We start from the raw sequence: 70,456 nt of genomic DNA, 5'->3' as shown, positions 1-70,456 counted from the left end.
AGTGTATGCGGGTCACATTCCTTCTAATTCTGGAAGCTTGAAGTGAGACCTAGGCAAGGGAACTGGTGTCTAAATTTGAAGATGACTTTGTTGCAGGTGGTCTGCACCCCTGAGTCACCCTGGAGTGTGGAGTTGAATGAACGCTGGCTTTGCCAGGCTCTCACGTGTTTGACTTTACTTTTCAATATCTGTAATGGAGAGAAAAGTGCCCACACATAGATTACTGTGAAGATTAAATGAGGAAATATATGTGCAGTTACTAGCACTTAGCAGGTCTTCCGTAAATGAGACTTCTTACTTTTCTCTCAATCTTTCAAAAAGTACAAATTATCAAAAAACAAGTCAACTCATAAATTCATGCCTATGTCTAAAAATATGTTTGTGAAAATCTTGACTTTAAACCCAATAAAACATTCTTTTACTTTATTAACACTAACTCTAAACATCAACTTACAATATTTTGCATTCTATTTATTAATCATGATTAATCATGCAAAAGTACTTTCCAATATAAATTATTCTAGTAGAGAATTTTCTCCTAGACCTACACATGGGATATGTCAATGAACATTGTATTAAAAATCAGATTAGGGGACCTGTCTGCAGGTGTAACCCTTACCTCTTATCTTACAATTTATCAAAATAAGAGGATAATAATTGGATTGATTGACTTCCACCGGCAATGGCAAGATTCTATAGGTATTTTCTAAGTGGTTTCATGGAACTTACATAATCATTTTCTAATTTTAATTACACACAAAACTGTATTTTAAAATTAAGCTTTATGTATTATGATAGTGGTGTCATATATTATATATTTTTGTATTATGTATTCATTAACAGTTTGTAGTTATGTTTGTCACTTAATTTTTATACTAAAATTAAATATGATTTGTGCATTACTGGTATAGTATTCTGTATTTATATCTGTATTTATTTTACCCAGCAAGGTTCATGTTTCCATGTGCTTTTTGTATTGCTGCCTTCTATTCTTCCATTTCAGTCATTATCTCTTTAATGGTACAGAGAGGCTGGAACTTCATATGCCTCCATATCCTCACTCATTTACTTTGACATAAATTTTTAAAGTATCGGATCAGTTGATTTGCAAAATATCCCAATTTCTAATTTTGTCAGATTTTTCCTAAAGGTATTTATTACTTTTTAAAATTCTGTTACATTTTTTGCTCATTAGATTTTTATCTAGAAGCTTTATTCATTTCAGGGTAAACATTTTAGAAATTTTTGACATTTTAATCATTAGATTTAATTAAGCCCTTGATAGATTGATGCTAGCAGTTATGTCACCATTAGTGACATTAGGTTATCTCAGCTAGATTTAGGTGTTTGCAGTTAGATCTCTCATTGATGAAGATATTTCCTTTTGAGATAAGAAGTAATCAGTGGATAAAATCTTTAAGAGTTTGTTCTCAAACCTAATGCTGTTAGCATATTTAGCTAATCCTAAACTGTTCCAATTATTTCGCTGGGTGATTTTGTTATTTTTAATTTTATTATTAGTATACGTGTACAGTACATAATGCTTTCATTCCTTGCGTGGAGCCAGTACATGTACACAACATGCTGTAATTCCTCTTCTAATCCAATTTTCCTCCCCCTCCTCCCTCTAGTCTTGATCCCTTCCCATTTGAGGAAGATCTGCTTCCCTTTTTCCCACTGTCTTTTATTTTGCTCTTTACTTATAATTTGGCTTTGTCATATAAGAGAAACCACACAATTTTTAAGCTTGTGTGATTTATTTCACTGAACATTTTGCTCTCAAAATGTATCCATTTTTCCTACAAATGACTTATTTCCTACAAATGACTTTGTTTTCTGATTTCTCTTAGTTTTATTAACTGGAATATTGCAGTACTAGCTTTCTCCAGTCCTCCTGAAATAAATTGCATCTCTTAGAATATTGCTATAGACTTAATTGTGTTCTTTCATCAGCAGTTCTCATAGTAAGTAGCTGGTCCTGTAGCATTAATATTAACAGTCATGATAGTTGTAGAAAATGAGGCTTTTTCTTTTCCAGTTTTGAACGTTAATATAACCTCATTTATACTTAGAGTTTTAGAATAATTGTAGTTAGTCATTTGATAATCATACTTCTTCAAATTTTGCTGGTATTATGCTCCTTCAAACAGGCTTCTGTTTTCTTTAGATATATCCTTAATTAATTTTTCTTTTCTTTTGACACAGGAAGACGTCTTTTGTTCTTTATGTGCCCCTTTCTAGACCTAGGGTCTTAATCCAAGTGGTAGGGGAGTTATTGGACTATTATTTTTCTATTCTTGTGGAGGACAGAAATAGCAATATGTACTCAGAAATCACAAGTTCATACTGATATTTCTATTTAACTTTTAATATCAAAGGAGATTTTTAGACTAATCTGATTTTGAATGGTTTATTGATAGTCAAGAAATTGCATGATTGCTGTTGCTGTCAAAAATAAAAAGGTGGGCAAAGCTTAATATTTATTTATTTTTGTCCTTATAGTTCCATTGCATTTGTGTTTAAAATGTAGCCCACAAATTGTATACCTAGCACTATTCTAACCTCTTTTTAAATAATTGTTTTCTTTATATTGTTGGAATGCTAATTTGTTACCTACTGGATTCATTATGTTGAGTTTATTTTAATGATAGACTTTGCCTGATCTGTTTTTTTTTTAACAGCTCTTAAGTAAATACTTGGAAATTTATTGTATATCTTCTTTATGAAATACAGTATATCATCTTGAATATTCTAGATCTTCAATTTTCTGCGATGAGGACACAGAGTTCCTTCTGGGCTAAATCTCTGGATTTGGAGAATAGATATAGCTCTGTGTTAGGAAAGTGAAGTGCATTGTTATTCCTGCCATGTGAAAGCAAATCATATAAGGCATCTTCCAATATTCAGATAAAGGGTTGGCAGACTTTTTCTGTAAGGACCATCATAGTAGTGTGAGTGAGTCAACTTTAAGTGGATCATCCACCTTTTAGATGTCTAGGAGTTTAGCAGGCATCTAACTGCATTGTCAGCAAAGGCAAAATAAGAAACAAAGGTGACACTTCAAGAATCTTGACCTACAGAATCTGGGAGTATAATATACTATCCTGTTAAAATTAGGGGTAATTTGCCATACTATTACAGTTAATGAAACATTTCCTTTGTCCCATGGATTATTTAAAACTATATTTTAAATATCTTACTGATGCAGTGATTTTTTATTTTTAGTCATTAATTTTCTATATACTCAAGATAATGTCTCTGTTGGAATCACTAGAGACTTGCTTCTTTATCCAATTTTGGTAGTTCTGAAAATGTTCCAACTGTACTTAAAAAAGGAGGTGTATTCTGCAATAATTGGATAGATCATGCTTATAATTGATGCATTTGGTCAATCTTGTTAATAATATTATTCAATATTTTTACTAATTTTTTTGCTGATATCAGTTATTGACAGATCTATATTAGTGTTTGCTGGGTATAGTTTTTAATTTGTTTTTCACTTTAAACTTTCTTTTCCCTTTAAAATATGACTATTGTAAACATACATTGTATGTCATTTCATATCAAATCTAATAATCTCTGACATTTAGACATGCTTATTATATTTAGTTTAATTATTGATATGGTTAGATTTAAGCCTAGCAACCTACCATTTGTTTTCACTTTGTTTCCTTTGCTTTTTGTCATCCCTTATAATTCATCAACTCTCTTTTTTGTACTATACAACTTATTTTATTTTTGCTTTAGAGATTAAAATACCTGTCTCTAATTTATTACATTATACCTTCAATTAATATACCACTTTTGGGTTAAGAAAACATTTGACTTGTCTTTTTATTTACATATATAGTTATGTTTACTGGACATTTTGATTTCTTTGTGGGGTTTGAGTCATTATTTAGTGTCTCAATTTCAGCCTAAAGATATTCTTTACTATTTACCATAGGTGAGATCTTCTAGTGATGAATTTTTTAAAGATAGTTTTGCTGTGAATATAGAATTTTTGGTTAATAGTTTTACTCTTTTGTGATAGCTACCTCTTTGCCTTCATGATTTCTAGAGTAAATTCAACTTTTAATCTTGTTGGGAATCTCTTGTGATGGCTTTTCATTTGATGTTTTCATGATTCCTTATGTTTCAATAGTTTGTGATGCTATCTTGTGATCATCTTCTGGTTTAGCTAACTTATATTGTTGAATATTTTGTGCATATTAATCAAATATGCACAACAAATTTTCATCACTATTTGTAAATTTTTAAGTCTTTATTTCTTCAAATGTTATTTCAATTCTTTTCCCTAGTTTTTCTTCTAGGATGACAATTATGCAAATGTTAATATACTACATTGCATCTTACAACACTCCAGGCTCTTTCTGGGTCTCTCTGGCTCTCTGTCTCCATCTGTTTATCTCTATTTCTGTCTGTCTCTGTCTCTGTCTCTCTTTCTCTGTTTCTCTCTTTCTTTGTGGGTGATATAGCACATAAAAAAATACTCTGACAAACTGTTTATAATACATGTTTGGCAGAGTATGAATGTCAGGTATCAGTGAGAGTTCTCCTCAGTGTGTGGTACTTTCTTCAGCATGTGATTCTAGATTTCTGGCTGTATGTAGGAACATCTTGAAGCTCCTTATGGATATTCAATTCGTAAATGTTTCCTTTTAAGATTTTTCAGTAGCATCTTGTTAACTCTAACTTGTACATCCATCTTAGAAAATTTCAGTGTTGATGTAAACTGTTTCTCATTTTCAACAATTGTCTTAAGGATAAAACCATTTATACCAAGTAAACTGAGGCAAATCAAATAAAGATAAATACTGAGAAAGGAATGCATCAGTGATCTTCCAGGTGGCCATGTGGACACTTGAAGCCTGGAAATTTTCCAAGCTCACTTTTTGGCCTGCACTGAGCTGTAGAGTGTTGGTTTTTCATGGCTAGTGTTGTTTGAAGATGGCTGACTTTGAAGGCTACCACAGATCTAGGAAAAAGAGGGGGGAATATCACATAATGCTATGACAACTACTGTTCTCACAAAGATTCAGCCATTGCATTTGAATCAGCCCTCCTCAGATTACTTTAAGCTTTTACTTTCTAAATCTTTGAAGATGTTGATTTAGCTTTTTCTTTTGCCAGTGTTCTCTGCTTTTATGAAGGAGCAGATTTTTGCTGGATGTTCTTATTCAGTCATGGGCTTCTCCTCTATTTTTCCTTCATTCTTACAATATATTTTTAGGTAACACATAATCCAGATTGCTATTCTCTTTATTTTAACCTTTGATTCTATTGTTCTACCATCTTCCGATTTCTGTTATTAATGTTGAGATGAAATTGTAAATCTTACTTACCCATCAGTCTATTTTGTGTCGTCAGTTGTTTTTTAAGTCGTTCTTGGATCTGTTGGTTTTGCATGTGTGGCAAAATGACAATCTCCTTTTATTTACTCTTCTTGATTTTCATCAGCCTTTTTGTGTCTGCAGATTGATGTGTTTCAAGTGCCACAGAAAGGTCTGAATTGTTGTTCCTTCATATTTTATTTGTATGTTGTTGTATCTGTCCATTCTATCTAAGGTTTTGGTTAAACATATGCTGGACCTTCTCATGTCTCTTAACTGTCTTGTACATATTTATTCTGTGTGTGAACTCTGGCTAATTTCTTCTTACTCTTGTTCCGCCGATGCCTCAAGTACATCTCTGCCTAATTTTTAAATTAAACCCATTGTCTCTCATTATAAAAATTTTAATTTATTTTTCCACTATAGAAATTGTATTACTATTTCATTATGCTTTCTATAATGTTATGTATTGATAACATCTTCAGCCTTTGAATGTGTTTAGGAATAATCACAAAGTTGTTCGGTAGCCTGCACATAGAAATTTTAGCATCTGATGTCTGCAATCTATTTTTATTCCAGTTTTTTCATGTCGCTTAGTTCTTTTGTCTCTAGTTATCTTTTTATGTGTGTTCTGGACATCATATTAAACTTTATTTCTAGTCTTGAAAAACTTTTGTCAGATCCTTGGGAACAGAGGAATACAGGTATGTCTAGACAATTTAATTTAAAAAATGGAAACTCCCTATTCTATTCTGGGGAGAGAAATGGGCTATAATCTTAGAAAAACTAATTCTCTTTAATTCACCTTTGCCTTAAAGTTACACCTTCTTTTGATACCAGCTTACTGTGAAGAGCTATATTTTTATCTGTTAGTTGTTGATCCTTATCCATCAAAGTGAGATTCACATTGGCAAACGTCTTCAGTATATAAGTGGTTTCTGAGAGCCTTTGTCCTTTATAATTAATATTTCCTCTTCATTTAAAAATGTGTTCTTTTTATTGATTTTAACAAATAGTTAATGTTTTACCAAATACTTTAGTTATTTATGAAAAAGAAACTAATATGAGTTTGTTAATATACTACCAATAGAAATAGGACTGGCGGTATATGTTTTTCTTTAGGTAGTACTGCATCCTACTCAAGGAGCTTCCTGGATGGGATGTTGATTTACGTATCTACTCCTTTCCTCTTCCTCTTTAGATCCATTTTTAGTTATATTGACAAATAATGTTTCTTATCACTTTAATAGTTGAGCTGTGTTTTTAAGGCATTACATATTTCTACTGAAGCTGTCTATCCAATTCTCTGTAATATTCATGTGATAGTACTTTCCTATTTGTTTTTAAGTCTCTTGTTCACTTTCATTATTCTCATATTATGCCTTGTTATATAGTGGTTGTAGGATATAAGAATTATTTATGACTTCCTTACCAGATTATTTCCCACAATGTATCTTTTTCTCCTGTTTTGCTGAGTGGTCTTTGAAAACTTTTTGTTCTCTATTTGGGAACTATCATTGCTCTCTTCCCCTTGTTTTGGTTTAAAAATTTCTTGATTTTATCAATAGAATTTTCTGTTAAGTGGAATCTTCTCAGACTTCAGGCTGGGTAGGCAGGTCCTCAGCAGGGACTGTTATAATAAGAGTCAAAAAACAAAAGTTCTTTATTTTCACTCATAGTTTCAGCTCAAACTCTTCTCATTTTATTTTTCTTCTCTGACAATGCTGCTATTTAAACTTTGAAGAAAAGATAAGAAATGTTTGTGTTTCTGAGATCTCCAGTTTTTTGTCTAAAACCTGAAACAGGAAAACATTTTGATATAGGTATTACAATGACTTTCCATGAAAAGGGGGGCGGGGGAGACAGATAGAGTGACAGAGAGACAGAGAGAGTGAGAGACAGAATGAGAATGAATGTGAATATGATTTGCTCAGCCTAAATAGGTGTCTGTCTATATCTAATGTTATATGACAAGACAGGGAGATTACTTTGTGTAAACAAGGTTGTTAAAGCAGCATGCATCTGGGTCCGAATCTCTTAGAAGACAGTGTGAATGCAAATATGGTGATTGGTTTATCAGTACCATAACACAGCTACTGTTCTAGAATGAGTAGATATTTATAGGAATTGTAAGAACATGGGGTGCCTTTGATTCAATTATTTCAATGCATCTTGAATGTATGGGTAAAAAACTTTAAAAATTATTAATAAACTTACAGCTTAGGATTTTTTGCTGTTATTACTGTCATTGTCATTTCCATATATTTATCTTATACATAAGTTAAAGGGTTATCTTTTCTCTGTATCTTTTTTTACTCACTAATTTAGAAACTTTAGCTCATTTCTTTTCAGGTAGTTTGGAATTATTTTCTTTTATTACATGTGGAAGAGGCTTGCTTCCTCCAAACAGGTATATGTACTTGGTTAAGTATATATTATCTGTGGCAGCTTTTCAATCAGACCAACATAATGTGTGATTTTTGCCTTACACAAAGAGTTCTCCATGTCTTCATGTCTAATAAGTTTTTGCTTTTTTAGTAAGCAATTTTTTTGTGAGACAGGTTTTTAATAAGCTTCCCAGCCTAGTCTTGAACTTTTGATCTTCCTGCCTTACTCTCCCAAGTAGCTGGAATACAGGTGTTCATCTCTATACCTGACTTAGTAAACTTCTCTGCTAACTAAAAAGTCTGTGCATATTTTCACATTCTTGCTTCCCTTTTCATATTAGTTAACCTTGCTAATATTCTCGATTACTTGTATTATCTCTTCTGAAGTCCGTGTATATCTTTTGCCCATATCTTACTTTTGATTTGTTGTAAATTTTGTAAATGTTAGTTCATTGTCAGAGTTATATTCCATTCTGGTAGCCAGTTCAAGGTATCTGTTTAGTAAGGGACAATATTTCTTTTTGAAACAATTTTATATTGATGTTAATAAACTTTTATACCTTTTGATTTTATGAATGTATGTATTCTTTCCTGGCCATATACTTTTTGTAAATATATAGATATTTTACAATAAGGTCTTCAGTATCCTTGGACTTTATCTTTTGGGTGGGATTAATTTAGGGATCTTATGTTCTTTTATGAGTCAATTTTTCCAACATCATCTACTGAACAACTCATTGTTTTATTCTGCACTTTAATTATGTATACTGAGAAATCTTGTGTATCTGGAAATATTTTAATATAGAATTAACTATTGCTCAATAAATTGGGTAGCATCTGTAAAATCTAGGACAGTACTTTTGATTAATTGCTTTATTAATTTGCATTTTGTTTTATTCTTTATATTTTTTCTAGAGATTAATTGCTTGATGTAGGTTTCTAAATTTACTAGTGTATGGTTATCACTAAATATTTACATATGAACATCATAATAATCTTCTAGTTTTCTAGAATAGCTTACTTATCCACATTTTTATTACATACTGTTTTAAAAATAAGGTTGTTTTTTTCTTTGGTCAGTTTCACTGGAGACCACTTTTTTCAATACTTTTTCCAAAGATCAATTTTTTCCAAATTGACATTATTGCTAAAAAAAATCTGATGCACAATACCCCCTTCTCCGTTTTCATTTTTTGTGCCCGAGATTTCTATTGTCTATATGTCATTGTTTTTATTTTCTACTTTCTACCTCTTGATCACATTCTCTGAGGGAAATTTCTATTCTGTTTTCCTACCTCATCGATTTTTGTTAAATTTGTGAACATATTATTAACTAAATGTTATTTATTATTTATTTCAACTATTGAGTTTAGGGTTATTTAAGCTACTGCATGTTCATAACTAGTATACTTGCTGGATTCTTTTGTATGACTTCTTGTGTTTTTTTATGTTTTAAATTCTCCACTTCAATCATCCAACATGTATTTTCTCGCTTATTTGAATATTTCATCAATGTTTCTAGATATTCTTTGCAGTTAAAAAGGGTAGTAACCTTGCTTTGAAGGGCAGGTTGGAATAGTAGGAGCGGTGGAGAATGGAAATTTAAAGAGAAAATGAAGGCTTTTGATTCAAATCTTAGCTCAGCTGCTTACTAACCGTGTAATATGTGGATAAGTTACGCAAATTCTCTTCCGATTGGTTTTCAACACTAAGATGGGTATAAAGAGAGGCTTAGTTGTCGTAAAGAGCATATGCGCTTATGTCTATTGGCCTATTTATAGTGTATAGTGTTTCAATGACTGGTGTTTATATCGATTTTTCTTCATAAATTATCTGTATTCGAGATGTTCTCCATAACTTTGGCCCACAATATCCTTCTCCTGATGGCGGCACACAGAGGTTACAGTGCACGGGCTCAGTGAGAAGGCACCGTATAAAGAGACACGCTGGCTGCTCACAGAGTAACCACCCCTCTTGCTGTGCAGATAACTTGGGAATTTGCAGCTGGATCTATATTTAGATGTGAGGCTTCTGTGGGAAGGACCACTGTGCTAGCTTTGGTCTGCCAGTCTGGGAGGTTTGGATGGAGACAAAGTTCTTGATGTGTTCTGGATCTTTTTGTTAAAAGTAAGGACCACTAACTTGGTTTTAGAGAATTTCTATTTAGCACTTCATGAGCAATACACTGATATTTTATTTGGGGGCACTTTTTTCCAAATTAAACTATATGATAATAGGTCTGTTAAGCAAAGAGGATTATAGTGCCATGAGGCTAAGTTATTAGTCAATAGGGGAAGAGAGAGGGCACGGTTTACGTCACAGTGGAAGGCTTTCTGAGACAGTTGGGTTGAAGGCACTGGATTTCTGTAAATGGAAAATGAACACTGATCAATGATCAACGATATAAGGGACTGACTGGCCAATAGTTATGATATTGGCAAATCTCTGAAATCTTTCAGAGATGCTTGTGCCTCTAAATGGAGAAAGATGGAGTGGTAGAATCTTTCAGGTATAAATTAGTTAAAATTTCAATTGTCTTTTTTCTTTCAATGCTTCTTGTGATTGATTCAGGGATCACAAGAAAAAGATGTTAGTTTTTATGAACAAAAATCATCAGAAACACAGCTCTTAATTTTCAAGTGTGCCATCTTTACCTTCCTTTGCCCCGGAAGGCACATTTTATTACTATTTTTCATTGTTTCCAGTTACTATTTATCATATTTCCCTTTTCCACACCAGGTTTTAGTTCATTAAGAATTAATTTTATGTAAACTGGAAGTAGGAATAAGGTTCCTGGCTCTTTCAAAATAACAAATGGAGTTTTCTTCTGAGGTCACTTGATCGTGTCTCTAAGACTGCTTTTTTGACTACATTTTATGAATACTCTCATTTCAATCCCCACCATTAACTCCCGAGATAAGCAGTAACTCTAATGTCCACAGAAGAACCACTGTTTTGGAATTTGTTGTCAGGCAAGATTCCCTAATGAGACACTGTGTGAGATCCTTTGCTGGGAGTGCTTCTTGTAGCTGGAGCTCTTCTGCCCAGCACTGATGAAGAGCAAAGGTCGTATTTCATATTCAACTATGACTATCACCTACATATGTCATTTTGTTTTCCCCTCAAATGGTATCTGTGGTCATGGTTTTCACTTAGTAGGTGTTGGCTTTTATCGCCAACACAGAAAAAGAAGCAGTCATCACTGCCAAGAAACTTTGGCATGATAACTAGTTAATAGTTTTATAGCAGGGTAGGAGGTGTCTGTAACATGAACCAATGAGTAATGAATGAAGAAATGAATGAATGTGTATCTCCACGATGATGAGCATTTCCGTTATATCTCTTTCAACATCTTTCCTCTCTTCAGGAACCATGGTATTTCTTTTCACCAAAAGCATATTTTGGATCACTTTGTAATACAAAATCAAGGCAGGTGGGCAGCTACTCATCTAAATGCAGTTTACTCTCTTAAGAATCTGGTTTAATACTACGATGGAAAATTGCCTTTGTTCTCCAAGATAATAAAGATAACAGCATGCATTCATATTCCTTTAGAACACACATTCAGGCCCTTATGTACCTTTGCTGAAAAGTTCTCCAGAGCTCAAGATAACAAATTTGTATGTTACCGCGCAATGTGCAGTGCCTACCAATTGCTCCTGTTTCATTTTATTAGTTCTTCACAGCTTTTGTTTCATCCTTATTTTTTCCATTTCATGTATTCTAGATCTGAAAGTCCAATACCGGCCTTTATGAATTCTAATGATACTTAATTACCTTCTACCCAATCTTAGTCTCTTTCTGTTGACCTATATTAAAAACTAACAGTTCAAATGATCCTAACTGACACTGGACAGATCAAGTCTGGTCTCAGAATAATGAGAAAAAAAATACTCAAGAACAATAAAAGGGTGTACTTTTTTGATCTGGGTTTCTTTTTTTGTGGTCCTTGAACTTACACAATATAGACTGACAGTTGCATCTGATTTTTGTTTTATCAACAATATGAGAAACTTCACCTCTGAGTTTATAGTCAAACCCAAAGCTGAATGTGGGTGCATTACTAAAATTAAGGATCTTGATATTTTTGCAAATCAGTTCTAATCTCTAGTTTTGGATTATCCTTCTCCCTTCTGCAATACAGAACAAGGAGGGATAATTGTAGCCCATGACTGAAATACAAAAGAAAGCATGGAATGAGCAGAAGACAAGATGAATGGATGACAAGATGAGTAGTGTGTTTTATAAAAAATATGCAAATAAACATTATTTTACTTTTAATATTCTCTGTATTAATTTATACATATACATAGCATAAGCATTTCACATAATTTTATCACTATGCACAATACTATGAGAAGCTATTTTGATTTCTTCAGCCCACACTATTTTAGCACAATAACATCTAAAATATTTTAGCAATATATTATCACATTTGTACTAGAGCTGCCTGAAATACTCTGTTTTCCATGTTTGTAAACAAAAATAGGAACATTACTATAACACTGCAATTGCAAAAATACCATCTTTTCAATTCCCCCCTTACATTTAGTAAAGGAGACTTAAACTACTTTTGTATCCAAAATAGCATTATTTCTGAGAAAAATAGTTTTCTCCCGACGTATTAAATATATGACCAGAACAAAGCAATTATTGTCTTCCAAAACTAAATCACTCTGAAAGGTAGCATAAAATGACACTGATGAGACATGAGATATGGAGCATCACAATGTATCTTCTCATTTAACATACAAATTAAATAATGGTAACCAATTACTGCTGCAAATTTACAAATCAGTTTCTGGTGCCAGTAATGATACTGGTCTACTCAGGGATTTTTGAAGCTCTCATACTGGGAAGTAAAGAGAGATGTGGAAATACAATCAAATTATGAGAAACTTTTTTAAAACATAAATTAATATGTGGTTCAACTTGTAGCAGTTACATTTGCCCTCTCCTGTTTTGCTCATAGCAGCAAATAAGAGGTCAACTCGAAACCGATTTCTAATTAGCCCTACTGATTCTTCTGGGTAAAGACTGAGCTCTTGTTTAGTTCTGAAGCTGGGTGAAAGGCAGTTAATGGACTTCTATGGAGTCTTTTAATTTCCAGTCTTAAGCAAATTTATCTTTTACTGTTAGATAGCACCCAAGGGCAAGAGGTAATCGCTTTATAAGCCTTGGAGTGATTTGCTTTATAAATCCTGTACTTTAGGAAAGTAGAAAACTCTTTAAAGAGTATTCTCTTTCACTAAGAATTACATTTTTGGCAGTTTTGTGAAAAATTTAGCAATGGATTCTTTGTGACCTTCCAATTCGTAAATGTCAGTGACCAAAGCACAATCAATGCAGAGTCCAATTCTTCTCAGCCGTTAAAGCCTGCCCAATGGACAGGATTATCTCAAATCAAGCTGAGTGTGTAACAGTTCCAGAAAATTATCTCTAAATTTCTTTTGCTTTCAAAGGATTACATCTTCCTGTCAAATGCATGTCTTTCTACCCACTTTACTAGTCATCTTTATGTCTGAAAGCGATTTTGTGCTGCAGAGGTCATGTAATCTGTGCATTTTACACTGTATGGATGACAAAACGTGAGAAATATCAGAATTGATTGAAATAAAAAACTTAAAAGTTAGATCCATAGCCAAATACAGAAATAGTCCAATTCAAAATCTCGAGTTAAAAAGAAAAGTATTAACAGTGATTTCAATTTTTCAAAGGTATAAATGGCTCAAGATTTACAAGGAGCACCCTGTATCTGAACTAGGTCAATTTAATTGTGTTTTTCTTGGACACTTTGCTTGCGTTACTAAGACATCTGCATCTCAGTTTTGGATGAATGATGGTGTTCACAAGTTGCAGTGGGAGACTCCATTCCTAGACTGTCTCCCAAAGCAATAGTACCAAGAATAACTTTCTCCAGAATTACTATGGACAAATTCACTTAATAAATCTTCACAAATGATATGCTCAGCTCCTGGGAGGATGGGAATCACTTTAAATGAATGATCTATTTTTCCCCCAGGAAATGAAGGCTCAGTGATCACGACGCTGTGTGTATTTCACATTCAAGCAGATGACTCTTTCTCGATGATGTTCAAAGCGATCATCTCAGCACCCTCCTCGCCTTGGTTGTTGGGTGGATCATTCCTCGGCTCCTGGTGGCAGATGTAAACTGGGATATTGTCACCGCCAGCCTCAGCAGCAGCAGCTGCAGCTCGAGCAGCAGCCGAGCGGTTGGAGGGGCGGGTTCCCCAGCGCTGGTTCCATTGGATCTTGAACTGGGCCCACTGGCGCTTCAGGGTAGTTTGGACCTGGAAATGAAAAGGGAGGCTTGTTTTTATATGATTGCAGAAATGATCCAAGCAAAGTTTGAATTCAGGTCTCTTGGAGCTTATCAGAGGTGAAAGAAAGTAAAATTGTCAATTCTGAACTCAAAGACTGAGCTCTATGTGTTGTGGCCAAGGAATTTATCATCTTGGGGGACAGACATGCAAAAAGGGAAACTGTTCTATTCTCTGCAAAGGTTATTTGCTGTTTTCTTTTTCTTCTTATGCTCAGATTATGTTGAATATATAAAGTAAGGAATACATCATATTTTTCCCCAGTAGAAACCAATTCCCCTAGTATTGTGGACAGATTACCACACACTTTCTATTACATATTTTTAAGAATTTCTGTTGCTCAATATGACAAGTTTTATTCTGTATAAAATAAGGTAGATGTGATCATTGTTTGTAGCTGAGTAGTACTCCATTATATAAAAATACTACATCTTTTTTATCCATTCCTCAGTTGATGGGCACTTAGGTCATTTCCAAGATCTGGCTATTACAAATGGTGCTGCTATAAACACAGGTGCACATATATCACTGTGGTATGAAGTTTTCAGTTCTTCTGGGAATATGCCTAGAAGTGGAATAGCTGGGTCGAATGGGACTTCCAATCCCAAATGGATGCAACTTGAGAGACCATACTCATAAGTGAAATAAATCAAACTCACATGTGTAAATACCATGTAGTCTCCCTAGTGTAAGAAATGGTAAGAGTACATAAGATTTTATGGTAATCATGGTTTCCCATTATATTACTTTGAAGTCTTACAATGTTTTCATTCATTGGTTGGAATGGTTTTATTTTTGTTTGATTTTATTATGTGTGATGGTATGAACAGCTACTTTGAAGAAAACAAGACATTATGGCAGCCATTGCTGATTTACTATCATCTTGCTTTGAAGACCTACCAAACTTCTGTTCTTGTATTTTGATTCGTTCTGTCCTGTTGTATCTTATTAGATTTTATTACATGTAATAGTATAAACAAATTTTTTAAGGAAAATGAGATATTATAGTAACCATTGTTCATTTCCTGTAGTTTGGTTTTGAATATCTTGTAATGCTTTCTTTCTCTTGAATGATTTTATACTATTTTGTTATGTTTGACATTATTGTATGTGAAGGTATGCTCAAGAGACATCATGGTAGCTACTGTTGATATTTGTTGTCTGTTGTGAAGTGCTGTGTTGCTTGCATTATTCTGATTTGCTTTGGTCTGTTCTCTTTTGTTTTATTCTCTTTAAAATAAAAAAATATATTTTATCCCTAAAAAAGTATAAGATAGACATTTAAACTTAAAAAAATTATTGCTATAAAAGACACACTGCCATTAATCCTCTAAAAGTATTCTCCTTTGCTTCACACACACATATTCAGTGATTCTTGCTGTTTTTTGAAACAGTGCTGAAAATCCTCTTGCATGTCCTCAGTTGTGTTGTCATGGCTGCCTCGGAGTGCTGAATTAATTCAAAATGTTTACCTTTCGTGGTTCATTTGTCTTTGTGGGAGACCCGGAAGCCACATGATGCCAGGCCCCATAAAAACGTAGGTGGGGACACATCTTAATAGATTTTAAGTCCACCCTTTTATTGGATGGTGCTTACCAGCACTTTTCAAAATTACACCTTGTAAAGACACTCATAAAACAGGATTTCTGGAACTGCTTAGAAAGTGGCAAGAATGACTGGATAGAGGTGTGTGAAGTGATAGGGAATATCTGAATGGGAAACTAATGGCAGTATGTCTTAAACCGTAATATATTTTGAAACATTCACATGTGATCAAAATATTTTGATATCTTATACATATAAACCATTTTGTCTCTATTTCTTAATGTATTTTTAGTTTATTCTGTTGCTGAACTTGAATACAACAGCTAAGTACCTGAGAGAGAATCTGGGGACAATGTAACATGAGGTAAGTCCTGTAACTGTTTGATCATGGAAAGTCATTTTATCTACATATGAATGAATGTGAAAGTAGATCTGAATGATCTACTTTCAAACATATTGAAATGTATAAGGCTGGAAATTTCCAGGAAAAAGTAAACACCATCCCCTAATAGTTATTAGTATCTACGTGATTCTGTATATTTTATTTAAGAGAAGAAATAGTCAAATGATTTGTTGAAAAACAAGTCAAGATGGCGTGCAACGTAGCTGGTGATTTATCACCTCATAGCAGAGCGACTGGAAGACTCAGAATGACAAATGACAACGAGAATAGTCTAGCATTCTGATAATTTGAACACAACAGTCTGGTCATAGGGTATAAAGCACTTTACCTACAATTATATTTAAAAGGAACTAAGATAAGAACAGTGTTAAAGAGTGAGATGTGAACTATGGCTGAACTTTGTATTGGTTAAAGCCACATAGGGGACGAAGGATGGCATAAAGTTTCCGTGTCGCCAACACTTGATTTGTGTGAACTTACATAACCATCACGACAGCCCTTTTAGGAGGGCACCACTGTTATTTTTACTTTCAGCAGAGAGAATTGAGATCATATTGAGAATTGAGACCACAGTAAGAGAGCTGGATGTGGCCGAGCCACAGTCCCGAGCGAATCTTGGCTTCCTCTGAGTTGTACTGTAGCTCTGTAAAAGCTAGATTTATAGTCAGGAAACCAATGAATGTCCTGTTGAGGAACAGGAAGATTCTGGCTCAGTATATTTTTCCTACAGAAGAACTATACTATTCGTACGAATTCAGAACCTTTCTAAGATTGTCCTTGGAAAGCATAAACAGACACTTAGGGTGTCCGAGGTAGACAGAAGTTCAGAGTGAGTTTGAAAACTCTTAGAAGAAAAGCCAGAAATGGTAGCCCACACTTGTAATCTCAGCACTCTGGAATGCTGAGACTGGAGGACCACAACTTTGAGCCTAGCTTGGAGAATTTAGTGACTTAGAGAGTCCTGATGTCACAATATAATATAAGAAAGAATTGGGAATATACTAATTCAGTGTGAAAACCCTAGTACATGCATGTACCAAAAAAGTCCCATCAGAAAATGAAAGTGTTTTATGTCAACTGTACTTTTAAAATAATCTCCATCAGATGTATCTGTGTATATTGATGACCTACCCAACCCAAGCAAGATCCAAAGGCTTTGAAGTCTATTTTGATTTTTAAAGTTATTATTACAGAAAGTTCTACAGCCCTAGCTAATTGCATCTCAAATTACAACTCTCCCTTCGTGTGAAGATGGTAATCTACTTCAATTTGTAAACTACATATATAAGAACAGTCCCTGAGCAGCATGTAAAAGACACTTCAATAATTACAGTTTAATAAAGGCAATTATCTCATACAACATCGCAGGCTGAGCCTGATGCTACTGTTGTGACAATAATAAAAGTATTGAATCAGTGCCCTTAAAAAAAGTAGGGGGACTTTTGGTGTTTCTGAATAATTATAGATTGTTAGGAGATGTCAATTGTAAGCATAAAATACAAAATTCTGAATTATATAAATTTATTGTTTGTTAAAGCAATGAACACAAATTGCATTTTTTTCTCATCAGATTAATTTATCTATTGCCAGCTCTAAAAACCAAAGTCGTGATCTGTTGGTTTGAGGACATAATTATCACACCTAGTTCTATTACTGAGCTACATAAGGTGGTACATTTGAGCATCAGCCCCATGTCTGAGAATAGCACACTCTGTGTAGACGTTACAATTTGTGTTTTCAGAAACCTTTCAGGAGATTCTGATGTTTGCTTGGTTTTGAGAAGACTTGTCTAGAACAAAGAAATTACTGCTTAGCTTTGAGGCCCCAGATGAATTTTTTTGTCTCTGGAAAGGAAATAGTCTCTTGGGATATCTTTCTCTTTATCTAGCTGAATATATACATCCTTAAGTTCGTACCTGCCTATATTCTCCCTCTTCCTATTTTAGAAAATTATGGAAATAAAGACACTAAACTTGAAAAGCAGACTTTATTGATGAGGGAATTTCTAAACAGAAACATTCTTTGCATAAGTAGTGAAAAGAGAATATTATTAAAAGGCATATCATAGAGAGAAGAACAGGGCATAGGGAGAGGCTTTTACAGACAAGAGCAAAGCCTTGCAGACCAGAGAGGAAGGAGAGAGAGGGAGGTACAAGGGACACATGTGACCTTGGTCTACAAACCATTTTAGTCGCAACTAAAGAAACATGCAAAAGGGAGGAAATGTAGTATGCTATTAGTATTCCCCATGCTAAACCACTCCTTGGAAAGAAATTATGCATATTTATGTTTATGATCATCTTTCTGAGGGACATAAGATACCAAATAATTTATTCATATTTGGATAATTTCTGTGGTTTTTGAAGATGGGATGAGTTGTTATAGGAAATGCTTGATATAAGGATGGTCTTGTGGATGTCTCCTGATTCCTATTACTTTAATTCTCCAAATTCCTTTCCTGCTTTTCATCTGTGCATGGGCCCTCTATATCATCTGTTTCTAGCAACCAAGGACAACATACTGACAATAAATCCAAATTAAAATGCCCATCTTGCCATTGTATAACAACACTGCAATCCCCTGGATTTCTGCAAAAACTCAGTATTGAGTCAGACAAGTTTCATCACAGCTCTATCTCAGACGCAGTTGGAAATAACTTCTTCCAAGTGTGAGTGCCTGTCTGTGTTTAGTGTTGCAAGGTGATGTGTATACAGAATGCTCAGCCAAGACTGGATGCCTAAAATACAAGACCTGCAATATTACATCTGGCACAGTGTACAATTTCTGTGTTATTAGACATGCCACACTGGCACCTTCCTCTGGTAACCAGATCTTAATGAAAAGGGGCATGATTTCCCTATTTCACAAAACAGGTAACAGACTCAAGTAAACTCGAAACATTTTAATTGTTGGGAACACTCTCTTCCGGGTTTGCCATGTCTGACATTTCCAATGATATCAGAGTTAGGATGACACTATTTAGGTGAAAAAAAAAAGTTTTTCATGTCACCTGAAACAACTCAGAAAGCATGGCTATACTTTCCTAGAATATGCACCATTTTAGTACTATATATAGGGCCATTTATGACCTGCTCACTTATTGTTTCTTACTATTCAAAAGAAGAAAAGAAAAAAAAAATAAAGACGATGATAGTCTAACAGCTGGCAACAGAAGAGTATCTCGTTTTGTAGCAGGATCCTACCCTGGCCAATAGCAATAATGAACACTATATTTTTGTTGATTAAAATAATAAGGTATTGATGACATAATGAAGGAAGGAAAGAATAAAATGCCTCAAATGAAGAGAGAATAAATACTTTGCCATGTTGGGTTAGAGATGGGTAATAGACTACAGAGTAATAAAATATTTTAGATGGTCTCTAGGTATTATTTAACTACAGAATTAGAGAATAGAAAATAAATCAAGTATACCTTGATATTGGTTAGAAATGTTTCTAATGACTACTAGGAAAATAATGTATTGATAACAAAATGTGACTTGCCTTATATAAAATTATTCTTAATAGGATTTAATTAAAATGAACTAAAACTCATTTCTGCATTTAAAGTCACACAGTTATTCAGGACGCATGCTCCACTTTTTAAAAACTCTGGCAAGGAGTTACAGAAATTTGTATTTATTTGAGATGGAGTAGTTTAACTGAGAATCAGAAAAATCTCAGCTAGAGTAGCCACCACTACAACTACTACTGTGACACTGGATAAAGCACATTTTCTTGGAGTTTTGATTTCTCACCTGAAAAATGAGGAAGCTTTTAAATTTTATTCCTTGAAACTGGAAGTTTCTTAGAAGAAGATCTGGAGCCACAGTGACCTCACCTCTATGCTTTATAAATTGCAATCCCAGGCGAGAATGTATTGGAAGGAAGGCTACCCTGATGAAAGAGCCTGGAGTACATTGGCTGCATGGAACTCTAGATTCTATTTGTATGTGTTCACAGAATAGATAATTTATTTAAGAAACTTAACTTCAGGGTAACTTTCAAAATGTTGAATAGTAAGTACTAAGCACCTAGAAAAGAAAGCAGTGGACCAGGAAAAACTGGCTGACTCTGGCTCTGTCCTAGCAAGGACCAGGGTCTCCCAAAAGGAATAGGGACATGACTTCTCTTTCTATGGAGATGTAGAATAACTTCCTCCATTCATGCTGACCCACTCAGCATGCAGCCTAGGAAACTGGCACTCAGCTGATGTCTGGAGACTATCTACAATTATCCACAGCTTGGAGATGAAATTCAGTCTGTAGTAGTGGAAATTGGGTAATCCTGCTCATCATGAAACTCCTCAAAGTCAACTGTAGAAATGAGATCAAGTGGAATGTGTACAAAAGCCCTCCAGAAACTGTGAAAGGCTGAGTTTATATAAATGGTGAGTAGCACATAAAACGCATGCTTACCTCGTTGTTGCAGAAGCAGTAGATAGTCGCAACGAAGAATCCCTACAAAGAGAAGGAAAAATAAAGTTGAAGTTATTTTTGTATGCAATATTTTATTTCATAATCAATATAAGTAGATTGGAGAATAGTGAAATATTTCACTACTGCAATAGCATGTGAATCTAAGGGCAGAAAAAAGAAATATACAATTCCCTTATTTACGGCTACGCTAGCATAATATTCTGTTAGAAATGTAGTTTTTTAAAAAAATTTACTTATCTATTTTTTTGGTTGTGGATTCTACTACTTGACAACTTGGATAGTTCTAGCAAATCTGGTTAATATATTGCTCTTTTTATCATGGAGATTTTTAGTAGACTATGCTGATTACAGTGGAGTGCAATAAATTTTTGTACTTATAAACTTAAAATCTGAGATCTTGTAAAGTTCAGTAAAAAAAATCCTTTACAAGCATATTAGACTAGGTGGCAACCAGTACAGTATTATAACTATACCCATCTCTTATATAAGGATATGGGCTAGGTAACCTCTAAGGCCCTGTTCACTGTTCAATTTTCTTGTGTTGAATCTTCAATGATGGCCACAACAATAATTTAAGTTATTAAAACAGCTCCTAAACTTTTTTCTTCAAAAAAGCTTGTGCATGTTAGCAATACAGAATCATGGGGTTTGTTTGGGAGAAATTGGTACATTTATGCAAGTATCTTGATACTTTTCTATTAGTACTCTAAAGGTCCACCTTTTAGTTTCTAGTCACCTCTCCTTTATGTAAACTTTCTTTTTAACACATTCGATTTTGGTTACCCTCTCACATTAACTCTTGACTGTAGAAAACAAATCTAATTTTCAATTTTCAATCAGGACAAAGAGCCTGTGTTAGAATTACTCCTGCTTGAGGACCATTTATGCTCTAATTTGCTGTCAAAACGCCTAGCAGTATGGCTTCAGCAACGCTTTGGATTTGGGGCAGAATAAATGGAAACAGAGCTGCTATTCTCCTCTCTAGTCCTTCAGATGGTGAATAGTCCAGGAATACTTCTGTGTAGCTCTTCTGTTCCCTTATGTGAAGAAACACCTGGGTACCTGGATATTCTCTTTTATAGTCACTGAAGAGTCTTAGCTGAATTCCTCACATTTGCCTGATCATCAGACAACTGAGCAAAGAGATGGGCGGCTCTCTGGAAATTCATTCTCTCTCATTACCCCAAAGCCTCATTTATTTATGAAAAGAAGGTCTGACTGATACTGTTATGCGTGACCACTCAACTGGGTGGGGGAGGCTGAGACTCTTGTGGATCATGTCAAATAGAAACCAATGGTCTTAAATACCTGCTTTTCTTTGGAATTTGGGCTGGGCCTGTTGAATTGAAGAGTGTAAGTTACAACGTTTAAGATCATGGGCTTTAGAGGTGAACAGATCAGCTAGTTTAATACTGTTGGGTTCTTTACCTGGAAGTGAATCAGAGAGTGCATGAAGTAGTCATAGATCTTCCCAAGCACTTTGTTGGAAGGCCTCCAGGGAAAGACGACAAACTGGATTCCCAGCAGGGGCACCAGGATCATGGTGGCCTTCACGGCCTTCAGGTACATGTAGGACTCGGCCTCATGGGTTTCCCTCATCTTAGTCACCAGCACTCGGACGATGTTGAGCAAAAAGAAGAAATTGACCTGCAAAAATATGACAGGATGAGAAAATCATGAGATGTGTATCATGCAAGGCCAGCTCCTGTCCTCAGTTCTGCTTTGTCCAGTGTGTGGAGCTGACGTCACTCACATGGAACATGGAAAACCATCTGGGAGGTCAAGGAGACCCTTCTTGGATCTGTACTCCTTTTCTCTTTTTCCCCTAAGTGAGAAAATGTTTTTCCTGTCTATGTAAAAATGTTAAGTTCAAGTCTAATGATGGCCTTCATTTATTTAGATTTGTAGAGGTTTTTTTTTTAGACATTTTAAAGAGTTCTTTTAAGTCTTGCCTTCTCGTTGTCACTGAAAATGAAATGAGGACCCACAAATGGACCTGCAAAGTAGTAGAGACAGTGAACCCAGCCTTCTTTTATAAATGATGCGTATTTTTATAATAAGGTCATTGAAAAAAATTTACATTAAATAAAACGGAGAACTAAAAGATACACTTGAGTTTAGATACATGTATGCATTAGGTTAACAATTCTTTAAAAAAAAAATATCGAACAATACCACCCTGGCACAACCAGGCAACCACTGATTGCTGTTATCTTAGAAATGGAGATTTCTGTAGTTTATCCTCTTTTGTGTCTGGCTACTTCGTTTTAACATACTATCTGTGAGATTTACCCCGTTGTGTATATCAGCATTCCATTCATTTCTAACACTGAGTGGTACTCTATTTTCCCATTAATGGAAACTGGAATTCTTGCCATTCTTTCACTGTCATGAATAAATGCTACAAATATTTGGATGCAAGTCTTTTCACAGACATATGTTTTCATTTCTTTTACCAAGGAATAGAATTCTACTCCTTTTCATACAGTAAATATGGGTGTCAGATATTTTTGTCTCAGTAATGAAAACTGTAGCAACAGGTCACAAGCTAGTTTTGGTTGTGAAGGTTAGTTTTAAAGATAAATCTGCTTTGATTTTTTTGGAGGGAAATCAAACTCATGATCTCGCACTTGCTCGGTACTGTGCCACTAAGCTATGTCCCCGGCCCTGTTCTACAATTTTAACTGATACTTCATTTTAAAATGGTTACAGTGATTTTTAAAAATCTAGAATAGAAATAAGTATTTAACCTGAAAATTTGAGAAAGGCAAGACATTTCAATTATTATAGTATGTTGAAAAGGTTCATGACAGGCTAGTGAGTACATCTCTATTCTAAATAATGGCAAAAACAATTTGAATTCCACTGGAAAAGCCAGGAGAATTAGAAGATACTCTGGGTGACATTCCAGTTTGATCAGTTGTGATTGGATACTTCCACACTGCAGGAGCAGGTTGTGATCTATAATCAAGACTGTTCTACTTCTTCACTCTTATCTGATGAAATTGTTTTTGTGGTTAATGGAGAAGATAATACATAATATATAATATGGAAATATTAGTATTGCTGGTCCTAACATTGACAGAATGTAGTAAACCATAGATAGAAATAAAAATACTTGAATTCAGATTCAGATAGTAGCATTCTTCATCTTACACCTAAACACTTTTTATTGTTCCTGGCATTTTAGTAAGATTACTACACTCTTTGTAGGATCTGAGGAAGAACATACAGGGGGTCTGTGTGCTATCTTAATTACTTTTTAGCAGCACCTTGTCACCACTCCTTTAGCCTCTCGGTCTTCACCTTCACATACAGAAGTTTTAAGCTACACTGTTGTTAGATGTGTATGAAAATGAGCTTATGGTAACACTCTCCCTATAAATAAAAAAGATATTTTCTTCCAGAATCATATTGCTTTCTCTACCTAGACTATGATTAAATTTTCTTCATTTTAAAGTTATAATACAAATGCTAAATAATACATACTTACATTTTCACAAAAGTTCCAACAAGAGATAATACTATTAAAAGTAGATTTAAAACCATACTCACCACCAGCGCCACCATGACAGGGCCATGGATGATGTACAGCAAGTGGGTATCCACACTTATCCAGCAGCTGAAATAAGGAGAATGCACACATAAGTATAAATATTTTTATTACGAGCCTATTAAATTAAAACTACCATAATACTTACTTGTCATTGAAGTACAGTGCCCGAGTAATAGCATGGATAGTGGTTGGCACCAGTGGGAACCCTAAAAACATGAGAAATACAAATCACATTTGGTTCCCTGGCCATAATTAAAAGCTAGATTTGCATGGAAAATACTGGCAAAGTTAGTGTGTCTTTTAAGATATTCCTCAGATGTTTGTACACAAATTACCTTGGGTCAAAACAGGTGAAAAATTTCCTTGTTAGAACAGCCAGAACATCACATGATTTCACAGAGTTTAGTTAAGAGCAGCAGATAATTAAGTCTTTTGCAAAGTAACCATTGTAGTGGGGACACGATAACCTGTCCTAGGACTCTTACTACTGTCATTATGTCTATAATGATGACCATTCCGTGGATGGCTATTAACAGGAAAAAGAAAATCTTTCCTTGTAGTGGAAGAGGCTGTCATAAGGAGAGGATCTGAACCACTCTGGAGGAAAGTCCTCTGGGAGAGTCTGATTGCTCCTAAAACCTCCCTTGAGGTCTTATTTCTTCTAGGATTTCCATTTCTCAATTTGTTTGTATTGCATGCATTGATCTTGGTTGTTTTTCTTTTTTATTTTTTTGGTCATTCTTTTAAATGTAATTGAAATTTGTAATTTTCCTTATAAAAGCTTCTTATTTTGATGCTGGTGTACCTATGTGCAACAGAGTACTAGTGAATTGAGATATCTATAGAAAGAGGTTTTATTATCATCAAATTAAGAAATATGTCTCACAAAAGAAACTTACTCACTTTCATTTTCTGTGAATTAAATGCAAAAGGTGATAAACTCAAAATAATCGAGTTTTCACCTAAGCCTCTAAACTCATGAAGCATATAATTCAGCAAGGTCATTGATTAAATGCTTGGCCTGAAATAATTTAGAGTTGGATTGTTTATACAAAATATGAATGTGTTATTCACAGTAGTTCTAATATGCCATTTCCCATTAGAGATCAGAAAGAAAAACTCATTCTCTGGGTTTAAATTGAAATATCTATTTAAGAATTAGACAGCAAAAGAAGCCTATGGAAACCTGAATCCTTCCTCCTCATTTTGTTGAAAGGCAAGTGTGCTTTCTACTTAATACAGAAAGATTCAAATCACTCTGATGAAGTTTTAAATAGTTGCTGATTAAGGAAGGTTAAGGAACTACATAAATAGTTTACATTCTACATTATTTTCTTTTTGATATAGTTGAGTATCTTTTTCCTTTTGTCCTTTGTGTTATGTGTGTTAACAGATGTATTTGTTGACAGTCAGCAATAATGACAAAATGTTTCATAACTAATTTACCATACATCAATATGGATAGAACGGTATATAAATTGTTCCTTTTGGATGTCCTTGTCTATGACTCTCCAAGGGGATTAGTAAAGCGCATTTTTGGATGTATCTGGTGGGTCGTGCAGAGATGATCTTGAGTGCTCTATCTGGTCCCTGGATTCCTTTCTGGAATTATTCTCCTGCTCTTTCTCCTGGTCACCATGAACCAAGCAACTTTGCCCTCCTCTCTCATGATGTTTCTGAATTGGAGCCAGCTGATTAAGGACTGAATCCCTAAAACCATGAGCCAAGTTAAATCCTTCCTCATTAAACTGTATGTGTTGGATATTGTACACCAGTGATGGGAAAGCTGATTAATACAGCTACCCTGTGAATCAATCTGATAAGGAAAGCCTCAGGTCAGGATGGGGTGAGCCTTGACTTCTCCACTTGAAACCTCTGGTATGTTGCCTCTCACCTGGACTCAGCTTTCTAGACTTTCAGTTGAGGAGTCTTGATGATCAACTGACAGAGAGAAATGAGGCTAGGGTGGGAAGTTCAGAATTTAAAATACAAAATTCTCTTTGCATTACAAGTGTGTGAAGAATAAGATAGCAGAGAACCTGATACTATTTCTTCAGGGCCTATTTGGTATTCATCCAGTAGCTGAACTTATTTTGTGGACATTCTTAGAGTGATAATCTTCTTTTTCTGTGCCAAACCTCAAATGCATCACAATGTGATTGGGATTCTAAGAGGGCTTTGTTGGGCTCTCAAGGACTGAATTCTTGCTAATACCCATATGTCATTATTCCTTGAAGAATCTAGGTCCATTTCTCTATTCTTTGAAAGCAAGACTAGAAGATTGTAAATATTTAAACACATGTTAAATTTGGTCAAACCTCAGGTGGAGGAAATACCTACCCCAGCCCAGGAGATAATACCAGCGCAGATGCTTTGCCTCGTTAAACACAGACACCACAATGAGCGTATGAAGATAGATCCCTTCACAGAGCATCCAGAAATAATTGCAGGCCATCATGTACTGGTGAAAGAAGTGCAAAATCTTGCAGCTCACCTGTCAGAAAAAAATAAGGATACTTAGTGAAAGACAGAGGTAAAAGTTCCAGCTGTGAACAGAGCGTAAAGTAAATGTGAATCAAAAAATTTACATTCAGCTTACAGGGAGCACCCATGTGCCAGCCTCTTCATTCACAAATCAAAGCCACAATGTATAGATCACAGGTATTTTATGTAAATGACGATATAGATCAAGGGAAGTTGAGTCTATAAAATGTTCTTTGCCCATTAGATTCTTGGACTTTTCTAGACTGCACTGGTTTCCTTTCCTGAAATGTATCTGGGATTCATAATTTGGAAAACATAATTTAGGATCTGTCAATGATTTTTATACTCCTTTTGTCCCTATGGTTTATGAGGCATCAAAACAGACATGAGACAACAAAATAGACACCAGCGTAGTATCCTAAACTGTGCCTTTGTCCTTGGGAGGAGGGTTTCTTATCTAACACCATTGACATTTTGGAACAGGTGCATTTTTTTTTTTTTTCTAACGATGGGAGGTTGCTCTGTGCATTGTCAGAAACAGAAACAGATGCATCCCACTCCCAGGTACCAAAATGAAAAATGTCTCCTAACATTGTGAAATGCCCCCTGGGTTTCAAACTGTCTTGAGGACCCCTACTCGTGGTGTACAGCTATGCTTAATTTCCAGCAACCAAAACCGCTACTACAATAGCAGCAGTGACAACATTGGGCACTGCAAACGAGGCAAAACCAGTGGTTATTTGCAGAATTACCAAAAGTTCTTCTATACATTAGATTGCTTGTTTTTCCTATGGTTTTCTTTTTAAATTAATGATGCATTTTTATGAGTACATGTTTGCAGTATATTATGTTTACATTTATTTTGCATGTGTCTATAATACATCTGCATCTTTTTTTTTTTGTCCTGTTCCCTTTCCTCCTCTGCTCTCTTCAACTCTTGACACATTTCCCATTTTAAAAAGTTCATTTTTGTGGTTTTCCTTTGATTCTTTTTGGACATCAGGTCTTCTTTCTACAAGGCAAGGTAGCCATGGAATGATTTCAGTCCTTAGACTAGTTTTATCTTCCCTTGATCTGTCACTTCAAAAGCTCTGGCGTCCTGTTCACTTCTCTCACGTTTATGTGCTCTCCCTTGTACCAGTCTCCCCCAGGTCGGGCAGAAAGAGTTCAGTTTCTACTCTGGGTTTTATTATTCTGCTGCTCAGCTTTGAGCACTCTTGTTAAACTGATCTTCCTGGGCCTTTCTTGGGAAAGATTTGACATAGTTTGGCGGCTCAATTGTCCTGATCAAATCATAGGAGAAGTTCATGTTGTTTTTCAGAATTGGGATTCATTTCTCTTTCCTTATATAAGAAATTATAGAAAATGTGACTTGATTGTTTTATTTTTTGAGGTGTGAAGTGCTCAGGTTCGCAATAAAAACCAATCTTCCTATATTGTCCCTCTCAGAACCAGAAAAAGCTTCTTTCTAGAAAATGACAAGAATCCTGCTGGATTCCTTTAAATGCAGCAGGAACAATGCTTTTAATTCTACCTCCTGACTCTCAACATGAAGATCATCAAAGGATAGAAAAAACAAGACAATGAATTTAGATATTATAAAGATGAAAAGCTCAAATGACACAAATGACAATGGGCAATTTTCACATCACTCAATAAAATGAAGATTTTTTTCAGCCCTTGCTTATCCCATAAATTATTTAGAGTTTAACTTAAGAAAATAAGAGAAAGTGAAGGAATATGCTTCATATTCTTTGCAGTGCAGGAAAGAATATGTCTAACTAAACCATTCTCGAGAAAAGACTGACAGCTTTGATAGGAAGGGACAGAAAGGTCATCTCTGAATGGTGACATTGTGTTTTCTTTTCCTTTTTTTGTATCGTGACATAAAATTTCCTATAGAAGTAAGTCAGTAACATGTAGGTTGACATAGTTTCCCTCTTTAGGGAGCAATCTTTTCTTTTTAATATATTTTTTGGCTTTGGATAGAAAAATCTTTATGTCCCTTAATGACTAGTTCAGTGATTTGGAAACTTGATCAAAATTTAAAAACAGGCCATATCTCAGCTTTTGGGCTGCTAAAGAGAAAAACATATCTTTAAAAGGTTAATCATTCTTTTTTGCTTTAAAGGAGACATAGGCATAAATCACAGTTAGAGGGAGAGCTGATGGATATGTTTTTATTTAACTTATGACTATGGGTATAGTTATAGTTTGCATTTGAGTTGCAATATAATACATATTTGTAGATTGCAATGATTAATGACTTTCTTTGCTTTTCCAAAAATTTTTTCTGCTTTCTTTTCTCTATCTTTCCCCCCTCTGTCTTGTTTCTTTCTTTCTTCTTTTTCTTTTGGACAGGGTCTTGCCATACAGTTCAGGCTGGCCTTGAGCTCACTTTGTAACCCAGGTTGGTCTTGAACTTGTGATGATCCTCCTGCCTCAGCCTCCTGAGTGCTGGGACTACAGAAGTGTGCCACCACTTCTGGCCTTCTGTCTTGTTTCTTAGGGCGCTTCTCTCTCTCTCTCTCTCTCTCTCTCTCTCTCTCTCTCTCTCTCTCTCTGTCTTTCTTCTTGGTTAATGAGAACTTCAATGCTTGCTGGATTGTCAGATTTTCAACAGAAATGTAATATATCAAATAATTCATTTAAAGTAGTTTTACATAAATGATTCTGCATATGATCTGTAATTTTAAAGATGTGATTTTTAGCCTTTAGATGTTATTAGTTTGTCTTTTTAGAAGTGTAGAATTTTACTCCTAAAGAAGATGGAGCTTGAGAAGAGAAGTTAAATCTTTCTTGGTTATCATTTACTTCCTTTATATACAAATTTATTACAACAGGGGATGGCTCTTTCTTTAACATTTGAATTTGTAGTTTCACTCACAGCCCATTTAAATAATCTTTTGAGTATGAAAAGATACTCAAGAAATTAGGGCTCTGTGCATGTATTTGTGAGAGAATATGTATGCTGAAGGTGAGAAAACACATATTTTACTATGTGTGTCTCTCTCAGAGATAGCAAATAGTTTCAGGGAAGGATAATCTATAAAACATATCTACTTGAGATTTCTTTGCTGGCTTTTCTGAAAATAATTTTGCTTGTGTAGATACAGCAGCCCTAGGTTGTTTATATACAGAAGATTAGATAAGCGATACAACAGAACTATCACTGGAAAACAATGTTTGTGTTCATAGAGAAAGTCTCAAAAGCAAATGCCCTAGTTTCTTTCCTTGGGTGAAGCATATGTTTCACAGTGTACAGACATGAATTAACTTTTGACATTGTACTCATTTGTAGTGTAGTCATTTAGAACAGACACTACTATTTATATGTGTTTGGTGAGAGGCATTTGGGTTGTCTTACGGAAGAAAACAATATTTGGAAATGTTAAAGGGCACAGAGTGTTTATGACAAATTCCATTGCACTTGTAAGTAAGTTGTTTTTGGTGGCTCATATTATCTGACCTCGGAAGGAAGAAAATTCCTCTTTTGGGCACATAGATAAAAGTATTCATTTTTGTACCTTTGTTTTCCATGAAAACAAACAAAAAACACTTTAAAATAAGTAAACCTATGACTGAATTCCACACATATGGTTACAAGAACACAGGATTTTTTTTTTTTTTTTTTGCCCTGAGAGGCCTGGCTCATTCCTGGGGATTGTGAAGGTATTATAAATAGATATTTTCCAAAAAAACCCTCTATGAATTCAAATAAAAATTTGACTTTTGGGTGCTCAGTGAGCACTTGATTGGAGGAATTCTTTCCCTAAGAAGTTTTCTCCTGAATTAACTTACTAAGTTAAAAATACATTGATTGGTGGAACCAAGTGCTAGTCATGCCATAAACATAAGCTTCTTTCCTTTTTCTTAAATGTACTATATGAGAAGGTCTAATGCAAGTGGGAGAATTAGTCTCATTCATTCTTACTAGAAGAAAATTTTCTCTCTATGTCTCTGCCTTTGTAAAGCATACATGCCCATTCTTCCAGGAAATCAGCTGCCTAAGGCACTGCCAGACCACTCAACACTGGCTTAGGGACTGCACTAAAGGTTCTCCACCACACATGAGCTGCCAGGAAGATCAGAGCTTCTTGGTAGTGACTAGGAAATACTGTGACCAGCAGAGTGCTTAGGCATGTCTGCCCCTAAAACCACCTACGAAAGGGAAAACATCCAGCAAACCTAGCTAATGAGATGGTGAAGAGCATTAAATGGAGCAAAACATCTGCTGGAAAAGCCACATCTAGGGACCTAGGGACTTAATAAGCCACCACAAAGCGAGGTTTAATAGCAACTTTATGATTGATCATGATGTTAGGACTGTGGGGATTTTACAAAACTTTCTGTTTCTTTGGGATTCCAGGACAACCCCTTAGGAACTAAGCAGGACAGTTATTGCTGTTCTTATTTTATTGGTAAGGTTTTATAAGCTTTTGTATTTTAGTGGCAACTTAGTGTGAATTTAGACTATATCAAAAAAGATAAATTAGCAAGATTTCACAAATATTAAGAACTCCTTTCTATGCTAATACCGGGAGGCATGAACTATGGATGTATGAGCCCTCAAAAGAGAGGGGGAGCAAGTCTCCTCAAGAATTTACAACAATTCATAATTTCAGCATTACTTCTAGATTGGTATGGTTATTCAATGACTGAAGTGTCGTTTTCTGGCTCACTCCTTATAGACAGTAATTTTCCCAAGGTTTCCACTTAGTGGCAAGTCAGAGATTGATCATACTCTCATGCTAGATGCTTAGTGAATTGCTCCGACATCTGTTTCAAACTCGGTAGCATCATCTTTACTAATTAACTGCATGTGTAACTATGGGTGGTCTTCACCGGTGAATGGCTGAACCCATTTCTTCAAAATATATCTACCTGGGAAATAAATAAGACAACGAGAGTACCAGGTAGTACAGAAGAGAGAGGTGGGCTTGTGTGACAGATCTATGGTTGACGCCCATCACTAGGTATTCACCATATGAGGAACACTTCACTGAACCTCAATTTTCCAGCTTTAAAAATGGTGATAGTGTCTGCTCTTTACTGGTGTCTTGTTAAAATTAAATTGAATGAGATAAATTTTGTTTAAATCAGTTCACATTAAAGTAGAAAGCCTATCAAGGCAAATCCATTTATTTGTGTAAGATAGGAGTTTGTCTCCAATAATGTCATGGTTTTAAAAGATGGATTATAATGTGTTTCTGGATATATTCATACTGCAAAAGTTATTAACACTGTGGCTCCACTAGAAGCCAAATTAAGCTGCTTTTCTATATTACCTCACTGCTGTGCAGAATGCATGCTCTGGTCAGATTTCATGCATTTTGTCATTGGGTTGGCAGACCTGTCAAATGTCAGTTTTGAAAGATGAAGCTATCTATAGAAGTTAGCTGACAGTTAAGCAGAGAAACAAAAATAAGAATATTCAATGGCTACTATTTGTGCGCTAGACAGTTCCTAACTGGGCTTCCAGATGTGCTTTCCACCCATTACCCTTGCCCTGTGCCCACAGAGCCTGATCCATCAGGCGTTGGGCCCTGGGTTTCTGGTTGAGTTCAGTTAATGGGGATCCTCAGCATAGATTAGAAATGAGAGCGAATGGATGAGAAGTATTTACTTCCTCCTTGCCTTTTGTGGGGCTGCTACAAGCTGGCTGTGTCGGGAGGCAGAAGTCCTCTGTGTCAGAGGGTCAGCCTTTACCTGGCCACTTCTCAATCTTTCAGCTCCTTCGTGGTTTCCTCCAGTTGTCTAGTAAGGTGGTAACAGACTTTAGCAAATCTACACATTTGTATCAGGATGAAACATACAAATTTTTTCTCCAGAGGAAAACTGATCTCATATTGGCAATTTTATATGCAGTGAAATTAGCAGTTACATCCTTACGCTTTTTTGAATGGACAATGAAAGTGGAGGGCATTCACCAATAAAGAAAAGGTACATTGTTAAAATTAAGGAAGGAAGGTTTGTAAGAGATGGCAGACAAGCATTTCACCCATTTTCTGTTTTTTGGCATTATTTTAAAATTTAACTTTTACTGTATGGATCCTATCTTTATCTGTGCTTGTTTTCTTTTAAAATTATTTACTTATGTTTAATCAGCACATGTCTGTAGTACCCAATGGTCACACCCCCATGAGGAGTTGGTAAATGTTTATAACACATCTTAATTCTTTTGTTAATTCCCTGCACACCATCTTCTCCATCTTTTGGTTCACTTTCCTTATGAAAAAGGTATTCCATCTATTTTAAAGATCAAACTATTTACTGAGGCCAAGAGGATTATCAAATAATATTTTCACACTGAATTGATAAATAAAATCTCCATAAGTCAAGGGTCACTTGGTATGATGACACCAAAATGATCTGATTTTTTTTTTTTACATCAATCTGGTACAGTTGAATCCTAACCAACTTCTTTGGTGTTGCTAAGCTTTCACCAACTCAGAGATTCATCGTGGTGAGGTGAAGGAAAGAATAAAACCTAAGAGTAAGGAGGCCCGGGACAGAGTCCTTGCTTCTCACTTCATCGGTTACACGATTCAGGGAAAGTCACTTTGTTGTTGCATCCTCAGCTCTCTGATCTGTGAAAAGAGGAGTCAGGGTGCTATAACCTTCCACCTCCTCTCGGTTGTGGTTTGCAGCAGTTGGTAGTAGCAGGGCCTGATATCAGTGAACCAGCACTGCCTCTGGCTGCTCCTTCCTGCCTGCCCTCCTCTGCCAGCTCCCTCACTCCATCCAGCAGGGGGCAACAGAAACACCAGAGCACCTTCCCCAGCTCCAGGCCACCAGTGCTGCGCTTTGCCATCAGGCGGGACAGTGGCTATCTCGCCTGTACAATCTTTGCCCTGTTGATTTGGAAGTGTGGGCAGATTTGGAAACTACTCTGAAAAATGTGATCTCAGAGATAGAGAGAAGACTGATGACAAACAGGAATCATTGTTAGTGACTCTCAGGACAATTCTGGTAGGAGTCTACTGTAGTTCTCAGGAATGGAACTAAATGATTTCAGATCCCTGCTCTCTTTAATACTTGCCTACAATGGCGCATGTGGGCATCAGCTTTATGAGTGTAGGTCCTGATGTTCCTAAATTCTTTTGCATTCTCTTATGTTAGTATGCATCTTTTTAAAATTATGAAGACACACAGTATGATAATACTTACGTGACTCATTTAAGTACATGCATAGCTGTTGCTAACTGAAGTGACTGGTTGAAGCCTAACCTGGCACTTGAATAGTGAAGGATCCACCTCTAGGACCATTAGTCACCACTCATGGCAAATCAGGGTCACTGGGAGGCACTGCCTTAGTTTATTATCTTCTTCTCAGGAAGTGCTCAGTACATTTCCCTCAGAGGTTAATAAAGTATTGCTTATCTATTTTTAAAAAAAATCCTCACATTTTGACAGAAGATTTGGATTTGCTTAAGACTTAGTGATTCCCAATCTTCACTATCACGTGTGACCTTTACTTCTAAGAATTGCCTAGAACTAATACACCTGTCAGTGAGAAATTCAATGATAGAAGTCAATATGATGACACATGCAAATGCTGCTTCAGTCAAACATTAATGCCACATTCACTACTTACAGGTCCTGAATTCTTTAAAATAAAATCAAAAGGAAAACCCCGTGGCACTCACCGGGTCCTTGCGCACCAGCTCTCCATTGGGCACGACCTCAACCAGGTGGATGATGATGATCATGGAGTTCAGAATGTACGTCAGGAACATGTTCTTGTGCAGGGTCACCCGCTGGCAGCCAAGACTCCTGGGAAGAAAAGCAACACTGAAGCATTAGCTGGTGTCAAAGTGTTGGAAGTGCCTTTTACTGCAGATGAGAGAATACACAGGAATAAGTGAGCTGGATCTCTTCATCAAGAGTAGTTGCTATTTTCAGCCTTTTTAAAGAAACAACTTTCAAAAGAATTATGCAGTCATGGCACCCTTTTTTGGTCCTCTAAAGTAGTTTCTGGAAGTGTAAGTGATAAAAATCATTTTAATCACAACAAGTGTTGTACAATTAATTAAGAGAATGGTTCTTAGGGGAGAAATAATTAAGTTTTGGAATATGCTTCCAATAAAATTCTACTGTTCATTGCTGCAACCAGGCAGAAAACATGTGATAGATGAGGAAAGGGAACACAAGTGTGTTATCTATTATTTTCTTGTTTCTTCCCACTAGGAAAGAAGTGGTAAAGGGATCTGTTTGAGTTACTCAGAAAACTGTCTGATGTATCAGATGGATTACAACTTGCTTTTAAAAAATATAAGCCAGATGCGGCAACGCACGTCTATAAGCACACCACTCAGAAGGCTGAGGCAGAAGGACCGCCACAAGTGTGATGCCAGCTTGGGAAATGTGGAAAGTTCAAAGTCAACTTGAACTGCATAGTGAGAGCCTGTTTCAAAAAACCAAATATATATATGCAATATTCTTTCAGCTGTGGTCGCTCTATGTTTTTCAGTGAATTAAAGAATGACATTAAATGCTAGATTGCTTCATCTCACACTATGTATCATATTGAATATCTGCCAAATTCTTAGGTATTAACTACTAGTGAACATTAATATGTTGTTAAACACTAGCCAAAATATACAAAATATATTGCATACACACACACACACACACACACACACACACACATACACACACACACACACACACACACACACACACATATACACCTGTCCAAGAAACACAGGGAAAATGATGGTTGAAACCTAAACTGCTACCCTTCAAAGTAAGGATTAACCCGGAAGAAAACACATGATAGACATATGAGTTTGTGTTTCTTAAAAGTCCAAATGTAAGTTTTGCTTACTGAGTTTTCAAAACTTAGTCGCATCGATCTGACGACACACTTTCTTTCAGAAGTGATTTAAAGGCACTTTAAACTTACGAAAACTGAATCAATAATCCAACACATATTACCAGCCTGCTAATGTAGTAAGGTGGCCTTCTAACTCCTCAGTGCAAAGAGTCTCCCATTTGGTTTGATATTGTTTTTTCTGAAATAGTAATGTCCTCATTCAGATTTCCCTTTGAATGAATGATAAACTCTTGCAGCACCATCAGCAATATTTTTAGTATTGCATCATCAAAAGCAAAGATGGATGACAAGCCAGTTTACACTGTTCAGATCACCATAGCAAGTCCTGGAGGTAAAAGGTTGGCTGATGTCCCAGAAGTTCTTCATAGGGACTGAGGTATGGTGAATCTGGTTGAAGGACAGGAGAAGAGACTTGAGCTGATTCTGACTTGCGTTTTCTGTGCACAAGAGTAATCAGTCCTTCACGCCTTCCTGTGACATCTCACTCTCTTTGCCACACTGGCCCATGGCACAGAGACTTATCAGTGGTTTCAAATGAACCCTGAGAACAAGGGTGTCCTCTGAACAAGGATGCTAGAAAGGGGATGGGTTGAACTTAATGTAAAAGTTAGCATTACAGATCTTCTGTTGCGTGAATGAACATCAGAGATGCCATTTTCCTGTCAGAAATGTCTGGAGCAGAAACAGCACAAGCCTGACAACAGTTATACTATAGTTTCTTGATTAAAAAATAGCATTAAGTGGACAGTGCTTTCTCTTTGAGTGACATGAGATTGTAAGTACATGGATTCTGCAGTAGTGAGACGATAAGACAGCATAATCTAGCCTGTGTTGGCCTAACTATAGTGTCACTCAAGCATGAGGAAGAGATAATGATTTCCTTGGGAGTGAACCTCAAAATGCAGGATTTTAAGACTGAAGAAAAATCCATCTTTGTGACTGGAATTCTGCTGTGTAAATTTTTCATACTGAAAATTTTTTTCAATTTATTAATATCTCATGTGTATGTGTGTGTACCTTTTGGTTCTTGTTATGGTGTTGGAAGGTGTTTAATATTGACCCTGATATCTAATATTCATAGAGGCTGTAAGTTGGTATGACGTCACAGGTGAGAAACGGCAGTATTCACTCTAACAGAAGACTGTCAATATAGTCATGTTCAGAGCAAGTAAAGAAAAGTGCAAAAGAACACGTGAAAGTTGTTCTGAGTTTGCTGGCAATGGGAAATATAAATTAAGAATCGCTTCTATAGTTGTCAGAAAAACTCAAGTCACACTGTGCAGTGTAATTTAAGTTTTTCTTTATCCAACTACCACCTTTCTTTTATAATAGATGTGGGAACTGAGAGCGAGGGAATGATATAGAATAAGTTACATTACAGTTCCCCCAAAATTGAAAACTTGGTAGAGTGGTCTTGTTGGAGAACCAGGAAGGCAGACAGAGATATATAATGGTGAATGACAAACAAGATAAAGATTCATCTTCTCACCTGATTTATAGATATAACATAAAATTATATAACAATATAGGTGGTAGTGTCATTCTAGATGCCTCCTTTCTTTTTTTGACCTCCATATGTTTTTTCCACACAGTGAGGAAACTTCCTGTTTTACAATATGGAACATATATTTCTAAAACTTTTCAGGCAGAACAATATTTAAAAATTTAACAATGAGAAATGTATGGTACCAGTCAATTATAATCTATGGTAATGAGTGCTATGTTTTGCTTTTCTTGACAGGATACATGCTATGTATAAGTATTTAAGATTATTTCACAGAAATGTACATTGATACATTTAAGAACTTATGGGATAAGAACATTTATTAGAAACTTTCTGAAAAAGTGGGCAACCAACATCAAATAAATATTTACTTCTGTGACTTTTTCAAGTCAGTCACTTCTAAAAGCATCTTCATCTTATGTCTCTGCTGGCACTGATGATTGGCATCTACTAGTGGGAGGTCTTACTGAACTAATCCAATAGTTATATTTAATCCATCTCCATAGGACCATTCTTATTTTTTCCCATAAACTTCTTAAACCAAATATTTATCCTATAGAGGCTGTCTTCTTTCTTTCAACAGTGGGCTGGGAATAAGTTATGTGGTATACTGAATTTTACTTAAACTTTTATACGGTTGATGTCTATAATGTTGCCATTTCTAGATTTTCTTTTTCCCCCCTTTAAGTTGAAGAGGGCATGAAAGTTCAATTTTTATCTTTTGAAATAACAAAATTTTACATATACTTCTACATTAATTTTCCAATGGTGCAGAAGGCATGATTTCTTGTTTCAGGGTTACTTAGCTGTTGCTTACCTATCCCTCCGTACTCAGAATGAAATCACAGTAAGATTAGAGATATACTTTAATGGCCTCATTTCAAGTAATGTACAAGATTTTTGAGTGAAATATGGGCTGTTTCATATTTAGCAATTTCCCATGGTTTTGGGACACCTGCAAGGTAACTCCTTTTTTATGAACCCTGTAAGGCACACTGAAGAGTTCTGAGGACTTCACAGTGAGATTTCAATAGGATGATCATGAATGGGACATCAGTGCTTAGAAGTGAAACTGAAGTAGGGCATGGCGGCACACATCTGTAATCCCAGCACTCGGGAGGCTGGGCCAGGAGGATTGCTGTAAATTTGAGGCCAGCCTACACTACGTAGTGAGTTCAAGGCCAGCCTGAACTGCATAGAAAGATGCTGTCTCACATATCAACAGCAGCAGCAACAACAACAGAAGTGAAATTGCATAATTTCTCATTTTGGATTCATAAAAGTTTAATGAAACTGTCTGGATTTTGTAAAATAACCCTGGGAATACATAATTAAGAGATCAACAATCAATGTTTTTTGATCAGATTTCACATAAATGATGCCATTTAAGTACATAAACCATGAAAGTTTCTATTATAACAGTCACTAAAGATCTCATGCATGATATTTAAAAATTTCTGGGAAAAATCTGGCTAGCTAAATGATAAATTTCAACAACAAATCAGGATTACTTTCTATTTTTACAATCATTTAATATTTCTGACATGTATCTGAAGAGCCGGAATGAGAATCAAGTTTAATTTTAAGAAAATGTCCTTGAAATTTTTGGCCTGGGTATTTTTAAGTAATGAACAAGAACAGCCATGAAAATTATTCATGATTCTTTTGTGTTTGACTACTTTGGCTCTCAGCATTTGTATTTCACAGATCTCACACTTTTATCCTGTTGTGGCTGGCATGAGAGCCAGCAGGATCAGTTTATCTCTTCTTCCTCTTAAATTCATATTATAAACATAAAAGACTCGTTTTCCTTCCCTAAGTTTCTGCTTGGTGAGTTTTTGCCATTGAGAGGTCATGAAATGAAGTTAGTGGCACCTGCCTGATATGCCTGACACTCTGTAAAGCGTTGGGCAGAATCATTTTGTTTTGGGACTGGTTGGAGTTAAGAAATATTTTAACTCATCTAGGTGCCACACTTTTCTACACTCCAGTCTTCAGCGGGTTACTATAGTAATCATAGTTGAAAGAATATTATTTTCTTTGTTGATTTCACTCTCAAATTTTATCACTTATTTAAATAACTGGGGAAAAATAAAGAACTATGAAACCCCCCCCTTGACATTTGTCTTAAAATGATGACTATCTTTTTTACCTGCATGGTTACAAATTGGGGAGATATTTTTCTTACAAATTTCTCAAAGTTACACTTTAAAAACGGTAAAAGTAGGCTTTTAGCAGAAGACTTTTTAATCAATGTTGCGGGAATAATGATGTATTTATTCCCCATAGTGAGGAACCAGTGAAAAACGAGCAGACATTCCAAAGTTAATCGTGCTATGTGATTACTCTGCTGTGTTCTAATCATTGTAATTGAAAATATTCTTCTAATTCTAGTAATTAATACATTATGTCTTGTTGCTTTATCAGTCTTTCTTCTGTTAAACCATTTATGGAAGGAGCTCATTATCTGTTTCCTTGTGTTATTATTTGCTAATCAGATAAAAAATTACTTTTCAGTCATATTGGTTAGTCACTATAAAGACAATAATGTAGAAAAAGTTTTAAAAGAGAAAAAATAGTAATTTTATGGATGGATATTATGGTTATTATTTTTACTTGGTTTAATTTTCTTTAGTATTGTCATGGTAATATTCTTATTTTAGAAAAATCAAGCTAAGGTTTTATTACTATTTATATGAAGCACTGTCTACTTAAATACATATAACATCTTTTCAGCATGGAAAATTATTTGAAATTTGAGCCTAGGAAAGAGCTTTTCTTTATCATTTGTAGCATGTCACAACCAATAATAATGATGGTAGAAATAATAAAGATTTCAAAAACTTGTATTTCACTTATGTGTCAGATATTAGGTACTAGATCCGATCTAACTTATTTCAAATTCTAATGTATTTACTGAACTGTGGCACATCTATAAAGAATTTATATAGTCGAACTTTGAACTTATATTTGTGACTATGCCTCAGAAAGCCAGTTTAAGGCCACATGTGGTGAGCTGCTGTGATGAAAGTACATATAACAGTTTCTAATTTGAATGTATGGTTATTAGAATAACTCCTGTTTACCTTCACCGAAAGAAGCCAAGATAACAAAGTAAGGATTTCCATATGTGTTTTCATATATTTTGCTATCTAATGTAACTGTTCTCACACAAAACCTAAAGCAAAACATCCTTTGAATTAATTTTTGCTGAGATGGGCTGCTATATATGCTTGTTCATTTCTTATTCTTACATTGGCTAATATGTCTTCAGCTGCAATTCTTTCAGAGCCTTAGCTGGGGAGTCTCATCAGATGGTCATTGAAAGGCCATTTTCATAAGTTAGTGCACCTATGTTAGCTCTAGTGCTCCCTAACTGTGACCTTAGAGCAATGGCAATAGAAATCTCTCATAAGCTAGTCTCTCCATCTGTTGGGAACTGTATAGAGTTTTACATCAGATATTTAGCTAGAGAGATATTTATCAGATATTTAGCTCCCACCCTACTTTACAAAAAGGGGAGTAGATATCAAGATTTTTTCCTAGTGGATCTCATTTTCTACAACAGAATAAAAAATCCAGGTGAAAGGCTATACTGTGCTAATACAGCAATCAGAATTCTCATTACTAGGTAATGTAATGCCTCATGCTTTTGGTTTAAAGAAATGACACCAATATGTAGAAATATCTAATAAATTACCAAGTCATTCCTAAAGATACAGAATCAACATTTAAGATTTCCCTTTAACGTGACATCAGCATCTATACTAGCTTAACCACTGCCAAAATGACGCAGTCAAGTATTCACACACAAACTTAGAATAAAAACCCTCACTGGAACTGTATTCCTCACAGTGTTAAAGATGTTGATCATAGCTGATAGCAGTAGGTTTGCAAGAGCAAAGGCTGACATTGGAAAAAGAGCCATCGTCTATGGCCATACCACCCTGAACGCACCCGATATCGTCTGATCTCAGAAGCTAAGCAGGGTCGGGCCTGGTTAGTACTTGGATGGGAAAAAGAGCCATCTTCTTCCAGAAGCTTTCTTAAATTCCAGTTCAGTGACTCAAGGGCCAAGGGAGACTCTGAATTTCATATTCCTTTCCCACCCATCTCATTTTCTCCCGGTTAAATCCACTTGTAATAGCTCATAATTAGTCAGGGCTCATCTCTCTTTGTACTATGGCTTCATATATTATAGTAGAGGAAAAAGAAGATGCAGCATCCTCTGCTCAGCACTTAATGGAAATATAGCCATGGTAAATAGAATCTTTACCACAGTATCTCGGTGTCCTTTTAGGCTTACTAGACTAGTAATGAACATACTTAAAAATCATATAGTAAGTCAATTAATGTTCCTTGGTACCTCAGTCCTTCTAATAGTGCACGTCTCTTATGATTTGCAGATGTTTACCTGGTCCCACTCTTCCAAATTTACCATTTATTCCAGTAACATAAAGAAGCAAACAAAAAACAGATGCTGTAAATGTACTTACCTGAAATACACAAAAATTCCCAGAGAAACCACCAAGGTGATAATCGACATAGAGTGACCCACGATAGCCAGATAGTACAGAACATAAGCATTCTGGAACCAAGAAGTTGAACAAATAGATAAATCAATGGTAGATTCTACTTCTAAATATAATATAAATCAATAAATATTTTCCTTGCTTAAAAATCCACTAAAATTATAGCAAATATTTCAGAGAATGGAATTATCTGTATTCATTTATTTTATATCAATACATTGATCTAGTTTCAAAGAATAAAGTTTATTGAGAAATTCAATCTTCTTCAAAAATATATTGCAGAAATGTTTTAAATGTATTTGAAATGCTTCCCATGATGGTTTTTGACTTCCTGGAATATATATGACATTTATGTACATTCAGCATTTTGATTGTTATCAACTGCCTTATGAGGAGTCGGAGACTGAAGCATGAATTTTGCAAAAATGCTCTTGAAGAATGTAGAACCTTTCATTTGTTTATGTGCATGATGGCTGTCCTGAAACAAATATTCCCTTTATTTATTCTAAAAATTTCAAAAGGGATACTGCAACTTCTCCTGAATTGTATCTATTATACAATTGACCAGGCATTTGTATGTTGTTTCTCATATTCAATGCCATTATCCTAATAGGACTTCTTATCTGACAGGCAATGAGAATGAATAGCTGGTCTATAACTAAAGCCATAAAAAACTTCAGATAACTTTCTTAGGAAGGATTTACATTTTTCAAGAAAATAAACACAACTCCTGTCTTTTCTCTCAGGAATTCATTCTTTGGAAATTTTTGTAAAAAACACTCATGTAATTTAATTCCATCTATTTTTCTATGAACATTTCATATAAGTTAACTAATATTGTTTCAGATGCCTTCAGAATATTCCTTTTAAAAATATTTATTCCCCTGAAATAGAGTTGTCTGAAGATATAATATTAAATCAGCAGCTTATAATTTACTTGCCATCTTGTGTCATTCTCAAAACACAAGTTTTATTATGTTAAAATAAAATTTAAAAGTTGATTTCTTCAAACATTGGTGACAATGTTTATATGAATGATATGCAGAAAGAATTTTAATCATTATATTAAGTGCCTGGAGTGGACCATTTCTTATTAAACTTATTTCTTTCTCATGTGTGGCCAGGATCTATGAGAGGGTCAAACACTGCAACACTGAAAATTATTTATTTGGAGTCACACTATTTATATCAACTCATGTATCATGATTCTAATTTTTCCTCATAAACTCATTATCAACATTCATTCCAGAAACTCATTATTCAGTGACATTCTCACTTCGCTGGACTTTATGAGGTACATAGTCATCCGTTAGGGTATGAACATGGCTGAAGGCCTCACAGTGACTGAGCAGTTTATAAGGAGATCACTGACTGGTGTCTTCAACCTGTGCTGGTGGCAGGTACCCCACTAATAACTGGTCTGTAAACTATCTATTCATCTCAGTTTTGTTGGGTTTTTTTTGTTTGTTTCTAAGAAAAGGAAAACTTTTCATACTTCTAAAACTTTTCAAGAGTAAACAAAAGCATGGTATGTTTTTAGCCTCCAACTAGGTAACTGCTTAGAACACATGCCCATCTTTGAAGGACATATTTCCTGTGTAGCTACACATTAACACTATCTCTTCCAGCTTGAAAAGGAGAAAAGGCTGGTTGCAGACTTACTGATCTTCTCAGATTTCTGATATTCTTCATCACTGCCTTAAACACATGTTTCTAAGCAGAGATGACATTCAACATGTTTATCAGCCAGTAAGATGCAAACACTAGCAAATCAGAATAGATTCCTCTGAAAATAATCTGAACCAACATATGTACATTAATGGGCAGACGAGAAGCCCCCCTCTAGGGATCCCTTTAATGCCTGGTTGTGAAACTAAAATTATATCTAACATGGGAGAAGAAGAGGGTAATTTTTAGCTTGTGACTTCTATAAAAATATGAAGTTTTGAAATTCCTCCCAGAGGACAGAGATGTTAGACAGTCCCTCAAAATGTGCCTAAAATTTCTGGCATTGGAGGGAACCTCCTCAATTGCTTTGTGGACATTGTTCCTTTTGCTGTAAGTGGTTGATCCCATGTGCATATGGAAGTCCCTTCTACACTAAGTGCCAACCACAAAGACAAACATCATTTCCTGTAGTGGCACTTCAACTGGGGATGCAGCCCAGTAGTAGAACACTTGCCTAGCATGATCCTTAGCACGACGACAACACAACAAAACAAAATAACCTTCCTAATGCCACTTCATAGAGATCCTAGACATCACAGGTCATCACTGATTTCCTTCCATAAAAAAGATCTGCTGGCTTTTTGGTAGCATGTATTTTATTTCCATGTACAAATGACATTCTTAACAAATACTGAAATCTGAAATAGAACCCACCTGCAGCTTCTCAGGAGTAAAGGCGTTGCACAAGGTATAGTTGGACCAGGTTCGATTGTTCTCAGGATGCTTAAACCAAACCCCACTTTCATCGCAGTACTTTGTAACCTTTTCTGTTAATGAAATGTAATAATCATGAACTTAATAACTCAAAAACCTAAACAGAAAAGCTAATAAGTGAAAACTTAAAAACCATCCCAAAGTGTCAGTCACTGAATCTGAAAACAACTTTCAGTCAGTAGAGACCACATGGATCATGTATTATTCAAACTATTTTAATGTGCATTGTCTCAATTTTATCTTCAGCTGAGCCATTTGAAGCAGGGATTGCCATGTCCAATTGACAAACTGATTCTCAGGCTCTATCCCAAGAGATTCAAATTCTATGTTTTTGGAGAGGAGCCAGAAATTAGCATTTTCAAAAAGCATCATGGAGTCTGTCATGGTGGTGCACAATTGTAATTTGAGCACTCTGAAAGGGTTAATATGAAGCCCCAGTGGGGGTTGGAGGTAGGGAACCTGTGAAGGTACCAGAAAAACAAAACAAAACAAAACAAAACAAAACACCCTCTATCTGTTTGTCTGTCTATCTCACCCAATTCAAAGGGTACTTGGGTTCAAAATTCCTGTCCCAAACCACATTTCGGTCATCCAGTGCCATTAGTCTACAGAGTCTGACTCAAGTGCAGGACCCAAAATGCTTCCTTGTTAAACACTGTGTTCCATACTCTGGCATATACACACTGTTGTCTCTTGAATTTCAATCCTGATATTTACTATTTAACCATTTATTTGTCTCAACTAAGCACTTACCAAAATGAAACCTCTGGCACTTCATTATAGTGTTTTGTGCATCATTAAAATGTAGCTTTTTGGTTCATAATGAAATCCTGAAAGAATTACATTTCTTGAAATAGTGACAATTTTGGGATGTGTTTTTCTTCTGAAGTAAATTTATTCCCAAGCTTCCACCTAAAATACAGGCTGAGAAAATGAATCTATGCCCGAAAACCTCTATTTTGTTTGTTAAAACCTTGCGTTTTAGTCAATATTTATGGTCCCTTTGGCCCACTGCTCCTTCACAGCTGGTCTTGTGGTTTCAGCTGTAGAGTAGCCAATCAAGTTATCTGTAGAGTAGCTGTCAAATCAAGCATCTTGTGTTGGGAATAGTCAATGAAGGTTTGGAGGATTATTATCACATAGCATTTAGTTAGAATTTATAGGAACATAACTCTGTGGTAAGGTGCTGTTTAGAGGTTTCTTTACATCTCCACTTTTCCATCAAAATTTCCAGAAGTAGCTGAGCCTGCTCTGATTTTAAAAGCGGTCCCCTGTAATCCAACCACAATTATCCCCGTTTTACTTCAGGGAAACACTGATTTCAGGGACAAATGAAATCTTCCCTTGAAGGAAGTAAAAAGGAGTCACCCAAAGATTGTCCCAGGGATGCACGTACTTCTGTACTCTAACTGGAATTCCAGAACCACTTACACATCTTCTGCTGACATGACTTGATTTACCCTCAGAGGGAAAAAGAAATCTCATCCTTTCATAGGGACTTAGGTGATGTATCCGCAGCTAGTTCATTTAACTTCAGCAACTGGTCCTTTTTATACAAAGATTCATACTCTCCTTTTAGTATCTTAATCCCATATTTATTTCAATGGGACAGATTTTGTTTCTAGCTCTGGCCCTGGCACCCACCGTACCTGCTGAGTTGCTATCACTTCCTGTGCTCTGGGGACCACCCTCCCCACACACCTCAACCCCTGTGGCACTTGCCTCCCCTGAGCAGCAGCCTATTTAACTTGCTTGAGCTGTCCTCTTTCTAGACACTTTCTCCTCTGGACTTTCCTCTTTGTTTACAAGTTTCTTCTTGATTTACACTTAATTACAAACAGAACTTTAAAAAGTCTTGATGTCCAGGCTGCATCCCAAACTCAATACATCAGAATCTTTGGGTGATCCAATTCTTTGGGATTTAAAAAAAAGTTTCCTAGCCTCTCAGGCAGGTGGTGAATCACTCACTTCCTGCTATCATCCACCCAATCCCATTTTTAATCCTATCTCTCTGCTTACTCTTGATCAAAGTTATAACATACCCTGCCTGCATTCTTCTAGATTGTTTCTGAGCATTAACTATTGAGCACTTCCAGCTCCAGACCAACAACCTGTTTGGATACCTGACAATCCTAAAATGTGCAACTTTTAATTGTGCACTGTTCTTGGAACCTAATAACTTACCCTGCTTGATCATCCCAACTTGACTTCTAGTCACAGAAAGGTAACGAGATGAGGCCCAAGGAAATAACGTCTCCTCCATTAACAATTCTGAAAGTGTTTCAACGTGCATAGGTTTGTACGAAAATTAAGAAATAATGGTCCTCAGATGGTTTTCTACACTGTTGTACTTTACATAGAGAGGGGTAACAAGGGCCGAGGAGACTTGGATTAACTTGCAGTTTTGTGTTGAATATTGTCAGTATGAGATAAAATGTATGAAGATATTTTGAAAGTAAAAGATGATATTCAATGAAAAGCCTTCCTGAGTTTTATGACTAAAACTTTTAGTCATAAAACTCACTTTTATGTGCTATTCCTTTACTTGATAGACGTTTGTCAATTTTTCTTGTCCCCAGGCCTGAGCTGAAAGTTGCTATGATCAGTTATTGTAAAATTAGTCTCACTTATTAAGTTTAATACTTTGCTGTCAGAATAGAAATTTTGTGTTTAGTTACTGTTTTCTGGTTTATTTTTCCTTAGACATGACAGCTTCATATTATTTTCAAGGTATTATTTTTGTCACATGTGCCATCCTATGTCAGTACACACCAACTCTAGATCAAGTGTTTGCTACACAAATGTGTGACAACTGAAAAAACACAGACACTACATATTTAAAACTATTCACTGTTTTTTAAAAACTCAATTTATAAACCAGAATTTATTACCAACACAGACAATTAGCCAGTAATATGACCTAAAAAATGAGGATAAGTTGCAGTTATTGGTATTGCCGAGTAATATTTCAATTAAGAAAACCGTAACAGGCTGCAATGGTACTATAATTATATATTTCATATCTGATATTATTTTTAGATCCATGGAAATTCTAAAATCTTCATAACAAAAATATAACATTGAAAAAATTCTCTACCTGTTGGATCAAAGTCTGGAAAGTAATCCGGGCATAACTGAACGGAGAGTACTCCGGCTGGAGTATCGTCCCAGCACATCCATCCATCCCAAGTGCGGTTGCAGTAGGGGCCTGGCCATTAGAAAGAAATCAATATTGACTCCATGTGGTTTTGAAGAAAGGAGAAGACTGACCCAAAAACATCTTACATGTAGCCAAAGTCATTTATTCAGAAAATAAATTTTGAGATAACTTTAGCTTATATGTTAATAAATTGTCTCACTGGACAACAGGGAGGGTTCTAGTTTTCTTTTCTTTTTGCTACCAGGAATTGAACTCAGGACCTTGTGCTTGCCAAGCACACACTGTGCCACTGAGCTATATCCTGGGCCCTACTTTTACTTTTTGAGAAGTTGCCAAGCTGAGTTTTATCAGTGAGTAGCTCCAAGCATTGAATTTTACTCTATTTATTTAATTGTATGCCTAATAAATCAAATGGGTTTTGAGGTATGTTGATAAGCTCTACTTTCTGAAACTTTATCCTTCTTTAAAATATCTAACTAGAAAACTGGATTTAGATTAGTAGGTCTTGCATACACTGTCAGGAATGTTATATTTTCCCTTAAATATCAGCAGCAAGAATTCAAAGAACAATTCAGTAAGAATGAATTACTTGACAAAATTTAAGATACTGATTTACTCTTCAAACTTTTGTAATAAATTTCAAGAATGGGGATACTCACAAAGAATAGATTTTTCAAAGTTTATCAGCATACTGCAACCAACATTTCTTTCTTTAAGTCATTTATTTATTTATAACCAATGAAGTACATGAATTGATAAGAGATAATAGAATTTTCTACCCAGAATTTGTTCTCAATAGTCTCTTCTAAATAGTGTATAGGAGACCAGGTTTATGTAAGGCAATGAAAGTATAATGGGAATTGTGGACTCTTCCTAGGAATTAAAGATGCATGGATAAATAAGTGTGTCTTATTCTGGAATTTTCCACTGAGATACAGTTCTCAACAACAATAACAATAACAATAATGAAAAGGTATTAACCTATCACTAATGAAACTTATGTATTTGTAGAGTTTTCTCCATTAGTTCTTCAAAAGATGCACATTTTACACATATGTATTGATTCCTTCCTCTAAAAGCTTTTCTTTTAAAGTATTTACAGAAATGGTACACTTTTGAAAAAGTCTGCAATTTCACACCTTGATAAAGCCTTGTTTTAAAATTCCATATGGCACAGAGGTGTGTAACACTGTACCTGGACTGCAAATTCAGGGCCATCCTGGGAAATTCAACAAAACCCTACTTCAGGAAAAAAAAAAAAAAGTTAAAAGGGCCAGGGATGTCACTCAGATGTAGATCTCTTGCCTAGCATTGCAAGAGGCCAAGGTTCTGAGTTCATTCCTTATTATCAAAATTAATATCTATTTATATAATTTAGGAGCATGTGGCTATTAAAAACCATTGACCTCCAAGGAATTTCTTTGGATAAGTTTATTCTTGGTCCAAGGTGATATAATTGTTCAGAATTCCTATTGGAGATGCATTTGTAGTCAGTTAATGAATCACATATAAAAATCCTTACTACTTTAGAATTATACTTTCTTAGTAATTACAATAATGCAGCTTAATCACTTTTTGTATTTGTCAACATTGGCTCCAAAAAGCTTCTTGCTGTTTTTAAAACTTAAATTTAGTATAAAATATGAAGATTTATATCTATAAAGGTATCCAAAAGAATGAGGCTCAGGCTTTGAAAGAACGTTTCAAAAAACAAACAAGCAAACAAAACAATCAGAGCATCAAAATTCACCCTTTCAAGGTAGCTAACACTTAAGTGAAACAGATTGAATTCATTTTGGCTCTGAAACTATCAGGGTATTTCTTGTTCATTTCTCTTTTCTTTGATTCCAAGAAATGGTTTCTCTAATGCCTTTTAATTCCTGACCAACAGTGAAACTATAACAAACAGAATAATGTATTTCTTTCAGGAGACTTGACCTTTCGTTTAACAGGAAACGTTAAAAATAGGAACTAAAATTTAAAACTTTATTTGAAAGGAAACTATATGTAGAAATTGCGTACCATTTATCCCCGTACCAGGTTGGGTTGTCTCAAAATGTACAGGTCGTATAACGCTTATTGAATCTTCTGAGATTTTTTTTAGGGGGCAAGGAAAATAGTTTAAACGCATGTTCCAATGCCTAGATATCACTTTTTCTTCATTTCTGTGTTCTAAATTCTACATCTTAAAGAATATGGTTATCTCTAAATGTATTTGGGCAGTGACACAGCGCATTCTCCAGGTGATAAATGATGTTTGCCTAGGATGGTGGTGGTGAACCTTTGGCATACACGATGCAGTGGGCTGTTAGTATCCCTGAAAGATCTAAGGGTTCATCATCACTGGCCTAGATGATTCTCCAGAGAGGGAAAAAAATAGTATGAAGAATTGCCAACCAACTGGCAATGAGGGAAGCTAGTTAACTTAAACAAGACAGGGCTTGTCAAGTTCCATCTCAGGCAAATTCCACCTCCCTTTCCAATCGTTTTCCACTTCCCCTCCCTCACTTGGTCTCATGTTGCTCTTTCTTGCCAGCTGTGAAGACTGAGTCATTACATAAATTTTGTGATGAGGGAAGATATTAGCCAGAAAGAAATGTGATGAATTAGAAAAAAAAAATAAACATATCCTTTGCACAAAAATACCGTAGTGTGAAAACTGCTGACACATGAAATTTTTTGACATCTATTTATCTATGGGAAAAACTTAGTTTTTAATGACGTTTCACATATATGTATTCACATATATTCTTTCCTTTACCTTCTCCTTCATAAGGAGGTAACTGTTGCATACGGTCATAGCACCTGTACTGAGCGTCCACCAACTTCTTGCGTCCGACAGAATACAGATATGGCTCAGGCTCAAATGTCGGAAAGGTGAGATTCTCAGACCTGGGAAGAATTGAAGCTGGGTTCTGTATTAAAAAGAAAAATCAGCTACTTATAGAGAAGGATGAAAGTGTAAATAAATGAGGTAATAAAAAAGCTTGAAAACATTTATTTATCTTCTAAAAGCAACACTCGGGGTCTTCATGTATATTTTTACTTTATAACTAAAAAAGTATTTACATTTCATATATAAATTCTACCTACAAATTTTATATGCACATTAATATGCATTAGCTATTAAAACTAGATAGCACCCACACACACTCACACATCTCTTTATCATCTAAGATTGTTTTATTTCCACTGTAAGGTTTAGAAGTAAAGGAAATAACTCAATTTTTTAAAAAGCCAATATTAAGTTAACTTTGGCTTTTTTGGAGCTCTTAAGAATCATGGATGTTATTTAAAAGTAGACATAGTGCAATAAATATGTTTCCTTTATTGGATTTTTTCAGATAAATTTTGTTTATGCTTGGATTATATGCACTGCCATAAATTTACTCCATTTACTTCACAGAAGAGACAAAATGTATTTTCCACCTCTGATAACTGAGCGTGATCTCTTTAGATTGGTTTCATTTGCACATGATCTACACAAGATAATTCATTTACGCTGGTGAAAAATTAAAGTAGTTGCTAAATATTTATATCATACATTTATATTTTTGGTACAAGTTAATATTTTCAGTCTCCATTATACATCATTACCATCAATTTGTTTCACTCTCTGCCATACTATTCTTTTTAACTTGTGTTTTTCTTGTAGAGTTCAATTTCATTTGTAGCTATGACTGATGTTTTAATAGTGTCTGAATTTATGATTTTCTAATGTTTATGCTTTGCATACGTTTTTGTATTTTTTTAGAAGACCTACGAATTTCAGCCTGTGCTACTTTTCTTAAAGTTAGGAATACTGTTTTTTTTTTTTTTCCCTGTCACATCCACTGAAGTAGTTTTTTTCTTTGCCTCCTTCTAAGTTATTCTAAGACTGAAGTTGTCCCAACAACTGGTTTTATCTTCTCTTCTATATTCCCTTCAAGTCTCTAAATGCAAACTCATCCTATTAAAGTGACATATTTCACAGGATATTTATAGTAGAGTGTATGTCATTTTTTACTCCCCAATGATGTTATATCACAATTCTGAGCTTTAAAATACAGAATACAATTGAAATTCAGAGTAGGGAGAGAATATGGAGCAAGAGTATTCTATAACAGCTACAGACAGGAGACTTTGAATGGGAGCTAGAGTGTATGCAGTGTGTGGCTACACAAAGAGGAGAGGGAGGCTTTGGGGATGGAGGGAAAGGAATGTGCAAAATTGGAAGTGGAACCTGTGAGACACATCAGGGAACCGCCCTGCCTGACGGGGGTGGGGGGGGTAACTGAAGCTAGGTGAGACTTAGGGTTAAGAAGTCACACAGTGGAGTGCTTTGAAAAACCAAAATGCACAGTTAAATCTTGTATTTTCACTCTGAATACGTTAGAAATCCCTCCAAGTTTATGGCTCCTAATATGTAAAATAAAATTGTTACTAATCAAGATAAATAATAAAATAAAGCCAATATTATTAAAACATGACAAAATAAAAGATAGTTTGCAATTCTTGACCAGTTATGGATGTGGAAGGAGAATTTTAATAGCATTCATGTGGCGGGCAACAGATGTCTATAGCTTCTGTCTGGGGAGGGTGGCCTGGTTTGGGATGTTCCATAATAGGACAATAAAGGGCAACTCTTAGCACCTCCTCGGATGATCCAGAGAGGAAGGCTAATCAGAGCATTGTAGTACAGTAAAGAACAGAGAGCAGTAATAGTGAAACAGCCCAGGAGATTGGCCTAGATAACTGGGTAAACATGATAGTTCCCTGAGAAAGGGGAGATGTAGGGAAAAGAAAACCTTAACAGGGGGAAGAAGACAGGTTCCTGTTTGGGATCCTAGAGGTGTCAGAAGGCCATCTGAATGGAAACAGCTTACAGAGGGGAAGAGGGTGACGGTGTCTTACATTATACCACTACCGTTATGATGTGAAATGGGCACCTGCTGTAAGTAAGCTAGACACTACTCCTTAAATATATATTTATTTTTAGATTTAGTGTCTTTAGTAACTGAACACAATTCTGTTGACATATGGCTCTTTTCTCACTCAATGAAGAAATACTCACTGCTCTTGATAAGTCAAACACGGTGGTAGATGCTGGGGCACAGATTGCACAAAACAAGTGTGGATCCTGCTCATATGGAGCATGCAGTTTAGCACGAAAGGTCAAAACCCTTACACATTTTACTGACAAAACTGTGAACAGAATCATCGGTCATAAAATTCTAAAATATTCCATTAGAAACTAGAATCTGGGTTGTGAAACTTTAAAAAAAGAAGATTTTGAAGACGTTCTATGTTAAGGGTTCTTTTTGCATTAAATTAACGTACACTTTTATTGGTGTGTGTGTTTTGTAAATCCAAGAAAGTGTAATGGAAAAAGCAAAGAAAGGATTATTGTGTTCTTACAATAGAGATATTAATGCCATCCATCCATTTCAGATATTCTTTTGGGGGTCTACTCTTAGAATTTTTAGTTGATATGAGAATTATAATTGATGAATTTTTTATTTTCAGCCATCTTATCATCTTTAAGTTAAATAGAAAACGGAGTATCACATATGTAAATTGTATCCTTCATGTATATTATATTTTTAGATATTAGGACAATCTTCCTGAAAGTGGTATTTTTTACAGGAGTAACACTCTGAATTTCGTCTTTATATGTTTGACAATCAATTAAGAAAAATATTCCTATATGAGTAAGAAATTCCTACAAGCCATGGGAAAATGGTATAGCAAGAATATTGAGTGAAAAATACTTGTATTTTCAAATACATCTTTATTATTTTAATGCAATTTAACATTGGAAATAGTGGGATAACTTTTGAGTGAGAGCTGATGGCAGTAGCTTCAATCTTATCATTCTTGCAATACTGAAACAAACTCCAGTGAACTTGGTGTGGAGCCTGGTTCAGTAGAGAGTGTTTCAACACTGAAGGAAGGAAATAGGAACCTCTGTTGTGAGCCTTCATGGTAACCACAATATGCTCCTGGTGGGTCTTGTTTGAGCACTCAAACTGGAATGTTGCCAGTGGTAGATGAGTGCCTCAACAGCTTTTTTCCTAAAATAACATATACATTGGGGCATTCTACTTATGGATAACTGGATAGATATGTATGTGTAGATATGAATATATAAATATTATATACATATGTAAATCACAAGCCCACATAGTACTACTGAAAAATGTCAAATACACCCATTTCATAAGGTATGTCAAACATACACATGAAAATCTGTCAGATAATTTCCTACAAATAAAAATTGCTACTGCTGTAGTATTATTTTCAAAGAGGTAAAATGAAACCAATAATGATTATATAAAAAAATCAAGCAATGTGAGAAATATACAATAGCAGTATTCTACAAGTTGCAAAAGTTATGTAAGAATTTGAGAGATTTAAATCAAGATATGAGTCTATGCTTATATGAAGATAGCAATGAGACACTAAGTGTATATTGCTTGTCTGAATAAAGACCACTTTAATTCATCTTTATCAGACAGTTTATAAACATAATAACTATATGATTCTTTGATAAAATAATTTATTGTGGGATTTCACTTGAGTTATGAGAAATAACCACAAATTATGACTGATGAATAGCAGTATCTATAGAATATCACATAAAACTTGGAGATTTATATACAAAATATTAGTTTCTCTAATATTTTAAAGTATTTTTACTAGATTTATAATGGCATCAGTAACCTACTTCCAAATACTGGGTTACTTTTAGAAAATTATACCTTAATCTCACTAAAGAAATAATTACAATAATACATTGATCTGACACCATAAAATAGACTATGTCCATTACCCAAAGAGGTGCAAAAGTATTATATTAACAATCATTACTATAAACCATTTATTTGATATATAATATTGAGAAATAAAATGTCCTTTTACAGATTACATTAAAATTTATAGAATGCTAGTAATTTTTTTTTAATAATGTAAAAAGAATTAGTACAGGTAATGTATACACTAATGAACAGTAGAAATCACGGAACCCTACACAAGCTTTGCTTGGGTTATTATCAAAGTATGAGACATGAAATGATCTTTACTTCCATCTGTAATTCATGGGCAGAAGTTATCCCAATGCGATAGAAAGAACAAAGATCAAGATGACCCCAGACTAATTCATGTTGAATGCATGCATCTTCTTTTCATGTGCTACTGGAGTTGATGTAATGATGGGTTAACAATGTTGACACAAATAAGCAGGCATTGATACTATTTTCTAAGACAATGCTTTTGACTAGCTAGGTTATTTAGGAACAAAACAATGTAAAACAACAAATTTAACATGATATAAAAGGTAAAAGAGAGAGTTGCGGAATGACAGTGTATATAGTTGTGAGAGGTTTACTTTTTGATGAGACATACATTTGAAATAAATAGCCACACTAATAGCATTCAGATAGTTTAAAGTACTGAAATACTCCAAAAATTATTTCAAATCCACATGTCAAACACAGAAAGTTTTGTTCAAGAATATTACCAAACTTTGACACTCATTTCCAAGATAACACAGACATGTCTCAAGGGAAGAGCAAATTTTTTTTCTTCTTTTTTTTTTTGTACTGGGGATTGAACTCATGACCTTGCACTTGCCAGGCAGGTGCTTATGCCGCTGAGCTAATTAGTAAAATTTCAGAGGAGAGATATATTAACCAAGCATTAAGAAAAATGATGTTTTAAGTAATTTAGTATTGGTTTATAGAGAATGGTACTTACTCTTGCAAAAGCCAACCAAATCAAACACACTCAGACATTCCTCTCTATATAATGGTCACAATTAGCATGGCTTAGAATAACTGTTGTACTCACACTGATGAGGATGAAGAATGCCAAGAACTGGCGTGTAAAAGTGAACCTCATTTTCGGTTTTTGAAGATTCTTCTTTGTCCTAGAAAGATATGAAGGTAACAGATATTTAAATTAATACATCCCTAATATCAGTTTGTCTCTTTTTTTTCTTTCTTTCTTTCTTCTGTGTCCTAGAAAGATATGAAGGTAACAAAACAAAGACTAATACATCTCTAATATCAATTTATCTTTTCACTTTCTTTTTGACTTGAACAGGATCAATGTCCCAAGACACCAACCTAAATAAAATACATACAACTAAAAATAGTATTTGTGATGCAATTTCAGCTGTGCATTCCATTCCCTCCTGTTGATCAGGTTGTCATCCATTAAAAAATTTTAAAGCTGCCCTTTCATATCAGAGCTGAAATAAAGACCATCTGAGAAATTAAGAGCAGTCCATGTTGGCTTCAACAGCAAGAGAGAGAGAGAGAGAGAGAGAGAGAGAGAGAGAGAGAGAGAGAGAGAGGGAGAGAAGCAGAGAGAAGCAGAGAGAAAGAGAGAATTGCTGAAAACCACAGTGCAGATGTCTACATGAAGTCAGTGTTTTGGACACAAGCAAGTGAAACCTGTGATTTGTGAAGATTTAAAAATACATGAATGTAAGGTCAACACTCTTAAGTATTTTACTTAGTACCCAGTGTATTTTTTCCTGTAAATATTATTCAATCTCCCAGTTGTTATCAAGAATAAATTTTCTCCACTGCAAGGACTGAATATGCTACCTCACAGCTCATCATTCATGAAGACATGGCAGGCAGAATGGCTGCTTTATCATAAATATCAAGTGGTTTTTTCATTTCTCTGCAGATAATGGTAAATAAAGAAAGAATAAAGGAAAGATGAAGTTTTAAATGTATATTACTTTTCATCAGTGGGGTTTGTTTAAAACCTGAATTTTACCTAGGGATAGTAATTACAATTACATTTTAAGTGGTCTTCACTTACATCACCTTCATTGTGTAACTTTGCAGATTTTAAGTAATCTGCTAATTACTGCAAAGTATGCTAACGTTCTGGCCCCCAAAAGAGTAAATTATGTTAGCACAATAGTAAGTGGAGGATAAACACATAATTATGAAATGTTATCTCATATGCTGGTCATTACTCACTGCCTCTGATTTACTTCAAGTCCATTTGGTAAGTTAAAAAAAAAAAGCAACATATGTGCATCACATGCTAAGGCACTACAGGCATGCAGGTGGAAGTAAGCTGACTGAGACATGGTCCTATTATAAGAAGCTGAGCATCATTGGGAAGGGAGTGTAGGTATGAAAAATATAAGATGGGATAAAATAATAAATCCAGACAAGTTTCAAAGTTAATTAAAATTGTGACAATAGAGTCTCATAATAGAGCCAAATAATTTCTGATTGGGAGAACTAGGGCAGAGCTAATATTTTGAGGTACAATTTAAAAACTGAATCTGATTTTGAAAGTCAAATATCTACTAAGCAAACAAAACAAGATAAGCAGATAAAAATAAGAAATGGAGACAAAACTGTAAACTAATGAATAACAATACAATAGTTTAGCTAAGTGCATAAAGTCTTTTAGAAAGTGGAAATGAGTTTTTAAAAATAGATTCTGAGAGCTTTCAAAATTTTTTACTTGAAGTACCCTTTTGGTATTTTGTATACTTACAATGCAAATTTATCTCTCTATATACAGAGGCTAAAAATCTTATCTAATTTTGAGAACCTATCCAAATATGCAGTGTATGCATGTATTGAAATAGCACATTTTGCCTCATATCTACAAAAAAATTAAATGTGTAAGGAGATAAAAATGCTCATTTTCCTGACTGAATCAGCAATACATTTTATAATGGATTGGATTATCACACTGAATCCCATAAATAAGTACAATTAAAATGATAATTTTTGAAAGAAAGGTTAAAATTTAGGTCTCTTCTAGGTGTGAAAGTTCAAGTACAAAACCTAAGCTTGGTGAGGGGCTGACTTCCAAATTAAGGAGGAGCCAAGAGGTCTAACTTAAGCTCCTACTTTTATTATTTCTTTAGTCTGGGGCAAAGAACTTCATCACCACGTCAGTCTCCTGCCGGAAGCACTTCCTGCCTGAGGGTGTTCAGCTATATCCTCCATGCAAAGAGCACATTCCCATGGGTAAAGCACTGCTCCCTACCTATGTTTCAGCAATCTAGTAAGTAAGGGTAACAATTTAAAACCATTTTATTCCTAAACAAAAGTTCTTGTGGAGTTCATAAATAAACCAGACCAACATAAAGTCTAAAAATCCAGTTGTGAAACCTAAATTAAAACCATTGGAGGAAACTATTGCTAGGGATCTGATTATCAGTGAGACAACAGAATCTGCATTTCTCTGTATCCACAAATGGGTACTCGCTGGTAATCTCATCTTTAGGGAACTGGGTCTCTGGGTTACAAAGTTGGCTTGATCAGTGGGAATCATTCCTACTGTAAATAACAGAGTCTAGTCCACTAATTCAATGATAATGATGAACAGAATTATCTTCATTTAAAGGGAATAAACTTCCTTGAAGAATAAAATTGCATTATTTTTATTTATTTACTTATTGTGGAAAAAGTATAAAATGTCAGTGTCTGAAAATAATATCTACTCTTATAGGTCAGCATTTCTGAAAGTGTGTTCCATAGAGAAGTAGTAATCCCATGAGAAACAGTATAAAATAAGGTTACCATGGCCAAATAAGCTTATAAAATTAAACATGTCCTATACTCTTAAGAGATTTACCATAGATATTAACACTTTGAATAAAGAATGTAATTTTCTTGTTCTAAAAATAGCCACTTGATTTTAACTTTTCATTCCCCAAATCTATTTGACTAGAAAACATTTTTGTTTGGTAACAATTAATAGCACATCAATAGCATATAGTTGGGAAAAAGGTTTTTCTTTTAGTTCAGTGTAATTTGTAACCCACACCAGTCAACTAGGCCTGCAAATCATGAGAATGAGCTGCCCTTTCACTTAAAAATTCTTTCTTCTCCATGGAACAAAAGAGGAATTTCTGAAGTCTTAAACATTCTCTACTCTTGGTACAAAGCCTAAAACTACTAACAGGCATCTCAGAGGCCACTGCCCTTTTGGAGCATGTTTTTAAGGGGCTCTCTCCCAACGTCTTAGCTTAGAAATACAGAGCACAGCAGCGTAGAAATCAGGAAGAAGTAGGCATCACCATCTAAAAACAGCTGTGGGTTTTTGCTGTGCAAGGCCTAGAATTCTTACTTTAAAAACCTGTTATTTTTCTAAGACACTCTATTTACTGTGTTTCCATAGATGTAGTCTGAGCAAGTAAATGAATTTTGTGAAACCATGGGTAAGTTGGTTTGCTTACTTAGCAATAGCTCCTTTTTAGACAACTTGATTATGTAGCTCATTTGAAACCATTCCTCATCACTGTAGGAGCTAATGTGGCAAGGCAGTAATGTAAAACCCAATTTATGTTACCACTTTAAGCAAAACAGAGTCTATTTCTCTTCATCATGAGTTTAAAATGTTTGCCTAACTCCAGTCTCCAAGTAAAACTGGTAAGAAATCTGGTACTTTCTGCAGTGGACTGTTCTTGGTAAATAGCATGGCATACAACATCAGAAGAAAAATTCAGATGCCAAGTGCCACAAGACAATATATATATATATATATATATATATATATATGAATAAAAATTTGTCTTAATGATCTAACATAGCCATAGATTTTACATCTAGGTCATCTTATATGTATTTAAATGTTTGCAAACCAAATTGTTTGCAAACAAAAGTTTATGAATGAGGGTACCACTGTATATTGCTTTGATGGAAGTCTCCAAGGCTAATTAGACTTCACTTTAATTCTGGGTTCAGTAACCTTCAATACTGAGTCTAGTGCATAGTAGTTACTCAATAAGTACTTATTAATAAAACAAACACACTGCTTCTAAGCAAGTTGTCTAGACAATACTCATAAATGTGTTTTTAGAAAAATAGTTCAGAATCACATGTAGTCAAGAATGTGCCTGGCTAAAACGGATATTATTAATGGATAAATAAAATTTGACTACAACTAGTTTGAAGAATATTGTAACCTCATGAATAATTTTAGTACTTAATCTTTAACAGCATCCACCATAAAGAAGGGTGGATAGAAACTATTTACATCAAATTAAGTAGTGCATCATGCACTTATTAAATAGCTTCAATGCTATCACAAGGCAAAGCTGAACTCTGATATGTAAACTTCAATATGGAGGAAAAAGTCTAAAGGGTCAGCATAAGCAAAGATGAAGATGCAGGAATCACTGAAATCCTAAAAAAAAAACTCTTAGCGGGATGACCCCAAAATCCAGGTTCTTTTTTTTTTTTCAGTTATTTTTGGTAGTACTGGGATTAAATCCATGGCCTTGCTGGGCAAGTGTTCCATCACTGAACTATACCTCATCCCCGAAATAATGTTCCTAACCACAACATTTATAGTGTCATATAAAAACAAACACATAAACTTGGTTTTAGACTAGTGTAATTTGAATTGTCAGAAGAGTCTTCTGTTACAGAACCTAAAATGTACCTTGTACATTGTAAGTAGCATGTTCACAGTAGTCCCTGTTTAAACTCTTCTGTGGACACCAACGATAGAATCCGTGGGGAGGGAAGTCAGTATGGTTTAATGGGAAAAAAATGGTGTAGCAAGGAATGAGGGACTATTTGCTAATCTCAAACAACTCTTAAGCATGTTATTGTACCTTTCTGGCCACCCATCTCATTAACTATAAAATTAGGCAACTGGACCGTGATTAAGGACCCTTTCCACTTTCAAACAGACTCATGAGTTCAATTAGTAAAACACAAAAAGCACATTTATCAAACAGGTACAAGATATCAAATTATTTGATAAATAGTATTTGACCCTTTATTAGAAAATAAATGAAAACGGACTTTTCATTTGTGCTCCCCAAATTATGATCTCTGTAACAAAGATATCAAATTATTTGATAAATAGTATTTGACCCTTTATTAGAAAATAAATGAAAACGGACTTTTCATTTGTGCTCCCCAAATTATGATCTCTGTAACAAAAAAGGAGGAAGTTCACTGAAAAAAAGTTTGAGAGTTAAAGAGTACCATATCCTCTAGAAATTCATAGGCCAGGTATGGTGGCACATGCCTGTAATCCCAGCACTGGGGAGGCTGAGGAAATAAGATCGCTATGAGTTCAAGGCCAGCCCAGTCTATAAAAGTAAATTCAAGGCCAGCCTGAACTGCATAGTGAAACACTATCTCAAAAAGACAAAAGAAAATTAAAAATATTAAAGTAAAATAAATTTAAAAATTAAATAAATTCAAGTGTGTTAACATGTTAAAAGTTCTAAGAACTCCTGCAAAAATGGGACCTATCAACAAGTTCAGTTATATTAGCGTTTCTTTTGAATCATATTTATCAAAAATAATATGCAATCAATACTCAAGGAATGAAAAGCAAGCTTGGCTAATAACTGGCTTCTACTGATTCCCCTGAATGAAACCTGGTTATTCTCTTCATTAGCAGTGAAGCTTGAAATGAAAGGAAACTATTGCAGACTTAGTAGAATTCACTGTTTTTTCCCTTTGTTATGAAAGTCCACTTTCATAAACACTGATATGGGAAAAGCATTTTTCTTTTTCTTATACACGAAACTTCCTGCGAGGCACTGTTTGCTGACACAAGCTATCACTCTTTTAAATCAAATTAAAAGTATTTATGTAGAATTCAATGCCACAAACACATATCAAATTCCAACTGGAACTTAAAATGGAGAGATTAAGATTTAGTCCTTCTACACAGCACATGGCTGTGCCCTAATACACCCACTATTACAATGTCCATCTGCTTTCATTAGATCATAGAACGTAAAGGGATGCACCAATACAAAAACCAACTAACTGTCTGAAACAATCTCCCTCAGATCTGTTAGAAAGTTAATGAAAGAGTTCTAGTTAAACCCTATGATAGATTCTAACCTAAGGCACGTTCTAAGTTAGTACCCTGCTTGCCATCGAAGGGCTTTCACTGTAGATTCTGACATTCTTCAGAAAAGCCTCTAAAGACAGAAACAATGGCGACAAGTTCTTTCTTTTGACCAGTTTGATTTCTTTAAACCACCTTCAGGAATTTTGTTCAGTTCTAGTTCCAAGTCTGTCTTGGATAGCAGATGGTTAGACTCAGATAAATTCTATTAAAAGGGACATCATAGGGTATCACTGATCCACCAATTGCTAGATGAATTGCTAGTTGCTAACTACTGATACTTTTGAAGCACTGTATACTAGTTGTAGACCTGTCTGGAATTTCTCACTTTCTTCTTGTCTCCTATAACCCTGCTATGCACTGTGCATCTGTCTTGTACATTTGGGCTTGTGAAAGGGAAGTGGGCTGTAGTAAGGCACAGCATTTATTATAGTTATATAGATTCACTCACCAAATGATACTTTGTTAAATGCAGCTCTTGCTTGCTTGGAGTCTTTGTGTATTGCAGGGAGTGCCCCAGTGGAAGTGCCCTTATGCATTCCCTTAATATGCATGTCTCCAAACCCTCTCACCATTTATAGGATTCCACACTAGGATATTTCATCTGAAACCTCACAAGGGACTAGTTTGTTCCTGCATTTTTAATTCTACTAGTTCATGTTTATAAGTTAAAAAAAGCACCATCAAATGTAATTAAATCACTATAAACTTTCCCTTTCTTCATATTCAATTATTTAAGGATCCATTTCCCGGAAATTTGAGTGACTTGGAAATTATCATTTTTGCATGGCTGCGTAAGAAATTCAAAAGGCTCTGCAAAATTAGTTGGCTTCCTCTGAAAAACAGATTAACTGAGATTAATGATATCAGAGACAAAAGTCAGCTGGATCTCCAAATATCAGCCATGGGGATGCAAAAAGTTTCCATTGTAGCACTTGTTTTCCACCAGGACCCAGACAAGCTGATATTTAAACTTGTGATATGAGGAACTTGTATCTAAAATGATGGTGTCAAACCAATTTCAATATGATAACTTGGTTTTTCAAGTGAAGATGCTCTTTTACTAAAGAAAGTTTTATCTTCATATATGGCTCACTTTGCCAGTTCACTTTTTAAAAATTAAGACATTGTAATTAAAACATAAAACAAGACTTAGTCAAACACAAACTTATTAAAAGTCCATAAATTAAATCTCAATTAATGTGATTTGGTTTGAGAATACAGGTGGTATAATAGCTAAGAAGCACATATTGCCTAAATTCAACTATTTCAGTGTGCCTGAGGACTTCTGGTGACTTTAATCCAGGGCTAATCTTTATTCAGGTTTTCCCATTATAGGATCCACATTTTGATGGTATTGACTGCATTTCTTTACCTTCCTTGGTGGTGTTATTCATTCAGTGATAGGAGCTAAAGGAAGCTCTCAGTGAAAAGTAAAAGGTTCAATTTATGCAAAGTGAATAAACTAAAATGAACTAACTATCCCTAACTCGAATTTTTACAAAATTCAGGAATTCCTTTAAAAAAATCAAGCAAGAGGGGGAAAAAAGCAAGAGATAAAAATGCACTATTTGTTTTGTGTTTTTATTCACCACTGCTGACAAGAGTGTCCCCTGTCGTGCAGTTTGGAGTTCAGAATAAGAAAGCTGTCCAGGTTGAAGGGAAAGTGTGATCTGTCTCTCCTCAGTTTCTGGGCTCTGCTTTTAGTCTGTTCAGGTAACTGGAATTACACTTTAAAAATGTGACAATAATCACCAAAAATAAATAGGTCACAGATTAAAAGTAGACACCTAAATCAGTAGAAATGCCATTTCAATTCTATGTAATTAAAGCTTCATCTGTGATACCAATAGTAAGTTGCAATAAAAAATGAGTTATTGCTAATTAACAATAAATTTAAGACAGGATATATGATGAGCTTTGTAATTACATCACTTAAGAATACTCTGATGGTGATTAGGTGTTAAAAATGCATTTCACAAAAGTAATTAGAAAAGTATAGAGGGAATGAACCTCAGTGGTCAGTGAAGAACAGTCATAACACACTCATAAAATTCCTCCTTAAAAACACAGGCAGAACATATTCAGTGGAAGTATAGAAAATTGTCCACATTTCCCATGTTGATTCTTATTACTGTTCACATTCTTTTGAAATTCCTAACAGAGAAAAAAAATAAATTCTCTCTTCCATTCCATTTTTGCCTTCTCTAATTAATACATATTATCACTGTAACACTAAGTGTAACTAAACATAGTCAAAATTTGCAACAGCTGAGTTTGAAATAAAGAAACTCCTAACTACAAAATAATACAGGATGAGAAAGTTATAATACTCACTTTTACCAATATTTGGAACTCAATTCCAGCAGGAATTTTGTAACCATATACTTCCTCTGGCAGTAATGTTTTTTTTTTTCCTTTTCCCTATTGTATATTAGATGAGTGATCTGCCACCTTGAGCAGACACACTAATACTGCTTGTAAATAAGATACGTCTTATATTTATCACAGTCCTCAAGGGTTTAAGACTTATGAGAGATGTTTTCACACCTGCGCCCCTTCCCCCTAGTAGAAAGAAACTACTGTATAATTATTACAAAAAGAAATTTAAATTTTCTGAAACTAAAAGCTTCCCAGTTATTCCTCCTGGGCATTCCTTTAGGCAGACTGATCTATATTACTTATTCACTCCAGTGAAAAGTTTGAACATGTTCAAGTTTATCTAAAAGGAGAAGGCCATATAACATTCAGGCCTTACATGTCCTTCAGGCGGGCCTCAACTTCCCTGTATCTATCCCTAATTTATATTTCTCCAAATATCCCACCTGAAGGACATGTAAGCCAGATAACTGGCCATGGGAAATGACCTAATCTGTCCAAAGTCAGAAAGTGGGTTCATGGCAATGGAAATGAAGCACGCCCCTGGACGGGCTTCTCTGAACCTTTCCATGGTCTTGCTTTAAGTCTGTCTTTTCTCTGGCCACCTGCTTTCAAGGAACTGCCAGACTTCTCATCTCCATGATGAGCCATTATGAAGACTAAAGAAAGAATCAGATAAACCATATCTGTAATAGGAGATAACAAGAGGACCCAACTTCTCCCTGCAAAAAAGGAAAGGGAGACACAGCAACACACTTCTTAGCACCTTTTCATTCTGCATGTCTTAACATTTTACAATAGCCTTTAACTCTCTCTTGGATGAGGAACAAGCTGAATCAAGTATGCTCGAGGGTGCTGCTCCACCAGGACTCCCTGAAAACCTGCACGAAGGGCTTTCATCTGCAGGTGAACCCAACTCAGCTCCAACATCTCCTTTTCTTGGTGCACTTCTAAAGTAGTTTGGATGTAATACTGACTCCCAAGGAAACTGGAATCCAAGAAGTTTCAAATAACATCCAGCAGTCCTAAATGTTCCATGGAAACTGAAAAAAATTCCTTATTTTCAGAGAAGGTCATGTTAATCATTTATGTTAATAAATGTTGAAGTGGAAAACATCTTTCTAAAATCAGCTGTTGCTAACAGTAAAAGTACCTAGTACGTTTTTACTTGTTAGGACAGTACCACAATGAAGAACCACTGTTTTCTCACACAACAGCCGGTTTCAGAAATTATTTTTTTGTATTTTGGGTTTCTGTTTATCCAATTTGTTCTCCTGTTTTTTTATACATGCAACATTTAATTTTCAGTAAAACCACTGAAACTGCTTTTCTCTGGTACCAGGAATCGAATTCAGGATCTTGCACTTGTCAGGCAGGTGCCTACCACTGAGCTATATCCCCAGCCCAAACCAATAAAACTTGACAAATGTCATCATGGAATGATTAACCTAACTGTGAGTCCCTTTTACAGAGTTGACAAGCTGTGTGATTCTGGTAGAGTCTGTTAAGTTCTTTGAGGTTCCATTATCTCATTAGAAAAATTTGGATTATGATGTCTGTCCTGTAGCATAAATGTGAACTTCAAGGAAATTAGGTCCACAAAGCTCTCAACATGCAGTAAGTATGTAACACAGACACTTTTTACTGTGATTTGGGCCTGCCCCATTTCTTTAAGAGGAAACTGTAAGAACATAACCTCCAGAAAGCCAGAGAAGCAGGGAGATGGCCCAGAAATAGAGCAGTAGAAAGTCTTCTGAAAGCATCTAGCATTAAAATAATGACCGTTATCTCCTTATGTGATAAGATTGTTAGAAGGGGGTCACACATTTACCGGGCTAATTCTACATGTTTCTGACAAAATTTTTTCCTTTCATAACCAATTTTTAAATTTTCCACATTAAAAAAGTGTTTACACATAGCATCTTTTGCTGTTACACTTTTTTCATTCTATCTATACTACCTTTTGTTGTTATAATTATAAGGAACAATCTTCAACAGGATCTCAAAATTTCTGTGCTGTGGAACTATTCTTGAATCATCTGAAATGTTATATGAAGCATATTTGTCTAGGTTTTTCATGTGAATAGTCTTAATACTTTAAAATCTTGTATCTCACTGACATGTCTGGGTATAAGGCTTAGTAAACAGCAATATATAACAATGAAAATAGTAATTGTAAATACTATTATCACTTACTGTGTTCAACAAAATTCAAAGTGCTTTAGATACACCATCTCATTTAATTTTCACAATAGTGAATGCAGTAGGTACCTCTGTCACTGTTTACAAATACACAGAGAGTAAGCACAAAGAGGGGTTGACACAGAGGAGGGATCTTCCTGGAAGCATGCATTACATGCATGTTGCCCTACATTCTGGGTGGATGCAACAGAGCAAAAACCTGGCAAAGGAAAGAAACGATGAGAGAGGGACCATAACAATGGAAAACAAGGGACTGAACTATTCCTGACTGCCTTTCTTTTTGACCTTATTTATATAGCACAGCTTTAAATAAGTGTATTAGCACGAGTAGGACCAGTTTTGTGTCTGGGGAGATGGGAAAAGAATTTTAAAATTGCCTCAAGTCCCCGTGAGGCAGTATTTGTAACTAAAATTAAAAAGAAATTTAATGACTAAATAATTACTGCAACTGTAGATTCAAAGTGCTATTGACTTATATTCCGGTCCTGGTTTTATCACTGACTATACTATGCCATCTTAGGCTAATCAACATACAATTCTAGGTTCCCATTTATAATATGAAAAAGTTTTGATATTCTTGAGCTCTTATAATAGCATAAGAAATTTCATCTTATATTTTATATGATGTTCTGAAATTTTAGTATATTTTGAGTTAAAGGACCTTATTAAATTGCTCATGACCTCTACCCAGTAGACTGGCTATTTGCCTAAGTCATTGAAAAGATGTGAAAGATTTCATTTGCCTTGAAAATATAGAAAATGATACTGCCACCCTATAGATCTAACCTGTTCCACTCTGTTTGCTTCCTAGGCTATTTGTTTATGCTGTGATACTGGCCTACTGGACCTGCTGCACTATTCACAAAGTGAAGGACAAAGTCAGTGGAGATGGTGGAATTGAAACCTAAATGTTTACACAGCTTCACTATAACTCCTATGTGCAGTGGAGATGTAAACCTACCATCAAAGAAACACAAATGAATTCACCTTTGCCTACAGTATGACAGAACAGAAAAGAATGACATACTATCTAATATAGAGTGATTGACATCCTTAAATTTTAGGTTCCTTATCTTAAATATGATATCTTGCAATATGAATAGTACATGACACCAAATGTCACATGGTCATAACTAAGTAAACAGAGAACTGCATCTCTCTCTTTCTCTGTGGGATTGTGAGAGATCTCTGAAAAGCAAGAGGTTATGGCAGAGATCTCTTCTGAAAAAGGCAGAGGAATTCCTCACTGCAGAGGAGACTAAGGAGACTGTAAAATATGGGAAACAGTGCAAAATTTTGTAGAAAAGCACCACTATTGCTACAGAAATGTGAGCAATGAATCTGTTTAATGACAATGCAATGTCACATTTCCATGAAATCCTCAAAAGGATGTAAAACCAAGTGTCACTGGATAGGCTCCTTGTTAAAGTTGTATGAAAAGAGAAGGGCTCCACTGGGTCAATAGATAGCAGAGATTCAGTTAGTGACAGTGACAGCTGTCCTACACAATGACCCTCCTTCCTCTCGTCTCCCTCATACCACTCACAAAAGTTTTCTAAGACAACTACAAGTTAATTTGCTTATTTTTTTATCATTTGTTTTTACTATTTTGCACTATATTACAACATTATAATCTTTTTATATGAATATTTTTGTGCTGTGGAACAAATTATCTAAGTTTCCATTATTTCTTATGGGGAACTTCACTGATAAACAAGTGCTATGGATTATAAGCATATTTCACAAAACAAATTATGCTTACAAAGCAAGTTTTTACTGTATATTTAAGTGAATTTGAAAAAAATTCTTTTAATAGGCATAAATAAAATTTCTGGAAAAATAAGAGTATTGAGTTACAATATAATTGAAAGCTCTTTTCTGGGTGATACACACAATAATGTGTGTGCCGGGACACATAATTTTCATTACTCAAAATCAATGTGGCAATATTCCAGGTTGTTATTCTTTCTCTTACCAGTCTTACTTTAAAATTTTCTTTAAAATAATACTTTTAGCTAAACATGGGTCTTTGTTAAACATATAAAATGGTTTTTAATTTGGCACTTCCATTTTGAGAATTCAAAAGCTTATAAACAAACTGTTTCTTACAGGTAGGAGATGCCTTTGCATGGTTGTTGATGTGACTCACACAACTCTATATTGTTGCATTAGAATAACCTAGAACAGTGGTGGAGAATCTATGATATACATGTTATTGGGTCTTCCTTTCTTAAAATATGTTAATGTATGAGTTTTTTTTTCCTAAGCTAAAAGCTCAGTATTGAAGTTGAATTCTAGTGTTGTCATTTTGCAATAAATAAGTGGTCTTGGGTTGCACTTTGGGCACCCAGTCTCTAAAAGACTCACCATCTCTGACTTAGAATATTCCTCCAATGACTTGTTTCTTTGGAGTAAGTTCTTTCACAAAGATTCAAAAGTTTTTGAATTTTGAGTCACCACACCTAAGATTATCTTTTATTTGTAGAATGATATATGAAGTTTCCCCAGAATGTTATTTATTCCCAAAATAGACATCTCTTTTATTATAATTATTTTTATAATAATATTTTTATAATATAAATAACTTTTTATAATATATTTTTATAATAATATTTTTATAATAATAATAAATTATTAGAAAAGTATAAATGCCCCAGACAAGAGAATCACATTATGTCACTCTTCAATTATTGTGAGTTTTTAGCGCACTACTTCAGAATCCAGCAATGTAAATTCACAGCATGGGAGGCAAAAAGAAATTGTGGTTCAGAGTAGGAGAGTAAGTTCAAGCAGGACAGGGCTGAGTAAGACACTGGGGAACTTTCCACATATTATGACCATAAGAACTTAAAATGGATGAGTGTTAGGGAAAAGGATGTTGCAAATTTGTCAAAAGTCATTAGTGCCACTGACTTCACATAAATGAAGTGAAAATTCATACCTATCTTTAACATAGTAATTTTAATTTAAATTATTTTATAGGATATTGATTCCAAAATTAATTTTTCTGGATTCACATCTCAGTTCTTTAATTTATTGGTGGTATAACCTTAGGACAGTTATATATTCTCTCTCAGCCTCAGTACAATGTCATTTGTGTCAAATGGATAATAAACTTTTTATTACATGGCAGTTAGAAGTTGGAGGATTAGATAGGTTAATATACATAATATGTGTATTTAATAGTCCTTAGCATATAGACAGTATTCAATATTCAATAAAAGCATAGTTTTATCATACTTAATAATATAAAATATTTTGAAAGATTTTCAAACTCAGTTTATTACAACATAGTTTGTGTTCAAATACGAACAATTTGCAAAATGTTGATGTAAATAAGAAATAGAATGAACTGTTACTGTTGCTGAAGATGAAGCAACTAATTTCTCACTTCTTGAAATATATCAGAGTTGCAAACGTCACCTTCAACTTCTCAAGCAGGACTGATTGGCTAAAGAAGAAGATGATTACTAAAGAAGATGGAGAATAGCTGATGCATGTTAATGAAAGCAGTATGAAAGGAAACCCTGAATCAAAACTACCGGTTCACAAAGAAAAAGGGAAATCAGTGTCATTCATCCTGACACATTCTACCTGAAGTTACAGGTGTACAGGAGGACTTCATTTAATTAGTTAATTTTTACTCCATTTAAATGTAACATATAAACAACATGTGCGGCATTTTACTGGCTGTTTCTTCATATTTCACTGATACCATAATTTAATCATCAAGAGGTTGAATGGATCACGCTTGATTTATCACATCAAAAGAAGCATCACTATTTTTTCCTAATACCCATTTTTTCCTAATACCCATTGCCTTTCACTGTGCTATTTTGCATTTGTACAAGTTAATGTTGTTTAGAAAATTTATTTAAAAAATTCTAGCACTCCTCCCAGCCTGCCTGGTTCATAAAAAAAGGGCCAATGATGCTTAAATAAATGAAAACAGTCAAGCCTACCAAAATACAGCTACACATATTCTGATGAGAATTCCTTCTATAGAAATCAATGATTTCCTTTTATTTATTTTAACTAGCATAAGTTGTACTTTCTACCCACAGTATGGGCAAGCTTTAGAGGGCCTTTTTTACTTTGAGGCCTATTGAATTTAAAGCAGTAAAACCAAAATTTGACAGGTATTTTTATGTTTCTACTTTTGGCAGTATTGGATGGAGCCCATTAGTAAGGATCACATGCAATACTGGAAAGGTCACCATGGCTTCCTGAAAAATAATAGTTTGTTCAGATTCTATGGCTATAACATATTCGGTATTCCTTGTGTAGGTGGCATAATTTTTTTTTACCTGGGTCTCAGAGCAGATGAAGGGTACAAATCCTTGACCTGGTAAATGTAAACTTACTCAAAAAGCCCAATAATTAGACATGGTTAATTTTAATTAACAAATAATTCTATGGCCCATAAGGTCCAGTATCATATCTTCCATATTGTTTGAACATATTCCAAAATGGGTCATTGGCAATAGGACACAGAAAAGGACTTTTGGGTCCATCTATGTGAATTAGATTTTTTTTTTTTGTCCTTTATTTAAGTGAGGAAACGAATCCTCATTGATTTTTCTCCAGAGTGGCAGAGCCCGGATGAGATACCATCTACTTTGGCATTTATCATTTTGATTTACCACTTTAAAACACTTCTGGAGATGAATATCTAGTACTTTAGAACAGTATAAAGAAGGGATTAAAATGCAGAGTATTACCAGTACTGATTCATAGACAAGACAGGAAATGCTATCATTAAGGTTTAACTGATTAAAACTGTCCCATCTTTGGAGAAAACATCTGCTTTCTGTTTTAATTACAGAGATGAAGTTATTGTTTCAAAGTGCCAAAATTCCAAATTGAATCTGGCAAACATATTAAAGTATAGTAAATTAATACCTTAACTCTGAGATATTAGTATTATTCCTTCAGAGTCTCTGATGCCTCTAAGTGCAAAAGACAAGTCTATGCTTAAATAAATTCTATGTATTATTAAAAAAGATTGACACCAGCCTGAAGATTTTCAGGCTTATTAGTGTACTGTATTCATTTCTAG

The 70,456-nt window shown here is 35.0% G+C and overlaps 1 protein-coding gene across 1 annotated transcript; it reads right to left on the bottom strand.

Annotated features, from left to right (window-relative positions):
- Positions 1-13,769: 13,769 nt before the first annotated feature.
- Calcr (calcitonin receptor) lies at positions 13,770-54,849 on the bottom strand (the record flags this gene model as incomplete). Its single annotated transcript, NM_001172924.1, is given in 12 exon segments — positions 13,770-14,031; positions 20,428-20,469; positions 21,877-22,095; positions 24,004-24,070; positions 24,150-24,210; positions 26,345-26,498; positions 34,138-34,264; positions 41,328-41,419; positions 43,746-43,858; positions 46,903-47,013; positions 49,727-49,880; positions 54,793-54,849. Coding segments are annotated over 12 exon segments (1,437 nt in total). The 3' UTR covers positions 13,770-13,785.
- Positions 54,850-70,456: the final 15,607 nt, after the last annotated feature.

Source organism: Cavia porcellus, unplaced genomic scaffold, assembly GCF_034190915.1.
Source record: "Cavia porcellus strain 051 isolate PalLab524CR breed Dunkin Hartley unplaced genomic scaffold, mCavPor4.1 scaffold_2, whole genome shotgun sequence".
NCBI classification, from domain to species: Eukaryota; Metazoa; Chordata; class Mammalia; order Rodentia; family Caviidae; genus Cavia; species Cavia porcellus.
The sequence above is the reverse complement of the archived record's forward strand: the minus strand, read 5'-3'. Positions and strand labels throughout refer to the sequence as shown.